The 72089-nt window shown below is 42.6% G+C and overlaps 1 protein-coding gene across 6 annotated transcripts; it reads right to left on the bottom strand.

Moving 5' to 3' along the window:
* Positions 1-4502: 4502 nt before the first annotated feature.
* Positions 4503-39166, bottom strand: LOC139698091 (muscle LIM protein 1-like). 6 transcript variants are annotated; one of them, XM_071596996.1, is made up of 12 exons: positions 39005-39166; positions 28995-29125; positions 27442-27613; positions 22072-22186; positions 20270-20366; positions 18444-18528; positions 15842-15965; positions 13457-13632; positions 12006-12138; positions 10250-10437; positions 9043-9145; positions 4503-6504 (listed from the first exon to the last, which is right to left on the bottom strand). In XM_071596996.1, exons 2-12 carry the CDS (start codon positions 29107-29109, stop codon positions 6334-6336), a joined length of 1479 nt encoding a protein of 492 aa, XP_071453097.1. In that variant the 5' UTR covers positions 29110-29125; positions 39005-39166; the 3' UTR covers positions 4503-6333. The 6 variants fall into 6 exon arrangements, 5 of the variants coding, with proteins under 5 accessions (XP_071453097.1, XP_071453099.1, XP_071453098.1 ...); XM_071596998.1 differs by lacking the exons at positions 18444-18528; positions 20270-20366 and adding exons at positions 17723-17801; positions 20794-20890; XM_071596997.1 differs by lacking the exon at positions 20270-20366 and adding an exon at positions 20794-20890.
* Between the last annotated feature and the right edge of the window lie 32923 nt (positions 39167-72089).

Below are 72089 nucleotides of genomic sequence, written 5' to 3' on the forward strand. Positions count from 1 at the left end.
TACCCGGCGGGGGGGGGAGCAGGGGGCGGGGGGGGGGGAAGGGAGGCGAAGGACCCCGACTCCCCCGCTGAGAAGACAAGAGAGGAGGCTGCGGCAGCAATGGAGTGGGCGAAAGGCGGCGCCGGGCGGTGGCGCTCTCTCAACCGTGGCGCCGCGCCTCCGCTTCCGCCGAACGCCCTCATGAATACTCATCGCCCGCGGCGCTCCAAGCGATTGCCGCCTCCACGCCGTATCACTTACCCCACTCTCTCCCCCTCCCCCCGGTGGCAGTGCGCTCCTGATCACTCGCCTGTGAATCGGTTTTATTGGCCGCCTCCGCATTTGCATCTGGGACATCGGAGCCCCTACACTCGAGGCGGGGAAATTTCACTCCATGTCCTGTTAAAGTGTCGCGCACGCACACACACGCACGCAAACACACAAGCACTCGCACACACACACTGGCACTAGCACGCACGCACGCACACACACAGTAAGAAACCTAAATGTCGGTTTGGTAGGTGATGGTAGAGTTCACCCAGTACTAAGCCCTACACGGCGTGTGAAATTCACACATCAGGGTATTGCGGGGGCCAGTTCCTTTCCCTGTTCCAGTTATAGTTTCCCAGGGAGATTTGATGCCCAAAAAATCACATAGCTTGGATAGAGTTGCAGGTGCCTAAAGAGGCTTGCCCGAGAATCGAACCCAGATCCTCCGATCAGTAGTCAAACGCTCTACCCCCTGGACTATTTAAACGTTTCCGAATAAATAAACGCTTCGCAACTAGTTATTTTCACAAATAGGTTGTGATATTTTCAATAATAGGTGGTAATTGCATCTCCTGAAGGAAGAATGTAAATGTTATTAATTAAACTATATGGTATATAAACAAAAGTGGTAAATTTCCATACCCACATATCCCTTCTTATGCCTAACTTTCCTTGAAATTCAAAACTACGCAGATATTTCTCCCTGAATGAAAAATCTGTGCGTGGGTATAGTAAATGGGCACAATTAATGCTTATTTTATTGCAACATGCAAGCCTGATGTTCTCCTTCATGGAGAAACCAATGTTGCCTTTCCCCCCGGCTCATGGCCTTCTTGGGTGATAACTGCACCTCCATCTACGCATGACCCTGGACACTCTAGCTACGATTGATGTAAAGAACAGCAACTCAGACTATGCAATTAAATACGATTTAATTTCCCAAGGACACGTCCCGGGGGTGCAGCTATCTGATTAACTGCTTCCAGTGGTACCACTGTTACGAGGGTTAATATTTATATTTTGAGCCTTGAAAACACTAAGTGCTTTAGTCTGACGTTTCCATGTGGAAGTGTGACCCTTCAAACTTGACGCTAACTTTCTTCAGAACTTTTTGTTGTTTGATCATGTCTCAATGTCTTGTATACAGTGACTCGAAAATTTCGTTTCAGCGAAAAAACGGAGTAAACTCGTAAACACTTAAGCGCGATGATTTTTATGACTTTCGACGTGCATTGTCAATACAGGAGTGCATCGATCAACTTACTTCCACTTTTGGCGATGAAGCCCCATCCTTTGCCACTGCGAACCGTTGGTAGAACGAATTCCATCATTGACGCCGTTTGCTCAGTGACAGAAATCATGAAGGTCGACCACAATCAGTTGTTGTGCCAAAAAACATTGATGCTGTGCAAGAAATACTAAAGGAAGATCGTCATGTGAATCATAGTGAGATAGAGGCATCCTTGGGAATTAGCATGACGAGCATCAATAAGATATTGAGTGAACGTTTAGCCGTGAAAAACATTTGTTTTCGTTAAATCACGCATAATTTGACAAAAGCTCAAAAGGATGCTTGTGTCAATTGGCGTAAAGAAATGCTCAAGAAATAAAATCGGTGCAGTGCATCAAAGGCTGCGTTCAACATCCACACAAGTGTCAAATCTTGGATCTATGTGTATGAGCTCGAAAAACAAACAGCAATCCACTTCCAAGACGAGCCAAATCCGACAAAAGTGATTCGTGCACGAAGCACAGTGTAGCAAATGATCGCCTGTTTCTTCGGAATACGAACTGGCCATGTGGTAACCGTATCAATAGAACAACGTAGAACCGTGAGTTCTGAATAGTACACGAGCATTTGTTTTCCAGAAGTGCTTGGTAAATAACGGAAAAAGAAGCGGAAACTACCTCGTATTTGACTGGCCAAAACGTCGAATTGATGGGTCATCCTCCGTACAGCCCTGATTTAGCACCAAATGGCATCTTTTTATTCCAGTATATCAAGTAAAAATTGCGTGGCCAACATTTTCGGCGCCTGAACAAGCCGTTGATGCATTCAAAAACCATGTTTTGGAGGCACCTCAATCTGGGTGGAAAACGTGTTGCGAAAATTGGCTCGAGCGAATGCAGAAGTGTATTGATTATCATGGAGAATACTTCGAAAAATAATTAAGCCATTTTCAACAATAAATTACCGTATTTTAGTTATTACACTCAAAATATAAATAACTACCTTCGTGTGTGTGTACATATATATATATATATATATATATATATATATATATATATATATATATATATATATGTATATATATATGCTTCTCTGGTTTTCGAAACGCCGATGTTGTCTTGGAGATCTCCGAGGAATACCTTTCACAAGATTAACAATGAAAAGACTGGATTGCATTTGATGCAAACTGGTCCCCTGAAGGCTTTACGCCTTCCTCGTGTCGAATGGGGGCGTGTCGGGGGGGGGGAGAGAGTCGTAATACGTTACCGTAAGAGTGTTTGGCGTCAGACGGTGTCGCATTGATAGAGTTGGATGAGCTTGGGAAATGGCAATTTAGATGAAAGTATTTAGGGATATGACTGTATGCTGAAGATGGCGTACCATTAAGGCGGGGAAATAGATGCCATAGAGACTACAAGGCGTCCGTAATTACGCGCGTAAGTTTTACTTTGGAAGCTTTTAAGGGGATGCATAGTTTTGCCATTGGGATGAGCGATTGTGATTCGGTTTAAGGAAAGGTTAACTGGAGTGCCAACGGGGTGACTGCTGGAATAGGTTTGGGGAGGTGGTGTCGGGGGGGGGGGGGGTCGAAACCTTGCGGTGTTGATTGCGGGGCTCTGCGTGAGGCTACGGCGTGACTGCTCAGAATACACGCCGACGTAGAGAGCGGATGAAATAAATTGCATCGGGAACGGCTTTGGTCGAATATACTCTGGAGAAGCGTGAAATTGAGAGGCGTTTGCTCAAAACGGTAACTTCGTCCTGAAAGGAGGGAGGGTGGTAGACAACAGGTTTAACCCAGAGTGCATTGAACGAGGAGGCGGGCGACTTGTATACGTTGTCTGTGCAATAAATACGCGAACTGGTTCAATCCGGCGACTATGATGCGGACTATAGCCCCGCCCACTAGTGGCGCTAGTTGCGTGAGACCCAATGAGCCGTCTGTGGATTGTCGAGCTGTGCGTATGATGCTATGTGACGTTAGTTTCTGTTGTCCTTGTTTTTACTGATTGTCGAAAAGAGAAATTGACGAAATTACGGTGCAAAGAATTAACATCAAGTTTTTAGGTGAAGTGCGGTAAATGCTATCAATATTATATCATTTCTTTAATGTCATAGGTGTTGTTTTAAAGTCAAAGGTGTTGTTTTTCCGTTTTAAAGCGCTTCAAAGATGGCCGAAAAGACGCCAAGACGGATGATACACGAGGCCGGGACGACCTTCAACCACATGTGTTGACGACAACATTGATCGTGTGCGGTCCCTTGTCCTTGCCGATCGTCGAAAAACTGTCCGAATGATAGCTGATGAACTGAATTTAGGATAATCAACTATTTTAACCAAACATGATGGATGGATTCTTCACCATGACAATGCACATGCATATTCAGCATTGATTGCCCGCCAGTTCCTGGCAAAATTTCAATCACCATCCTTGATCATCCTCCTCACTCGCCAGATCTCGCCCCCTGCCACTTTTTCCCATTCGCAAAATGCAAAAACGTGGTGAGGGGACATCACTGGGGAGATGTGGAAGGCACAATAAAGCAAGAAACGACGAGAAAACTAAAAAGCCAAACTGCCGAGGACTTCCAAGGGTGCTTTAAGCAGTGGAAAAGAAGAAGGAATAAGGGCAAACCAACGAATGAGGTGCACTTTAAAGGGGACAAAATCGATGTAGACTGAACTTTGCAAAATAAAGTTTTTATGACCTCATTTCGCATATTTATTGGACAGACCTCGTATTGTTTCTCAGATTGAATCAGCGTTGGGGAAATGCGGCTTGTCCTTGGGTGTGAAGAAAGGAGTAGGCTGTTTTGGGTGGTCGGGTTTATCCAGGAAAAATATGCCGGGGAGGGAGTGAGGGTTATGTCAGGGGTGGGTAGGCCAGTCTCCTGTCACAATATATTCCCCCTCCGTGCAATTAGTGATTGAGGAAAACGGGTATTGTCGCGGAATTACGATGGTTGTCCATTCGGTTCCGAATCCAAAACAATACGAGTAGTGAAAATTAAAACACAAAGGGATTTATTATAATGTTTATTTTAACAACAATACATTCTATGTGAACAATGTCAAATAATTATACAAAATTTGTAAATAACAAAATGCACAAAGCAAGGACTCCCTCCGGAATATTCTGATGCCAAGCTCATTAAAAATAAAGTTCTACTTTCTACACGAATTCACATGAGCGGTTGCATTTCATTTCAACAGCAGTTGACGTAACGATAACGTGTTAAACGGCCGAAAAATCTGCGAATGGTTTCATCAGCTCTGGTACGTATTCTTTCCATGGTCATGTTTTCCTCTGCTGTCGATGCCACGTGGCGGCCTCTGGTGCGCGCAGTGGGACGCCCTCGCACGTGGGCGCGCAGGCGTCGTCTCTCTGGCCGGGAGGTGTCCGCTGGAGCCAATGGGCCTCCAGCGCATGGCCTCCGCGGCCACCTCCGTCTCATTTCCCCCGTGAAGGCTTCATCCTCGAGAAAGGGTCAAGGCCCACCCGCTGCGGGGAAAATCCAACTCCATGAAGAGCCATCTAGCTGGAGATTTCCAGGCTCCTTCCATTGGGGGCTCTCTGGAGGCTCTGGTGGCCCCTTGAGGCATGCCTGCCGCCGAAGCGGGGCGCACGTCACTTTTGTTTTTGCAATTATGTGAGATCACACTCGTTTTTGTGCGTGCGTGTAAGTGCGTGTGCGTGCGTGTGTGTGCGTGGCAGCCGTGGCGGAAGGATACGGCGGCGGCGCTGTCTTCCACATCGATTGAATTAGCCAAGAGAATACTCTGTAGAAAAGATACGGAATGCATTTGTTTTCTCAATGCTGCATTGTTTTTCGCTGTAGAATTCGGAGAGCTTTGGCTATTGCTTAAATTTTTTTGTCATAAAAAGCTTTATTTACTTCGAATACAGCCAATTTACTGCGGTAGGCATGCATTAAGAATTCTCTATAAAAGCTTTTCGGGTTTCAGGAAGAAAACATACATTTTGGCTTGATGCGAAATAAAACAACATATAAAATGGAGTTTTTAACTTTTATAAAAGGGATTCCATTGGGTATTATAAAAGGCATATAATCATCTTTTTTTTAAGCTCTCAGTAACAAATACTTGTGGTTAAAAGTTATTGCAATTCGCTAACATTTTATAATCGCTTATTGCTTATATTTCTTAAAATCATTACCACTACAGCTTATATAAGCTTTTTTTCGCTCCACTCAATGTTTATATGCGTGTATATTTATAATAAAAGATTTAAAAAGCCATGACTAGTTCGCGTAAACAGAAAGGTTACCCGAACTTGCGCGGCACATAGTGAGTTAACGGTGTGGTGTGGGGGGGGCGGAGGGAGTGAAGGGAGGAAAGGGGGAGGGGAAAGAGGAAAGGGCCCACGTCGTCGGCGTTTCCCTTATTCGCACCGACAAGTTCCTTCATGCTCTCCCAACGGCGCGCATCTACGATAGTGCATTCTTCAGATACCGTTCGTTTCATATTTAATATATTATTTTTAATATTTTTCGTGATTTTTGCCAGTTTGAGAGGACGGTTTCTAGTAGGGACGGAGAAGGAAAGCGTTGGTGGACTACATGCCTCTGAGTGTAGATTTGTATATGTGTGAATGTGTGTGTGTGTGCATATATGTATATATATATATATATATATATATATATATATATATACACACAAAGGCACACACGTATGTATTACAGGTAACTGAAAATATTTATGTATACATATTTGAAATGTTTAATGTTTGATCGTGAAACGTGTGTTCACCATGGTGAGTTGGTTAGTTTTGTGCGTGTATTTGCGTGTTTTTTCGAGTTGATTCGTCGTCGTGGCGTCCGTGCCATGGCGCCTATGCCATGGTGAGCGTGCCGGCGCCCATGCCGTATCCGACGCCCTTGGGCCCGAACTTCCGTCCGTAGCAGGACTTGCAGTAGATGTCGCCGTCGGGGGCATCGTTGAGCGTGGTTGAGTCCAAGGAGCGGTTGCATTCGCTGCAGTGGAAGCAGTGGCGATGCCAGATCTGCGGCCGAGGGAGACAAAGAGAGAGAGAGAGGCGAGACATGAGTTGTGTCCACGGAACGAGAGGATGTCATCATATTTAATATAACTCTTTCGAAATTCTCTAAAATTCCTTTGAAAATATCGAACATTTCAAATAGTGATAGGTGTTTCAAAACACATCTTGGAGTTTTCCCTCCCGTAGTGAATTGGTTTCACCTCGTTCTATGAGATTGAAAACACAATGTAATAATTGATAGGGGTATTCTTATGTTGTGAGCGTGACCTCTGGCGTGCCGTGGGGCAGTGTAATCGGTGCCCTCCTTTTTCCCATTTATAGTTACTGTAAATGCTTCGGAAAAGTCAGGTTACTTGCTAGTGATGGGGTCGCCCGTCGCATTATAAATTAAAAAGAGGGCTTCTATGATTCCCCAAACAGCGATTTCAAAAGAACGTTTTCTGCCAGGAGTTGAGGTCTCCAGTTTGAACTGATTGAATGCGCGGGAATGAACTTAGAGGAAGTGAAATCCTCGCACCTTTAAATTCACAGAGTTGGCCTCACGAGTAACCAGCATCACGAGGCCAATCAAATATGCGAGTGAGAAACATCTTCTAATTATTATAGAGAGCTGCCAGAGGCCATGAAACGATTGAATTGAAAAATTTGAATGAAAAATTTCAATTAAGTGTTTTATCAAGCCAGCTAGACCCCTCACCAGAAAAATCAGTGTCAAGTGTTGGGGACCCTTCTTAAGAGAATTTAATTTCGGAATGAAAAAGGATGAGAAGAGAAATGCTGCACGTTTCAATAAGAAGAGTTGATAACGATTAGAAAGATTAGCGCAATTATTCTCATTAGATGGCCTGGCTTGAGTAACATGGGAAGCGATTGGATTAATTGCTGAGTCAAACTTTCAAATGAATGCGAATAATTTTAGTTGAGATACGCTGAAACGAAATTGAGTAACCTAAGTGTGGTATTGAAATGGTATGGGAGACCGCAATAAGAATTCAAGGTAATATGAATGTCGAACCGATCACTAATAAAGAATAATTTTCCCCGCACAATTTAATACCAAAGCAGCATGAAATTGATTGAGAAAATTTGAAATTTCGAATGCCATTGGTCACCGATCATATGATAGCCAAATGAGAGGGGACGCAACGCCCCCTGGCTCTCACTGCGACTTTCAAGGTTATTTGATATGTTAGTATCCTGCAAGGCTAGATGAATACAAATCATTTTTACAATATTAATATACTTTCCAGACAGGGACATTTTTTTGAAAATAGTAGAGATGGAAGGTGAATCTTATTTCGAAAGAGCTTAAAAAACCTCAATAGTTGCGCAGTAATAGGATTTGGCAAATATTGTCAAATTCCCCAGGATGACAAAAAAATAGTCAGATATTATGTTCCTATTGTTAAAGTCAGTCGACCAACTAGCTACCTATTTTAAATAGCCGATATAATCTCTAACTTTGGGGATCTTACAAGAAAAGGTTTCCATTGTTTTGAAATGCTGGTGAATGAAGCGTCAGTTGGAATTAATTATTTTAGAATACACGACCAATTCAAGTCGTTATATTCAATTCTTTGAAAACCGCAATTACAAATTTACCCGTTTTTAAATGTACATTTGAAAGTTACAACCATGTATTTTAACTTTGTAATTGAAATAAGGTAAAAGAACACTTTCCGACAATGGATTTAACCGTAAATTTCATAAGGTACAAGGGGAATGTTTGAAAAATTCCAGATACTTGTTGATTTCCATTTAGTTTTGGAACTTGTTTGGTAAGCCCACTTCTCTACATCTTATGTACACTTATCTACTTTTAAGCGTACATCACCTGGAGAACTAAGTAGTTTAAATTTTCCCTCATGATGTAAAACCGAGAAAAAATAAAATTGTGAATGACAATGCATGAATGAAGATTCGTATGATTATATTTCTCCCTAAACATTTTCTACTTTCCATATTATCCTAACAGCCCTCATTGAAACGGAAAATTTCAGTGACGGCGTTAGACCATAAGCCATGAAAACATATTTGCGATTGGAGCGGTAAGCTTGTGAGATAATTAGTCCTTACATTCATTCGAAATAGTTTGATCGGATGCGTTCTTCCTTATATAATTCTGTGATCGCTAATAGTACATGGGAGAAAAGAAATAGACTGTCTGAAAGTCCACGTACTTTAAACGTTTAAATTGAGGTCTGCGAAACGTTTAAATTGAGGTACAGGAAACGACTACTCCGGGACCATCCTTCAGCGCTCGCGTCGCCCGTAGCAGCCCTCCTTCTAACCTTTGGCCCTTCGTGCCCTTTTTCGCATTTCTCGAGAGTGACTTCAATGCCCGCATACACTTCCCCAAACAATACCTCAGGACACGTGACAAGATATTTTGTAATCAATTTGTCATAAAGTTAAAATTCAAAAAGGCCAGGTTAATTGTTTCACGAAGGAAGTCAACCAACGTCTTCCTGATAATGTAAAGAAGGTTTCCCTTCTGCATCCCTTGGGAGGGAGCTATCACCTCAGGGAGTAAACACTCACCTTTCCTTTGCTGATCATCTGCTCGGCGGCGAAGACGGCGAAGCCGCACCTGGGGCATCCCTTGCCCTCCGGGGCCTTGGTTGTGCCCATCGATCTGCCTTGGCTGTTTTGGAGGAGGAGAGAAAATCCGTAAGTCAGGGTACTTATTAATGAGGAATCTGTTGCGTGGACAAAAAGAATTCGCTTTCTATGGCCGTCAAATCAATCGCTCTTAATAGTCATACCTAACGGATAATCTAAGGGAGTCATCTTTGGAAGCTGGCTTGGAGAACATTCGTCGGTTTACTCTGCACCAGTTCCAATTGGATTGAACAAAGGAATGCTATGTCCAATAGGGTCACTGAAGCGACCCACTAAAAAGAACACGCGCCTACATGAGTGTGGTCAACATGCAGCCAATCTCATGGTATATGGTCGTTCATGCTTGGGAGGGCAGACATTGTGGAGAGAGGGAAATCGGGTATGGGATAGGGATTTCAAATATTGGTTTAGATTTAAGTAAGGCAAGGTTGTAGTTCATGGATTTGGCCATTATGAAATGTCACCTAAACAATTTTCGCAACATATGCGTTGAACGACTCAGGGGATAATCGACCCCCACACATCTTTCTAACACTTCCCATCCCGTAATTCCATCTAACACTCGCAACTGAGGGCGCGCCTCTCCCCTTCCTAAACCCAAACTGATCATCCCCTAAGTAATCATTTGCCCTACTCTCCATCAATTTGTTGATATTCCTGAAAACCACTTTAGCTGCGTGGGAAATCGAATTGGACTTTTCGTTCTGTAGCCGTCAAATGATGTAGCCTTAACCATTTTCGGAATAACCGGTAGATCACATATAGTACATGTAGTAACAAATAAAAACATATGTACAAACAAATGTATGTATATATATATAAATATGTAAAATATTCTTCTTCCTGCATTTATAAAAATGACATATACTTCCTATAATGTACCCTCTCCACAGCCCTCCACGTTGCCCTACTCCAAATGACCACTCGGTCACCATTATTGCCATTCTCGCTTGGCGTCACAGGTCAGGTTGACCCCAGCGGACTATACCCTGCAAACCTCGTTCTGGAATGACCGAGTTGGGAAAGGGCAAAGTGGAGAGGTGTCAAGAGTTTTCGTGAGCACACTACCGTGTCGCACTTAGCCGTCACTATCCTGAGAATGCTCCGGGGCGCGCGTAGTACTCACCAGCGGGCAGGGGCCTCTCCGTCGGCGCACACGAGCGTGGGGGCGTGGCCGTAGCCGAAGCCCTTGGGCCCGAAGTGCTTGCCATAGCACGCCCGGCAGTGGATCTCGCGGTCGGGGCCGTCGCACGCCAGCACGGAATCCAGGGGCCGGTGGCACTCGGCACAGTTGAAGCATTTCTTGTGCCACATCTGAGGGCGAGAGAGGAAGAGAGAGATTGCTAGTGGATAGTAAAGATTTGGGGCTTTAAATTCAGTGCGGAAATGAGGCTGGGGAGCCTGATCGGAGGTGCATGGCAGTGGTAGCCGTCGACTGACGAGCGTCCGCTACACATCGATGGTCAGCTGTAAGATAGCCAACGAATCGTATGGTTCGCAGGGGCCCAGTCATTATGATATTGAATTATCCTACAAAGTGCACTGCACATAATTACGATCCACTTTTAAATTTAATGTTATATAAATCATCATTAGTTAAGCAATAAAAATGGAAATAATCAGCTGCCTGTGAGGTGTTTGTCCTTATACACATTCAGGGTCCTCGTTGTTATCATAGTTGCAAACATTTCTCGAAATTTGTCCGAGATATATTGAATTATCCCTGGGGTCGACAGTTGATGAGGGTTAAAATATTTAGCAACTTTGGATGAATATTGGCTTGCATGAAACCAACAATGGAGGGGCGTTTTCAAAGCCAGGGAAAAAGGATTTTAATTTCAAACTGTAGATATCAATATAAATACTGGTTTGGTTTAGACCCGAGCAAAGTTTACCTCAAGAATTCTCGAAAGGGCTTTCAAGTGATTGAACTTCACTGACGGATGTTTTTTTTTGTTTTATGATCGAGACATAAGGTTCACTCAAGATTATTCCAGCAATAATCAAATAAAGCTATCTCGCTAATGATCTCCTGCGTAGTTGTTTTCTAAGAAAAATAGTATTTAGTTTGCTATATATAATTATTTGTGTTTACGTATGCACCCGTGAGAAACGAAAATTTCAGAATTGCTTGATAGAGCTTTCTTCCACCGCCAGTGAAGGATTTATTTATCTTTCAAGATATGACCGATGTTAATATTTAGATTCTCTTCCAATTTTTCGAATGATCTTCAAAAACTACAGGGTCAACTCTTTCCTCAGTAATATATTTCATTTCACTTGACAAAAGTATCGAAAGCGACCACTCTCCGGTTTTCTGACTGAGGAGCACCTGTGCGCGAATGGTGTAGAGTCAACAGAGACCACAGTTAAACATTTATCAAGTGAAATAACCAAGGAAATCCCTTTTAGAATTTAAAAATATTTGATATTATCTTCCCCGAGATTACGTAGATTTTAAAATTTATAAAAAAAACTCAAAAAGCCGCATAAATTATTTTGGATAATACGTTTCACTTCTGAGGATCTTTTCTAAGATTTTTCGCCGTAAATTCCCCACTACAGGGAATGCATCCGAGAACTACGTCACAGGTCAGGGGTTCATAAATCCGGTCAGGTCACACAAACTCCTGCGGACACGTATACATTTCGAGCACGATGACCTGAAGGCCATAAATAACGCTTCAGTGAAAGTTATATGAGTAACATATTCGGGTGTTAAAGCGGTGAATGATAGGAGAACCAGGGAGGAACATTCAGGGCGCCCATTTCAACCTTGGACAAGAAACTTTGGTCGACGATCAAAGTTTTGTTCAAGTGACCTGTGTTCCGGGGGCTGAAAGGGGGGAGGATGTGTGCCACGGGGGAGCCCTTTCACTCACCGTGCCCTTGGCGAGCTGCTGCTCAGCGGCGTACACCATTCCACCGCATCGGGGACACCCCTGGCCGGCAGGCGCCTTGATGGCCGTCGTGTCCGGGTTGTAGTAGGGCCGCGACGCCGAGATTTCCTCCTCCCTGCAAATAGACACGGAGGGTGCCGTCAACGCGGGCGGCGACACACGGAGCATCGGCGGCCGAATCGAAACACATAAAAATAATGAATAATTATTGGAAGATCTAAGGGTCTAAAGAGAAATCAAGATGATGAGAAGCGGCGTGGACCAGACTTTGATCAGAGTCAACGCTCGAAAACTTTGGGCAACAATAGGCTTGTTGGATCTTGACGCCGTCCATGTAAGTCTTGGGTTTAAATGATCGCACTTACGTAAATACGAGTAGTTATGCGATGCATATTAAGGGACCCTGGGATACGTAAATGGAACTGGAAGCATTCGACCAATTAAAGCAGGCCTAAGTTATGGCAAGCATCTCGCAGCATGTGCAGTGTGGTATTCAGTTATAGATTTAACAGAAAAACTTACGTATTGCACCATATTTGACGGATTTGGCCGTCATTATGCCGAGAAAAAAATTGGAAAGCTGTCTTAAAATAACTGGGCATCTTAAATATAGTTAGTCTCTCGTTTTTATAACCCCATAGTTAACTTTTTTGCCTCTTACTTCCGGTTAGCATTGAAGTCACCTGATTCATGAAGAGGGTAGGCAAGACTGAAATGACGTTTAGAGAAGAGCGGAATGCCCGAGTTTGCCAGCGGCACCCAGGGAATCATCATGACTCCAAGTTGACATCGGCGGATTCGACCACCGAGATGAAATGAGAGAGAGAGATTGATAGCGTCAGTGGTGGACTTAAGTGTTCTCCTTCCTCTCTCACACGATACGCAATCACAACAAAATCGAACCCAAGCAACCGAATATGTTTGAAATAAAAATCAATATTTGATAATTTAGTCAAACACACCCAATTACTGTACGTTGCAAACAGGAAAGTTCATATGTACGTAAATATGTGCGCATAATCAAAATTTAATACATTTAATGCAAATTTTAATGCATATTAATTTATAATCTAAGGCATATACATGAATGACTGATTCCCTAACAACCCCTGCCACATACTCTCTCGTCGGCTTGTAGGGTATTATGCAGATGTAGATGTAGAAGTTAGTCCGTTGATTTTCCCCGAGTGCCGCGTCCTATCGCGCGATGCTGTCAAGGATGACAAATTTGTCCATGTCAACCTATTGCCCTTGGATTCTCTTAAACCGTCAAGGGGAAGCAGAATCCTATTCATCTCGATATATGCAAACATCTCTGGAAGGACGAGCTGGAAAGATTGCGACTTGCTTTCAACATTTGCTATTTTGCGACGAAAGATAAGGCCTTGACCTAAGGTGCCCCCCCCGCCCCCCGAAGCTAGGGTGAAACTCACGTTAAGCCATCTGTCTGCAAAAATCCGGAACCGCAAGCGAAGCCGTATCCATGAGGTCCATACTTCTTCCCGTAGCAGGTTTTGCAATAGACGTCCTTATCTGGTCCGTCGCATGCCAAGATGGAATCCAATGTTTTGTGGCAGTCTTTGCACTTGAAGCACTTGCGATGCCACATCTGGAAGAGAATGCATTGTCATACAGTGTCAAGGCGTCTCAGTTATATCAGAGCAGAAGACATCGTGATTCGCACGCTTGGAGGACGGGGGCGTTGAATTGTCTTCCTATTACAGACCCTTGGAATGGAGCCAGGCGGTTGGATAAGCTAGAGAGCGAACGGGCTCGTTCGTCTGACGCGGTAGATATACTATTTATAGTGCATCGTGAAATCTAAAAAATTGATAGGATTTGATTCTTAATCTTGGCAATATGTGGACGCTATCGACATACACGATATGTCATTCATTAAGTGTGATTTGCAAATTTAAACATAAGAGACTTGCTTTCATACGTAATGCTGTGACACCGAGATAGAAGACTCTCCTATGTAAACTAGAGGTGATAAAGGAGCCACTTTTAAGGAGTTACCTAAAAAATTAGGGATTTATTTCATCTGTAGAACCGCCTCATAGATGTTTAGTGCTTTCTTGGAGGCTTGAGAGCAAAATATTGATTCAATTTCAGATTTTAGGGACACCAATGTAATGGAGCACATAGAAATAACAACTCTCACAGGGTGGCCTCACAATCAATGCCACAGTTGATGCTGGACCTACTTGGACTCAAAATATTCCCATTTTTTCTAACGATGCAGCAGTGTTTGAAATAATGTAGGTGTCATAGAGATCAAATTTTGGGGTCCAAGTGTCGTGGGAAAATCAAAATTGAGTTGAAAATTCCATCTTTATGGGTAAGTCCACCATTTGAATATTCTAAGGACAAGGCAGAGACTTTGATAATACACGAGGTCTGTCCAGAAAGTAACTTACGTTTCCACCTAGAGTAGCGATGGGCATGACTAGAGCCATCATCTTGGGGTCTAAATTTCTCTGGACTCAGAACGCATTTTCCCCGCTGTTTTAGGGTGAGTAGACTGTGATTCATCTACCTTGCTCACTGCGAACTGTTAAACGGTGCACTGCAATAGAAAATCCCGCGAGTTGTGAAGTGGGATCTGTGATTAAGTTTTCACTGGCGATAAACCACAAGCCATTTGAAATTCATAGGCAACTTTGTTGAAGTGTACGGAGACGGAATAAATGAGTGAAGGCGTAGTGGGGCAGTGGTGCATTCAGTTCAAAAATGGCCAAAGCACCAATATTGACCACGGTGACCGCAATGGTCGGTCTAGCCTTGAGAAAAATGAACTGACGGTTAAAATCAACGAAAAAATTCGTGAATATCGCAGATTTACGATAACGTATTTCTCGCCAGACAATTTACGCAGCGCTATTACAGTGATGCAGAATTACATGTTGGTATAAACAGGTGGTTAAAAGGTTAGGCGGCAGATTTCTTCAGAGATGGAATTGTAGAGCCTTTGTATTGTTATGGTAAATGCCTCAATATGAGTGGCGGATATGTAGAAAAATAGTTTAAGAATATGCCTTTCAAATTAATATAAAAAAACTTAATTTTGTCACCAGGTTAATATTTTATTTCAACGCGTAAGTTACTTTCTGGACAGAGATCGCATTTACGTTTCTAAAACAAATTAATTGAGGCCCATCGCATAAGCTCTGGGTCAATGAAAATTACACGTATTTAACTAGTCTCAAAAACTGTGGGATGGAAGGGGCGCAAAAGATAATTTATAGCCTTAGTCTACAGTTCCTACCCTCATTGATCCGATTTCCGGTTCAAATTTTAAAAATATATGGCATTTCGATAGCAGAATAATAAATAATTCATGAATTTACGTTTAAATAGCTATATGCAGTGCATTAATGTATATTTTCAGTGCATTTAAATTATATACCACCCCCTTTTACTGAAATTTGACCCATTGAATGAAGGTAAAAGGTTTGCTGGAAAATAGATTATATACACAGGTCAAATGTCGTTGCGTACATTTGTACTGTACCAAGATGTGATAGGTGTGATTAAATTGCTGAAATCATTCAATATTCAAGATGATATTTATTTGGTGGCATCATATCTGATACGAAAGAAGTATGCGGAACTGATGAACAGCTTTATGCATTGTCTGATGTCAGGTTTTCGTATGTTAGACGAGGCTAAGAAATGAACCGTTGCAGAATCTGTGTCCGTCGAAAACCTATCTTAAACGACAGGAATAATAACGAGTACACCTCATTCGTGTGTGGCTCGGCGGCCATTGGCGAAAAAAATGAACGAAATCACGGAATGAGGGGAGGGATACTCACGCTGCCCTTGGCGAGCACCTGCTCTGCCGCGTAGACGACACCGCCGCAGCGCGGGCACCCCTGACCCTTGGGAGCCTGGATGATGGCCGTGTCGATGACGGTCGTCCGGGGCGCGTGCGATTCGCTGCGTGGAGAGACGAGGCGACGACCCGGTTAGCGATCGGCGAGCGGTCAGTCGGCTCGGAGCGAGGAGGAACTCACCGCCCACGGGCGCCGGCAGGGGCTTACGCAGATGGCACCACGGTTTCCCCTCGCCCGGTAGGGGGCGCCTAGCGTGCGGAGAGGCGCTTGCGAAAACCCTGCCTCGCGGTTTTCAACGAGGGAGAAGAGTGTTCCCGGAAATGGGGTGTCAAACCGCTCGGTGCCCCTCAATTGTAAAGCCCTGATTGCACGGATTAAAAAAATATGCACCCAGCGATTATTGCACAAGTTTTAAGTTTTTATTAAGACCCAAAACGATGGAATTTAATTTGAGAAGAAAATGAAAGGGCGATCATTGATTTTCATCCGTCAGTTGGCGCCATCTGTGTAGCAGAATTGCTTCCCCTTCGGCAGACGCGATCCATCACCCGTGATTGGTTGTTCCTCCTGCACCCGATGGGGAACAGCGCATGCGCATGGCCTGTCGAGTAAAGCACGCCGAACACGCACGCAAACACACCCGCACACGCACAAACACCCACGCACGGACGCACGCACACGCAAGCACCACCGCTCGCCGACTGGAGTGGCGCGGCTGGCATGCACCCCTTCCCGCACCCCCACCCCCCTGCAGAGGGAGGAGGGGGCCCACGAGCTCACCATGCTACCCATCGAGCACCACTCATGGTGCTTCTCTGCGCCAGGAGGCAGTTTGGCAGATTGGAAGCATGCACAATGCATTCAAATGACTCACACTAGGACTCACTCAAAGGACTCACACTAGAGGCGACAGAGGGACATTAAAAATATAATTAGTGCTTTTAATCATTGCAGTTAACTCTTAAATCGAGTCCTTTCCAGTGTTTGAAAATATAAAACCAAGTATTTTCGTAGTTTATTTAATACGTTAATGAATTGGTGCTGGTTTTTTTCAGATGGATGTTGAATTCAAGACCCTTCGGAAACGATTACGTTTCAGACTTCGTAAGCTGTTTGAAGAGAATTTATCATCGTTGGCTGAAATTATTTGGGGTCTTTCAAACTTTACCATGTCAGATATTAAATTATAATTGTCTATCATGGGCGAAAATTCAAGGTTGATTTCGTCGATAAATGTCAGACAAAAACTGGGGTAAAACAAAAAGAAAGTAATTATTTTTGACATATTAATTTAGAATTCAGTACCTGGGAACACTCTCCCGTCTACCGGGAAGTAAAGTACTTATATAATATTCTCCGGAAAGGGAGATTCAATAGATTCACTCCCAGCACACAGGCGGGCGATGCACATGTAGCGGAAAGGCCTTCCCTGACCAATCAATCCCCGAAACACCCCAGAATGACTCATGCACACGAGTGGCATCCGACAGAACCACATAAACACTAAAATATATCAACAATAACATAAAAAAACACAAAAAAAACTTTTAAGGGTTCTAGCACAAAAAATGCTCCCAAGAGTTCCCAGGGTGATACACTCTGCGTGGGAGGAATAGGTGGAACTTCGCAAGCAACATTGCATCATTTTTTTCAAGACTGGGTGATCAGGAGGAAGTGGAAGAGAAAGGACGACATTTTTCCAAAGAAGGAATATCTAGAACAGTTGAACTCTATCGCCGTTCTAGACTTTTGCATGCTAAGAGGGCGAAGGGGGGGGAGGGGGAGTTTTGGAGTGGAGGGGAGGGAAGGGGGGGAGGGGTACGGAGTGCAATTCAATGCACCCAACGGAAGAGTACCTACGCCTTGGGATCTGACGTCAGAGTTCCCTGTCCAGCACCGAAGCCATAACCTTTGGGTCCAAATAATTTTCCATAGCAACCTTTTGGGGTGAAAAAAACAAAAAAATGTTTTAATGGTTAAAATGCGAAGAGACAGCTATTTTGATGACATTAGTATTTTATAACGATTAAGTCCGCATCACCGTGCACGCCTCTGAGCACCATCTTGTTGTAAACCCCGGGAAGGTCGATTCCACCATGGGATGCAACCATTAGTGAAGAGGGGACGTGACAAAATGGCCTTGGTGTCCATTTTGCCACGGCCTTGGCAACAATTTTGTCACGTCCCATCTTGAAGGTGCAGTGAAATGGCCGGCCGGTACTCACGTCGTATGGTAATAAACATGACTGAGCCGGAAAGACACCACTATCTAGGTGTGGGAAGGACGTGGAAAAACCACGCGACCTCACATATGAACAACAAGATGGCGCCTTTCAGTCCCGAAAAAAAGATTTTCCGTAAGAGTGTCAAATCAGCTGTCGCTTCCCTTCGGGAGTCCCTGAAAGCGCGTTAAAGGGCGTTAATATAAGCGAAGGTGCACCACACATAATTATCTATGCATACATATATATATATATATATATATATATATATATATAAATAATTCACATATATATACATATAGATATATGTATGGAAAGAGTTGCGTGCCACTGTGGATTGCCGTCGTATTGTTACGCACCCGTTGGCCACTCCATCGCTCTGCAGTGCACCGCCTCCTTGGCCGTAGCCGTATCCTTTGGGGCCGAAGTTCTTCCCGTAGCAGACTGTGGGAATAAGTCATCAGTTGGAGTCAAAACAATCAGATGCCCACGTTCATTGCCACAACATCTTTTCCCACTGTTTCAATCTCTTTCTCTCGCGTGAAAGAAACGGGAATACCGAAAGAATTGCCTTCTACGGAGGAAAAATGATATTCCGAAGGGAATGCAATTATGTTTAGCTTCATGGCTATTTAAAAACATTTCTCATTGATTTTATCTCTTTTAGAAAATTTTCAAGTCCACTCTGAGGATGATGACACACGAATTGACAGTTGAGCGTAAACCACAATTAAAAATGTCTTAAATTGGCATGGATTCGCTGCGAAAGAGGAATGCGAACGAATGATTTCAAATTTGAAATATAAAACCCCGAGGAGTGGGTGCCCACGCTGGCAACGGCCACAATCAAGCGATTTCCCGCCCAATGTCTGTCGATTTTTTTCTCTTTTTTTTTTTAAGTGTTATTGGTCTTCAGAAATTATGACACGAGATTAGCAAATCACTCGAATGCGAAGGTTAGTACGGCCGTCGTCAACGACTTCGCTGGAAACCGTGGGGACCCTCTCCCGGGAATGTCAAAGAGGTCATTCCAAATCTCCACGGCATTCCGTGCCGTGTATCCCATGCGGCTATTGAACATTTAAGCAAGGCACACTTCTCATAATTTCACAGTGCACTCAGATGCAATGAAATGTCTTGCTCGCACATTTACTGTGACGACTTTTTTAAGCATGATATTCTAAAGTGAGTTCCCTCATGTTAATTCGTTAAAGCAATTGATTATCAGTTATTAAAATAAGCTGCGTGGGAAAAAATTATGGATTGCTTTGGTACTCCACAAATAAACTAAGCACTGACAATCCAAGATTGACGTTTAATCGAACTATTAAGTTTGTTCATAGCTGAATTGAGGTACTACCGTGGGTAGTAGTGCCTAAGACGTCCATGCTGAGGAAGCAACATCATTAGAAGAATGCGAAATACATTGACGTGATATTTAGTGCGCGGGACAATAAAAAGATTACAAAGCAGTATTCCAGAAAAAGGGAAATCACTTGGAAAGGAAAACCACGCTGGGTTGAGTCATGCAAAGGAGGATGGACATGCGTCACAGGCATTTGTTTCTTCAGGAGAGGAGAGGATCTTGGTGGTCATTGCAGCGCTTCATGCTCTGTCAAATCACCGTTAAAATCAAATACATGTGCTATTCTAACTGTTATATAGGATAAAGAAACCTTTGGCTCGGAATTTCCAGTGCAGATCAGTCTGGCGTTATGTTTTGGTAAGGGTCATTAGGCTGGAGGCGTATGCTTAGGACACGAGGCAGCAAGCGACGAGGAGTCGTCTGACGTCATCCTGGGCACATTCGACAGTGGTCGATCCTGGAGCGAGTGATATCAGTGTCCAGGAGGGGTTGGGCGAGGGCGGCCCTGGGCTGGGCTGCAGGCCTCAACTTCCGTCCCCCTACCGTCACTGGACGCCCATTCTTCCTCCCGGCCAAATGGGGATCCTTCGGCCATGTTCCGATGTGTCATCGGAATCGAATGGCGCGGAATGGGCGAAGCCATTGAAGCGAAGTGGAAGCCATTTTGAAGTGAGTGCCACAGATAGAAGCCAATGAAGAAGCGTAGCGTTATGATGCCAGTTATCGATTTTCGAAATTTAGCTGCCGATTAGTATTATAAGGAGGCGAGTTTTTTTGCAAATGCTTATTTTTGTTTGCTTGCAAAAGTCCTTTACAAACCTTTGCAGTATATTTCCTTGTCTGGACCTTCGCAACAGTTGACCGAGTCGAGTCGCTTGTTGCACTCATTGCACTTGAAGCAGTTCCTGTGCCATCCCTGTGGCGCCGTCGTGGTGGGATGAGGAGAGAGAGAGAAAGAGAGAGAGAGAATTGGGGGGGGGGGAGGAGAGGGGGCCAGGGGACACTCATGGTTAGCAAACAGACGCGTAAAAAGACAAATGACAGAGCGCACCATGCTCCCTAAGGGGGGAAAGAGGGGTCGCCCTCCTTCCCGCCACGACCAACACTCACATACACACACACACACGCACAAAGGGTCCCCGATTGTGTTTGGGGGGGTAGGGGGGCGGTTCGGGAGGTAGGGGGCGCGCCCTCATCCCCGGGAAGAGTCGGGGTCAGAGCAAACTTGGGCTCTGCCGTGAGGTGCTGCGCCCTCTGACTGTAAAAGACTTTCCCTCCGCACCGCACCTCACCCGCAAACACCACAAGAGCACCCTCTTCGACACCACCCACATCCACATTACCTCTGCAATACACTTCCCCGTCTGGGGCGTCGCACGCTAGCGTCGAGTCCAGGGTCCGGGTGCAGGTGCGACATTTGAAGCATCCCTTGTGCCAAGCCTATTCGATGCATAAACATTATTCAGTTAGGAACTCATCCTCCTTCGGGCAGAAGTGAGACAGTGGCTCATGACAATCAATGTGTGGGTTGCTCAAATCCATTCAAGAAATTTGAGAAAAATAATTCCGTCACACAACTATATTTCATTATTTTTTAGCCATTTCCGTTTTTTGCTTATTCTTCTTGATTACTGCATTTTGGATACGCAGTATCAATAAATCGGAAAAAATAAAGACACGCATTGAGTGTTTTTATTTGTGAAAGTGATAAAATTAACGCTATGGAGTTAAAAAGTACGGCAGATGAGTTATCTCGCGAGGATCGCAGTTTGCGTCGATCTCATCCTATCGCCGAAACTCTCCATCACCCACTGAGGTTATTTTTTGAATCCCCACTGTCCCCCTATCCAAACAAAGGTACTTGTCTAATCAAATCTGATTAAGGATATATAAGGACATCTGAATAAAAAAACAGTCCTTGAACATATTTTCGGTTTAATCCTTTTATCAAAAGAAATGATAACATTCATTAAAACTAATTTAATTTCCAAATTTCATTACTTTTGCACAATGTTTCGAATATAGCTCAAAATGGTGCATTGTAGTATTTATTTTGCAAATCCCAAAGGAGCTAAGAACGAAAGAGGGGGCTTCTCTGACGAATGTGATTCGTGCACCGATTGCAGGGGAGTTCGCGTCACTGTCGGCACAGTCCCTCCTCCCCCGCCTTGATGCCCGGCACCTCACATGCACGGGGGAGGGCAGGGATGGTGCCGTCCCGGGGACGTCCGTCCACCACCGATCATTCCCACTCAAAGATTTGACGAAACTGACCGCTTGAGGTCAGTGCCCGAGAAGGCGCAACGCTCTCGGGGGATAAGAGCTCCGAGGTCACCACACATACGGCACAAGGTGCTCGGGAAAGCCACCACCGAACTCATTTACCATGTGACTTCTGAGACGTAATAGTACAAGATAAGAGTCTCTAGGAATGGAGGAGAGCAAGTACTTCCTTTTTGAATTAGTTTCTGCTGAAATGGGTCGAAAATGGCATCTCCATTCCAATTTCCTTATGTTCCAAGTGCCTCTCATCAGGCGATGGCTTTCCCGAAGGCCCTGGCGCTTCCCCAGGCATTCCCGCACGCACACATCCAGGGGGGGCTAGGGGGGGGGATTCTCACCCGTCCCCTGGCTAGCATCTGCTCGGCGGCGTACACGAATCCTCCGCAGCGAGGGCAGCCCTCGCCCTCCGGTGCCTTGGCGATCGCCCGCGGCTCCATCGCCGAGTTGGCCCGCCTGCAACGACGGGAGGGAACTGCGCTGCAAGAGTCGCCCGCGAGCGCACCGCGGGGGGCGAGGGGACCCCCTCGACCCCCGCGGTGCCGCGACGCGGAAAGCATCCCGCTTTTTTCCAGACCACACCCCCAACGGGGTCATCCGGCTGACTCCGCCGCCAAATTTCTCCCTTGACGAGAGAATGGCAAAGCGTCTAAAAACCAAATGGGTCACGTTTCTTGGAAATCTTAAAGAAACATACATATATACTTATATGAAAGCACATTTCATTCCAAAACTAAAAGCGTTAAAAATGCAAATGCGCGCAAACAAAAATTGCATGTTTAAATTAAACAAACGACGAAACTTTAAATGTAAAGATTATGATTACAGCATCATAGAAAATATATCAATTAGTGTAATTTCTACAAGCAAATCTAAAAAGTTTTCATTTTATATTAGATAGGTTTGAATGCATTCTTATTTTGTTATTTCGGGTAGTAATGGACAACCACGTATCTATATTAGCTCCTAGCAACTGCTCGAAATCGGAATTCGAATGCATATATAAAATATTACAAGCTGCAAAAAGATAAAAATGAAGCATTAGTCCTTCGTAGCAAAGCTCTCGGCCTCTATAAGCAACATGGGTTGAAGAAAAAAGGGTATACTCTCATTTGGCAAGCCACGTAGAGTTGCTGTGTGAAGGAGGAAGGGCAAGAGAAGTGACGAGAGATGTAAAAAAGCAATGGGAGAGAAGGCAGAGCAGCGGGCGTCGATATTTGCACATAGTCTCACGGTTCGAAGCGAAAGAAAATCGACACGATCGGTGCTATTCTCGACATTGAATCGCCGTTCGAGTCGGCATCAATCCTCCGTTCTTCAATCCTTCAATCCCAGGAGCGGAGCAACCTGCGGAGGGGCCACCCCCCCTCCTGCCCCTCCTCGCCTTCCACCGCCCACCCCAACACTCGACAATCCACACACAAGGAGACGCAAAATCGGATTCCCAAGCCAAAAATCACACACCCGTGTTTCCATGGAAGCGGTGCACACATTTGAGGGCCCTTTACTTATTCCCATCACTTTTTCACATTTCAAAGGATAAGCATTATAAGGATCATAAATAGTTTATAAATATTAGTCTTAGCTTAGGAAAGAGGACGTTATGCTTACGACATGGGGTTAGACATGAAAACCGTCAACTGCAAAGTTTATCTCTGATTTCATAAAAAATCATCATAGAGGCTGTTTTCTGCCTGGTCGGATTTAAACACACGGGCTTAGAGTCTTTGTAACGAGAAGTAGCGAAACAGGACTGCAAGGAAATTCGCGACCCGAACTTACTTTCTGCCTGTCTTTGAATCTTCGCGTAACTTAAAAAAATATAACTTGAAAAAGTGTACAATATTTCTTGGAGGTGTTATATATACACACACATGCATATATATATATATATATATATATACATACACATATATGTGTGTGTGTGTATATATATATATATATACACACACACATATATACACATATATGTATACACACATATATACACATACATATATATATATATACATATATACATATATATATAGTTTCGTATATATAAACACACACACATTCCGTCGGCACCTCGAAGCCCTTGAGCGTAATTTTCTAACGAAATGATACCGAGAGAAGATCAGCAGAAAACTATAACTTTGCAGTTTTCGGCTTTAGAATCACAGTGACATCCAGGAAGAGACTGTTCAACTCCTTGAATAGGTGAAACTACTTGAGCTGGTGGCTAGCAGAAGAAGAATGCTATGGAGAGATTTTGAGAGAGGTCGAGTTACAGTTATGCACTAAATATCTGCCATCTAGCAATGCGAAACAGTACTGAAGCGTGTCCATGGCTGGCATATTCGCACCATGCAAAAAAATCAAAATAGAGAACGTAGACATTTGAGTTGGCTCACCCGTTTCCTTCGCCTCTGGTTTTCTCTCGACTAACTTTTCGCCATCTTGGCAAAAAAAAGAAAAGCGCAAAGCGTATCTCGTAAATTGTGTTTCGTGTGTCTGTGGCATATCTGTGAATGTGCCTTGAGCGGTTTTGTTTTATTCCTCGCGTCTTTGTTTGGCGGGATCGGAGGAATTGAGGGCTGGGTGCCCGGAGCCTCTTCCGGTTCCTCGGGAGTGTAAGGCCATGTCTCGTCTCGCCGGGAGGTGAAAGTTCACCGCTTGCCCATTGGCAGGACAGCGCATTGAACTCCAGGCCACCGGATGAGGGGAGACAGAGGGGCTTTTGTGGCCCGATAGAATCGGAAGAGGCCCTCGTGACACTAAGCGCAGTTTCAAGTTTAATCAGAACAAGAGTCGAATACAGGTTTACACAATACGGTGCTTCTGTTACAGTGTGAAGAAATGACTTAATGGAATGGATGCTTAACTGCTAAGTGATGGATGGGTAACATCTCTTCAACCTGGTTTAAACACAAATGAATTTATCATGATGAAGAACGCCTTCTATATTTACTAGTGACTGATGGGACTTAGCTAAGAAAATGTGGTTGGGCACAAACGGCGTTTGAACAGTTATTTGAGGCGTATTATTTTGTTGATAACATAACAAAGTATTTAGGGATGAATTTTGAGAATACAGCCAACGTTTTTCATTGAGTAGGTATCTTTGAAATCGCTCTCCAAAACACTCAGGTGGAAAAAGGTAAAAAAATGAGCTGGGAATTCGAATCAGGTGTGCGAATAAAACAATAACTATAATAAAAACCTTCGTGTTTTATATGCACGATGAGTGGATGCCCACTTTTGTCCGGATTGACTAATGGGAATGTACGGTTGACCTCAACAAGGCGTGGTGTGTTCGCCTGCCCGTTCACCATCCGGGTCGTGTTTCCCGAAGCGACAAGGCAGGTGGGGGGGGGATCGAGTGCGTGGGAGTGTATGGGAGGCTGGTGTCCATCGAATGTCTGTTCCTTGGGAAGAGAGGGAGAGGATGGGAGGCGGTGGGGGTGTGAGGGGTTACAGGTGAATCGCATGGTCGAAGAAGAGATAAATTGAAGCAAAATTACATCTGAACTCTCTTTTATTTTCAGTTACACACAAAAGACCACTTAGGATCCGAAAAATATATATTTGAATCTCAGCTTTTAGTCCTCTTTTAAAACTTTGGTTTTTTAAAATTGTACAGTGGATTTGTATGGGATGTTAAGACAAGGTGCGAGTTTAAGACAGCAGGAAAGGTAGATAAGAGACTCTCTTTCTCAGTTTTGGGAACTATAGTTTTCGTACGAGGGCCTTGGGAGTCATCATGGCGCCCAACGGTGACGTAGCTTGTGTTCAGTCACGTGATGGTCGGGCCTCTGCGTCGAGTTCTGTTAGCCCCCGATTCGAGCAGAGGGCGTTAGTTGCTGCGGCGTGAAAGAGATGGAGAATGCATGTCATATGCGGAGGAACAGCGGGCGGGGACATTTTATATTATATATATATATCTATAAATATATCTATCAAATATTCTAACTTATCACATTATATAAAGTAAAAGTATTATGACCACATGCGGCCTTGAAACATTTTCCGTTTTAATTCTTGTAATGTTAATGCAAATAATGAACTCTAGTGAAAAAAAAATGTCTAAACATGAAACTTTGAGAAGGATGTTCTCGTTAATGACGGTAGTGATCTCTCCTACCTGCGGCCAAAGAGGGAACTAACGTAGTCCTCATATATTTCTGTGATCGAGCGTCGCTCGTTTGTGTCTGAGAATTCCGTTTCAACATGAGTTTGAACTCCTTACTGGGTACAATTAAGGCACTTGGGTGTGAAACGTACATGCAAAAAGTGGTGTAGGGGAAGGGAAAAAGTGAAATGAGAACATTGCAATGGGGTTGGAGGAAAGTGGCTATTGCCGCAGTGGGGGGGGGGGGGGGGGCGAGGGTGAATCCATTTGCGACAGTGGCGCCTCTTCGTCATAAAACGCCCGATATTGAAAAAACCCGTGAATACTATGACTTGGGAGATAGATTCACTTGTGCTTTGCGTTAGAGGAATGCACGCTTCACCGTGTGCGTGGGTATTTTGGCAACGGGTTTCAAATTTAATCTTTAATTTCGCTCTTAAGAATTTTACTATGTATACCAGTCTTTAAAAAAATTAAATTGACATTCTAAAGCTCTAAGGGGAAAAAATAACAGTATTTACAGCAGCAGGGTTCGCCTTCATGAATTCGTACAAATTGCACTATTTATGCATTCTAACTCCGCTAGGCCTATCATGACAAATATTCAATAAACACGTGCTTACATTTCACATGCATAATAAAGGAGCAAATAATTATTCAAGCTTGCAATGTTGTTGCACGTTTGCCTATAGCAATATGACATATAGCTGATAATAATTAGTTTTTAGTTTTGCTTCCGTTTTAAATAATTCTGGTATGGTAAGAGCTTTGCTCTAAACAAAAAATTTATGCAAACGTTACTTTACACCTCTCCAGTGTGGTTATTCATCATTGGGATAGCTAATTAATCACAAGTGTTTTACATCGGTTATGTTTACAATTTGACATGTAATTTTGCTGTTGACTATAACAGTCGCAAACATTTCGCAAAGTAAGAGGCTAAGCGAAAGTAAAGTCTTTCGAGGGGAATCATTTTGAGAGAGTAAAAAAAAATTTAAAATTCAATCAGCGTTATAATATGCTTTTTATACAAAAGATGATGAAATTAAACTGGTCGCTTTGCCAAACGTTTGCGTGTTCCAGCATATTCTACTTATCAATTTACCTGACAGAACATAAATTACACTCTAAACGATTTGCGACACTTTAATTGTCATTGAGGAAAGTAGGTGCCATTAGACAGTTTCGGGAGACATTGATTACGTGAGTATCAAAGAGGATGTTAATCAGTTGTGAGGAGTGGTCGTCTAAAGGGTTTAATTAGGACGGAAGGGAGCAGAGAGAGAGACAAAAAGAGACAGTGGAAACAAGAAAGCGCCCTCAAATTCGTTTCTCGCTTGTTTAAATGTGTTTGACGATTCTTTTTTTGGGTCTTCCGATTTGAAGATTCTCACCGGAAGCAAGTCGGCTGACGTGAGCCACGTTTTCAAAGGTGGTGATGTCATGGGCAGGGTGAGAGAGAGGGACGCAACGGTAGCCATGGCAACTTATTTACACCTTGTTGACTTTCGGGACGGACATTGGGGGAAGCCGCGCAGTCCGAAGTCACCACTGGGGGATCGGGTGCGGCGGCGATGGTGCAGGGGGAGCGTGTACTTACGATGATGCCTCCGTGTTGCCAAGGTGCTCGCCTTTGTCCATGCTCAGGCACCCGGCGCCACCGCCGAAACCGTATCCCTTGGGGCCGTACTTGCGGGCGTGGCACATCTTGCAGAAGAGCTCTCCTTCGTGTTCCGTGCAGTTAGTGGAGTCCAGCATCTTGTTGCAGAGCCCTGGGGGGGTGAGGGAGAGGGGGGTTTAGAGGGAGATCTGGCGCCGTTCCCAAGAGCGCGGACTTTGCTTTGGACGAAGGAAATGATATAGCGCTCAGCGTTGGAGAGGGCACCCTTTGATGCAGGTCACCTCATCCGATCGCCTCCTCTTCGATCGAATCGTCTTCCCGCTCGAAGTTCGCGTTTTCGTCGCCTCGCCTCCATGCGCGCCAATTTTGGGGGTGGGGGAACCCTCGGCAGTGCTTGTATCTCACGTAAGGCGAGGGAGGGGATGCTGCGCGTTGGTCAGACGTCGCCTTGGTCACTGGTCGAGTTTTTTGGAACCCTTCACGGGAGGACTTAGACTGAAACCTTACGTGATAAATAGAAGGAACTTACGAGGTTAGGCTGAAAACTAATGCACACATGCATGTAGACCACAAATAAAATGACCTTCAGAAGTACCTTAGGTGACATGTGGAAGTAACATTCCAGCATGCGGAGGTTTGAGGTCGTTACATTCATCCAGTGTATTTAGAGAAGAGGAAACAAGGAGACGCACGCGCTAGAACATGTCTCCATACCTCCGCTTCTCTAAATACACTGGATGAATGTAACGACCTAAAACCTGCGCATACGTATTGAGGGGGAATGTTACTTCCACATGAAACCAGGAGTGTTTCTGAAGTTGATTTTGTTTGTGGTCCTCAAGCATGTCTGAATTAGTTTTCAACCTACCCTCGTAGTTTCGGGATTTAAAGATAAAGACTCCAGTTTCCGGAAGTATCGTAATAAACGAACGGATATTGTTACGTAATTATTGAATAGCCTCAGTTGAAAGACAGTGGAAGCATTATAAGTTTAAGTTGTCGGATGAAATGAATGAAAGAAAGACAAAATTTATCCGCGTTGAACGATGATATATATAGAGAGAGAGGGAATGGTCCAGGCGTTTAGTTCCATTGAACTTAGGCGAGGCAGGGTGAGGAGTTTAAGAGGGAAATGCGATTGTCGGACGGATCGATATACAGGGTGCGGAATCGTTATTTCTTCGCATGATTCGGGACTATAGCAGTAGGAAATAACTCAGGACGAATCATTCTGCCCAAACGCCATTAACAAACCAAACAAATTACTGTCAAACGTCTGGATGCCCCAAACCCTCTGCCAACCGCCCTCGCAGCGAGGTGCACAGTTGGACAGACTCCGGGATTTGAACTTGAAAATGTTCGCGTAATATAAGAGTACACTTAGACTCTACATCGTTCTGCTCTGTACTCCCCAAGTAAACGCAATGGTTTTGATATTCGGTGTGAATTCGATGCTATAGACATTTGGGTAACACGACTTGGGAGTTGGATCGAACAGGCAATAGGGCCGGCAAAGGGGCGCTCGCACTCACCGCACTTGAAGCATCCTTTGTGCCACTTGAGGCCTCCGGCCACACGCTCCTCGGCGGCGTACACGGACTTCTGGCACTTGGGGCATTTTGGGTGTTCCACTGGCTTGAAAGGCATGTTGGGTTCGCTTCACCTGCGGATGAAAAAGGGTGCGTAAGTGAGGTTGGGCCGGCAAAACCGCCGCGGGTGTCAATTGGGGTCACCCCCTGACCTTCGAGACACCCGGACACGATCGGGTGGGGTTCAGCACACCAAACACCACCCAGGAGGATTCATAGGGTAGTATCTAGTGACTTACAAAATGCAAAAGAACCACAAATATTTAACAAGAGTTTCCTTTTAAATTTCCTACAATATCCCTACACGCAAACTTGCCACATGGCGAACGGAATTCACAAGGATGTAGATGTAAGGGAAAGGAATAGAAACACACACAACGGATGAAGACAAGAATGGTTGGGGTGGTGGACGGGTGCGAACCACGGTAAGCGGCATTCATTCTCAAGGTCTCATGTGTTTGTCTTTTGTGTGAGTTTCTATCCCTTTTGCTAATACATACAGGTATACTTATATCCTTGCGAGTACATAACACACACCAATAAAGCGTACCCATAGTATATATATATATATATACATATATATATATATATATATATATATATATATATATATATATATATATATATATATATATATATATATGTCATGAAAAGGAGAAGCGAGATGGCGCTAGCGAACAAAAACACAGAAATGCAATAAATGAAACTCACTGTATCCCAAATTTTCGGTGACCAAACCACCTTCCTCTGGGAAAAGAAGAGGAAGGTAGTTTGGCTACAAGTATATGTATACTATATAAAAAAAACCATAGACACAATAATCAACCCTAAGGTCGGTTTGGTAGGTGATGGTAGAGTTCACGCAGGTCTAAGCCACAGAAGTAATCTAACACGCAGGCGTGTTAAATTAACAAATCAGGGTAGGGGGACCAGTACATTTGCCTGTGCTGGTAATGGTTTCCCAGGAAGATGTAAACACATTTATACTTGTATCTTAGAAAACGAATTCTTTCTTCTGCAACGTCGTAAGTATATATAAACTTTGATTAAAAAAAGCCTGTATAACACAGGAACAAAGAGAGAACTCTCGTGCATACCATGTATTTCACGTTTACTCGGCACGACAGTCATCTTCAGAATGCCGTTCTCGGGGGAGGAGCAGAGGAGAGAGAAAGTGTGAGGGAGGGGTGTGGGTGGGTTGGGGGGTGCGGAAGAAGGCAATGGACTGAGGATGGAGGAACGAGGAGACGGAGAGGAGGAGAACGGAAAGGATCTTGCCCCGTACTCTGCTAACGAGTGAATTTCACACGCCGTCGGGTTTATTACAGGGTGGATGGAGTCTGTCATTACCTTGCAAACTAACCTTTAGGTCAATCGATACTGTGTTTATGTTTATCTATCCGTGTGTATATATATACATATAAATAAATATATATAAATATATATGTAGACACACACACTCTTATAAAGAGAAACAGATATAAGGAAAAGGGATAGGAGCACACATAAAGGACAAACACAGGAGAAGTGGAGAAGGCGGAATCAAGCAGATCACGAGTGAAAAAATATGTGCCTATCCCTTTTCCTTATATCTGTTCCTATATATATGAGTATATGTTCGCCGTTTGGCGGGATTTCCTGTTTGAATGTGTGTGTGTGTGTGTGTGTATATATATATATATATATATATATATATATATATATATATATATATATATATATATATATATTTACACACACAAATAACATTGAGCACATAAAGATATCACTGGTTTACCTCTCAACGCGTGACAATATTTCACTGATCTTCTCTAAACCTCCTTTCTTAATGTCTCTGTCATCAATTTCTTTTTTGTTAAATCTGCATTGCCTAATGCAATATTTCTTATAACATCCATACCTCTGCGACATATCTGGTCCTAGTCCAATTCAGTTTATTCCACCTTCTCTGGGTCTTATCCTCCTATATTAGCATTTTGGGATGTGCTACTTCAGTGGACAGAGAGATGGGCTACTGCAAGGAAGAAGATTTATTTCCCGGGCACACCTCTGGCCGCCCTCAGCTTCAACGAGTTTGCGTAATTTTTTTGGGTACAATATCTTCCTGGGAGATCACAGTAAGCGCCGTTTAGCTCAGCACTGAGCGATTTCTGTCCTCACCCATCAAATCAACTTGCGGGTTGATAACTACGGTTTTAACTGGTTATATTAACGTTAAACTTATGATTCCTCCATTTTGGAAATTTAATCTTTGTCCCTTCTGCATTGATTCTTATCCCATGCCTAGTGCGCCGATGTTAGTAAATTTGAAAATTTTACTCTACATTTAATGTTAATTAAAAAGGGTTTTTAGCTTCAAGAGACGGGACCCAGATATAGTTCGAAATGTCTAGAGGTACTTGGTTAATTTGTTCGGTGCTGCAGTTGCTCAGATGCAGGTCGCGTGCAAGTTTCCAGTGCCCTCCTGCTTCGAGGTCTCGTTCTCCGCTCCTTCCCAAAATGGTGGGGCCGCGTGCACCCCCGCTTTGTCACGCCAGCAGCCCCCCCCCCGCTACCCGCCGCGCGCCCCCTCCCCTTGCTGTCGCGGCGGACTCGGTCGTAGAGTTTACGGAGATGGCACAGGGAACAGATTCACTCGCATTTAGCTTTAATGTGCTTTCCCGCGTGTTTGAGTTGAACGGACTTGAATGTCTGGGCGCAGTTCTAAAAACGGATGATTTGTGACACGAAAGCCTCCATTTGCCTCGGAGGCTGTTGGTTCCGCGGACCGGGTTTAACGCGAGGTGGAGCTTTAGAATGTTTGCCCCGGGCGGAGAAAATTACCGATAGTAGGCTGAAAACTAATGCACAGATGCTTATAGACCACAATCAAAATGATCGTCAGAAGCACCCTTGTTTTCATGTGGAAGTGTCCTTCCTACATTCCCCCTCAACACGCATGCGCAGGTTTGAGGTCGTTAACATTTGTTAACGGTATTTTGAGAAGCGGAAGTATGGAGACGTGTCCTAGTCCTATGTCAACGCGAGTTAAACAGCGTGCTGTTATCGAATTTCCAACAGCTGAAATTATGACTCCTGCTGAAGTTCATCGTCGTTTAAAGGCTGTTTATGGTGACGATGCTGTTGATAGGTGTACTGTTAATCCATGGGTAGTAAAATTTCGTGGTTGCAAGCCTGAAAAAAACCAAAATTGTTGATGAAACACGCAGTGGACGTCCGATCACTGCAACAGACGATATAGTATATCGCAAACTCACGGAAGATTTGATTCAAAATAACCGGCGAATCACTCAAAAGCGAATCCCAAACCATATTGGAATATCCAAGGAAGATATTTGTCATGTTAAATGCAGCCTGGCGCCAATTATCCTGCAACATGACAACGATCGTCCCTACGCGCGCAACTGGACAGGCTCTGGAAACCTGAAATTGAAACCGATTCCACACCCTCCTCATTACCCCGATCTTGCGAGTTTTATTTTTTTCCTCAACTAAAGAGACACCTCAAGGGTTATCATTACAACTCGAGCGACGAGGTGAAGGTAGCTGACAAGTCCTGGATTCGGGAAAGGTCGGAAGAGTTTTTCAGCGACGGAATGAAAAACTTTATACACGTTGGGATAAATCTGTTAGCCTTAACATATATGATTTTGAAACTTAAGAATTGTACTTTAATGTACATTCTACCCGATCTTGCTATTAGCTTTTGTTCGCATTCTACAAGCGTGTACACATTACTTTACAGCCTAACCTCGTAAATAAGCCATTAGCTTAAGATATCGAAAAAAAGGATATTTGCCTTGTCCATGCTTTATATTTTCCAGGTATTTCGGGTATTTTCGGCAAATCACTGTCATCGCGGGGAAAGGAACAGAGAACCCCATTTCAAAAACAAATTGAGTTCACCTATGACATACCCAATAGTTCTTTCCTTTCCAGAGAACCTCCACTCTCGCCTATGGAAACTTCCGTTTGAGTGGTTGACCATGGTTATCCGCAAGCATAACATCAGAGTTTACTAATTTTTACACATTATCTATTCTCAGTAAGTGACAGTGGATTAATGACGTGCCTCAGGAAGTAAACTTTTGGCGCAAGCATCTTACATCTCGATTCAAACTTTATAGCGGGAGGAGCGGTCACCTAGTAGTCATCGAAAGTCTGTTCCACTCTCTGAAAAATTTCTGAAAAAGCCTCTGCCACTGGCGACCTGACTTCACATCAACCCATAAAATGTACCCGCTCATTCCAAATCTCTCGAAGAATCAACATACAAGGTTTGTATATAAGTGTCGGTAACAGATTTTCCCTGACGTGTGCAAGAAGTACTGGATTCAGATGGTCGGTTAAGCCTGGTCGCATGATCTCTGCGATCGTATATTGGCATTGATCAAATCAAAGTGCATACCATTATCATTGAAAATTTGGCAATGCGACATATCTGTGCTAAACTCGTCCCAAATGTCTTTGGACGGACGACCAAGAGAGCAGAGTTGAGTGTCTGCTTGCGAAAACCTTCTGAAACGACATCGCGACGATTCCCCAACTCCCTTACAGTGCCGACCTGGCTTGGCACCAGTAGACTATTTCCTACTCTTAAAAGTGAAATCCTCCCCGAAGGACACCACCATGGGACCCTAAGTGTTGTCAAAGAAGCTTGCACGCGTACCCTTAAGAGTACCCTCATCCAGAATCCGTTTGCCAGGGAATGTTGTAGTCGCGGAAAAGCCGCAAGGGTAAAAGTGTGTCGACACTCTCAAGAGATGTAATTTGAAGGATTTTGAAGCATCGTAGCAATATCTGAAATAAATCTATTTTTTTATATAATGTTCTCTAAGCTTTTTATACAAACCATCTACGCTAGAACAATTACTCATCAGAAACCTTAAAAAATGCGTGAAAAATACAAACATTAATTTTTATAAGTATGAACAATAATGAATATTTCTCAAACTTTTGCCCTTAGGTTCGGAGATTATTTGTGGCACAAAAACAAGAAAAGGCGGCGAAAGCTGGAGATGGAGGGAGTCTGGGGGGAGGGAGGCTTGCTGGCTGCCTGCCTCAAAAGAGATCGCCAAGGAACTGGAAGGAAACGTGGAGGTGCTGGAGCATCGAGGAGAGAGAAGGAAAGGGAGAGCCGTCCGTCTTTCCCTGAGGTTTTTTTTTCATATAATTATCTTAAAGAGAAAATCACTTCACAACAAGCAGACCTGTACATATTTTCATCTATCTCAATTTATGACAACAATAGTAACTAATATAGAATTCCAAATAAACAAGATGGCGCATTTCACAACAGGAATTCCGTACAAGAACGTATTTAAATTAACGAGGGATATGATATTAAGCTTATAAACACCTAAATAATTCTGTTTCTTTGTTTAATTTATGGAGTAGAAGCTGTTTCTCCATCGATAAAACCTTTCGTTTTCCACTTGTTTGTTATTGTTCCCCGTGATATGTCCATGGCAACAGCGTCAACAAATATAGGATTACAAATAAACAATATGGCGTGCATCAGGAACGTAATATTGAATGCACGCATGCATTTCTTGCGCCGTTCCAAGTAAACTTTGCTCGAGGCCCTTGTGGAGGGAAGGGCGTCGGATGGAGGACCGTCGATGGGTTCGCGCTGCATTTGCCATCGGGAGTGGAACACCGGGGAGGAGGATTTAAATCTTTGGGAGACGTGCTTTAGAAGTTAAGTGGAAATTATTTTGAAACTCAATAATGATTCTGCAACATTAAAAAGTAACGTTTTGCAAATTCAATGAAATTGCGATGCCGTTGAGAAATGATGGCGATAACTCGCCATCATTTCTCAACGGCATCGCAATTTCATTGAATGTTCGCTAGAGAAAAATATATCGGAATTATATCGAAACCTATGTTTGAATACCGCATTTGAATCCCGGTCATTGGTTAGCGAAATCAGCGCTATTAGGGTGCAAAAATTGCAAAAAGTACCACATTCCCGCAATTTATACTTTAAACGCGGTATATTCATCCTTAATTTGGTTTAATCATTGATTACAACTTTTTTTGCAATGGTCCATGTTTTTTGAGCCCTTAATTTCGGAAAATATATGAGATTATGTTGTTTGAATTGATTTGCTTCGGTGTTGAGACGTTATTGATTCTGTTCAGTTTATCGGAAGGTTTTTTCGTGCAATATGATTCCACCACACGGGTTCGTGAAAAAGCGAGGATAACGAGCGACCGCCATTTGCATCCGCGTGGCGTCATTTTGTCGCTCGCGTGGCGGAGGTGTCACTCGTTCCTCGTTCCACGGCGTGAGGCCGCCACTTGGCGTTGGAATGAGCCAAGGTCCCTCTGCCCATACTTCACGATGAATTCTCTTCCCCATGTGCGGTCGATGAGTTTTTGGGTTGGGTTGGGTTCGTCCGAGGGCTCTAATTCCATATTAGGCAATGGCACGAAGCGGATTGTCTCAGATGGAGGAGACCTAACGTAACCTAATGGTCTTGCTTCCGTAGTAGCTTTGGCCCAATCGGTACTGCTACCTGATGCTATCCGTGCAGAGGTGAGCGAACGACATAGAGTCACTCCAAGGACACGTAACTTGCCTGATTATGCTTTTTCACCGCAAGGACGGCATTGTTAAAGGAATGCATAATTATTTTTCGACACATTGTTCTGACTCGGCGGGATCCAGATGAAACTTGAAAGTGTATACTCTCATTATTATTCTTCTCATCTCGATTGTCTTTCGATTATCGAATACATCTCTATTGTCTTTCGATTATCGAATACATCTCGAAGAACAATGTGAAAAATCTGAACTCGGAATAACATTGTTAATACTGGTAATGCATGATGACGCCGCTTTGACATAAAATTATCTCATTCATAATTCGAAAGATTATGTGCGAAGCAATGCATTTGAATCTGGATTATTGTGCGAGGGCGCTATCCACATTTGTGGGTCTATATTTAAAAATAATATCAACTTAAATTGCTCTCCGATTCCGTGATCCACAATTCCGTCTCGGGGGCGATGACAGGATAGGAAGCTAGGGTCTCGAAGGTGACTCCGAAGGGCACGTATAAATAGCTCCCTCCGCCATGCCGTGGAGGAAATTCGGCCCACGAGTTCTCTCGAATGACTGTGACGAGCGTTGGGGGTACGGAGGCATTGCTGTCTCTAGTGGCTCCCGAATGCACCATGCAAGTGTGACAGATCTCCTTGCCTTCGAAACTTCCAGTGAACGCGAAAGATATCCGCCACCACAGCGACAATTACTGCCGGATGTTTCGGCCAGCGATTGGAAGGGCTAACTTTAGAGCAGGAATATATTTAAGAAAACTATGACCAGTCGGTGTGATAATATTCATTAACTTTTTTCTTTTCCACAAGGCGAGTAAATTTATTTCTTTCTCATTCCGAGGTAATAATCGAAAATGTGTCCTAATCTTACTTCACAACCAGACTAGAGTTTATACCAGACCAGAAAATAAAGAAATTTTAACGTATAGTATGAAGGAATTGTTAAAGATTGTCGTACCTTTTGTTGAATACAATGTCGAGATAAATACGTAATCGTGTTTACTTGTTTTGCGACATCATTTTTCGTGTTTTAAAAATGTTTGTGTATTCGGAAAGATTTTGATCGATTATATTTTTCTGCTCAAACATGAGCAACTGAAGTAATTAAAGATGAAACAATTTTGAAATAAAGTATTTGGCAATATACATATTTAGTTAAGCTATACACATAAATTATTTCATGTAACTGTATACATATCATATTTAGAATTTCGCTTTATTATTTCATTCAGGTAATATATCCTCTATAGTTACAATTTGGTTAATGCAAAAATATATTTCAATTTGGTGTCTTTTTCGGTCGAATCATCAAAATATTCGCAAAAACACCACGGGAACGACAAAAAATGTTACACCTCTTCAAAAGGCACCAGTGTTGCCATCTATCGAAGCAAAAGCTCGCCATTCCTACTCAAACAGAATTTCAATTGGAAAATCTACTCCTTTGCTCTCGTTACTCGGAGGGTCGCTCGAGGCACGCGGCTGTTGCGAGTGATGCTTCCCGAACGACGGATTCGGTGCGGAGCGCCTCTCCTCCGCGGGCGGTGAAGTGAGTCCTACCGGCGAGGGGAGCGCGGGGGGCGTTGAGTAATCGGGAGAGGGGGCGGCCCTCCCTCCCTCCCCATGCGGGGACGTCTTCTTCAGTTTCATAACGGGAGGGGGAGGACTGCCGTTCGAACCAAATTTGGACCCCGCGACTCGGGTTGCACTCTCGGGCGCCGGGATTGGCCGCCGCCTACGTAACATCCGGTTGCATGCACGGAGTCCCCCCCCCCTTCCCTGAGTTCTCTCCTAACCCGCAGGACCACCCTTGAGTACTTCCATTTCTGCTACCCTTGAGTCATCGGCCTTGGAACTTGAGATTATTTCCCATTATTGGTTGTCTCCGATGAATACCATGCTACAGCTATCCAGTGCTCCGTTGAAGACCTCCTCAACTGAGTAACAATTACGGAGCCCGGTGAAACACGAAGTGATCTCAGTTTTCATTATCTAACCTGACCTCTGTTTCTTATTTAAATCCTAAGTTAGTTGGTAGCAAAATTATGTTAACAAGGAATAGACTTGACTTGGTGACCTACCGTAGGCCCACGAGAGATACATAAAAAAGAATGGAATGTAGTTCTCTCATTTTCTTGCGGCCAAAAGGTTTTCTAGAAATGGTGTCTTAATCCGTTATATGCTGGATAAAATACTGTAGTACCAAATGTTTCAAGGTACGCAACAGATTCGCTTTCATAATTCCGAAAAAAATGTATTTTTCAATCACACGTGAAACAAATTAACAGTAATCCACCAAGAGGACATTGGGCTTCCAGCCATGGCGTGGCATTCGTCGTGACTCCTTCGCTCTACTCTTTCACGACCAACGACCCTTAATCCCCACTTTCTCTCTTTCCACTGAACTCTAAGATAGGAATTCTTAGTGTAATTTCAACTCAATAAAGTCTTCTTTTATATTTATATATATATATATATACTTTTTCTTAGTTTATAGTTTGTCATATATATATATATATATATATATATATATATATATATATATATATATATATATATATATATATATATATATATGACAAACTATAAACTAAGAAAAAGTATATACCTACATGCATATACATTTTTTTCTGAGTTTATAGTTTGTCTTCTTTTGAGATCAATATCATATTTTAGGGGAGGATAACCGATAGTTGCATAGTTTTAAATATTTTCCTGAAATTTGCGGGGCCATTAAAAGATGGTGGTTGGCTGAAATGGTTGGCTTTGTCGTCGGAATACGGATTCGCAGTGAAGATCGTACAAGTTAATCCTTTGGCGTCAATCACTCTTTTCAACGATTCCATCCATTTCCCCCCAAATTTAGTCTTCACGAGGCACGTACCACACATGCAAGTAGCAGAACCCACAGGATACATTATCGTTACACGCGTGCCCCAACGATTTCATTCCCCGGCACACGATGAGCATCGGACTTGCGTCCTTTTCTGACCTCCCCGGGCTCCATCGTGCACCAACACCTCATTGGCGTTCGCCCAGCCTCGTGGCCGGGCCCCCCCTTTTGTCAATTACACCCGCCGCTGGGAATATCCACCCCGGCCCCCCTCCCCTCCTCTTCCCGGGCCCCCTCTCCCCCCCCCTCCTGCCCGGCCAAGGGTTGAGTGCCCACCGCGTCGTGGCCCTCCTCACTCGGGCGTTCGCCACACTCACAGCACACTCACAGGTCGACACTCCGGACGGCATTCGACACTTCTCGTGACCGCCGTCGAGCTCGTGGTCCCACCGAACCCCGGATTCCTTCCCTCCGAAGGGGCACACGGACCTTAATCCTTAAAACTAGACCTGAAATGTGTGTGTGTGTGTGTGTCCTCGTGGAGAGTCTTACCTTAACGGCACGGGCTGGTCGAAGAGTACGACGGTCGGATTGTCGAGGTGAGGAGGAGGAGACGGTCGCTCGAGGGACGTGTGAGAGAGAGAGAGTTCGCTGCGGTTCCTTCCGTCGCACCACTGAGTATTCGAATGGCTCCCTGAGCACGCCGCCGTCCGCCTAAGTCACTTCTTCTCCCTTTTGCGCACGGCACCGCGGACGAGGACGGAAATAGACCGTCCCGCTGATGCAAACCTATTTCGGGAGCGCGGAGAGGGGGCGCGGCGTCCCGAAGGGGCGGTGATTGGGGCCAGAGGATTGTGAGTGACTGAGCGCGGGGCCGCCCACGGCCTCAGGTGCGGAGTCCCCCCCTATCTCTCTCTCTCTCTCTCGGGAGTGACGTGTCCCTCTAACCCCGCGGCGATTAATAATCAGCCCCGAATTCCTTTCTTGCGTCTCATCGGCAGTGGGTCCGCGGCGCAAGGAGTTTGCCTTTGATGGGAAACGCGGGCGTCGCGGAGGCGGAGAGGGCCCCTCACCCCCGCAGTTCCATCTGCCCCGCTGCGGCAAGGCCCCGTTCTGTGCCCGAGCCGCTAATGCACCGTTCATTGTGCCGAAGTTGTCGAGACAAATTGTATGTTCGCCTCTCGTACCGATACCCTCAGCTGTAAACCTCCCGAATCTGCTCCGGTCTCCGTGAGCGAACCATCTTCTCTTTCCGCCTCTTGGTAGCTTTCTTCCTTAGCACGACATTCAGTTTTCACTGTCATTCAGTGAAAACTATTGCATACATGCTTGTAAACGACAAAAAAATGGCTGATTGGTAATGAATAATATTGAAATTGATAATTGAAAATGGTATTCCTGGTGGCATGTGAAAGTAACATTCCCCCTCAACACGCATGCGCAGGTTTGAGGTCGTTATATTCATCCAGTGTATTATGAGAAGCGGAAGTATGGTGACGTATTCTAGTGCTATGACAACGTGAGATAACAGCGTGCTGATATCGAATTTTGCCTTCACCTCATCGTCTGTGGTGTAATGATTACCCTTGAGGTGTCTCCGGAGTTGAGGAAAAAATAAAAATCGCCAGGCGCAGGATCGGGGGAATAAGAAGGGTTTTATTTGTTCTCGTCTGTGAGACGGCGTGGTACCCATCGTGCACAGATTTTACGGTTTCCCAATTGTTCAATAATGAAGCCGATACGTTCCTTGGATATTCCAATATGGTTTGCGATACGCTTTTGAATAATTCGGCGGTCATTTTGAATCATATCTTCGACGAGTTTTCGATGTTTATCGTCTGTGGAAGTGATCGGACGTCCGCTGCGTGTTTTATTAACAATTATGACTTTTCCAGGCTCGCAACTACAAAATTTTACTACCCATTGATTTACAGGAGACCTATGAACTGCATCGTCACCATAGACAGCCTTTATACGACGATGAATCTCAGTAGGAGTCCTTTTTCAGCAGTTAAAAATTCTATATATTTGATCGTATCATGCATTGTCAGAGCTTTCTATTGTTTCCCAACATGCCCTGATGGTAAATATTAATTTTTTTCAGAATATGGGAGTATATTGGCAATCCTAGGTGATTTTTACATGGCCGCTATTTTGATAGTTTTCAAGAATTTTATGTTTTCTCATTTAATCGCGTAAGAGCACTTCTTACTTTTTAAAGAACGTGATTATCACGCTGTTGCAAGCACGGTTGGAGTTCTGTGAACAAAAGCGAGACGCGATAATCTGATATGATAGATGAAAATGTGGACTACGTACATGTATGTGTACCAAAGTGTAAGACGTTTCACATTAAAAAAGTAGGTTGCCTGAAATATAAAATGAAAAATCCCATTAATCGGAGAGAATAACAGTAGACATTATGACTCGATTCTTCAAGTCTAAATGTAGGGTGTACTTTTCTACAGATCTGAGATTTGTGCGGAATTTCAGTATCAAAAAGAATGATGAATGACGGAGGCGACGGAGACGTATCACTCCTGAAGAATGACGAATATAAAATGAATGGACCGAGTGACAAGTGGAGAGATAAGACGCATGCAGGTAGAGAAAATGTTAAGCGGTAGGGACCATCCCGAAGCACGGCGTTCTGATAACAGTATCGAAGGAAACATGAAGAGGGGTAGAACTGAAGGTAAAAGCAAAGGATGGAGCTACGGGGAGCAGGTAATTATCTCAGAAGTCAACAAAGATCCCTGTAGAAATAAAGAGACTGGAATACAGCAGAACAGTTTTAAGAGCTGTTATAAGATAGTCTTTTCATAAGTAATCTATGATAATTATTTGATTGAATCACGTGCAATCGTCCACGGTTTTATGTGGAGTGTTGGACAGAAACAGAGTGTTGGTATAACAATAAGGGTAGGTCTATGCAGAGAACTCTCTTTCGAGTGTTTATGCAGAGAACCGTGGTGTTGAGGAAAATTTCTCGGACATCGGTAAGATATATGATAATTGGCATAGTTGTATTCTTTCAAACCCTGGCCTCAGGGAAAGGCGATGGAGGCTACATTGATGGCTTTCGAAATATAGTATGAGCGCGGAAGTAATAAAGTAGATCCACCACCAACCTAATTTATCGACCCGAAGGTTAGTTTGATGAGTGAGAATAGAGCTCACCCAGAACTAATCCCAACGGCGTGTGAAAATCACACATTTACAATGATAAAAGGTCCATTTTCTTTCCATGGGCCACCAGCGGTTTCCCAGGAAGTTCTGGAACCCGAAAAATTACACAGCTTAAAAGAAGCTGAGAGTGCCTGGAGAGGCGTCCACAGGAATCAAACCTGTACCCTCCGGTCTGTATTCCAAGGCCATACCCACTGAAACACTAGTCCCAAAGTCAAGATATCACTCGTTAAGTATTTCAATATTCTGTATACTTTGGCGTCTACTGCACCGACACCAAAATCAAAAAGAGAAGTTTGAAATGTTCATACTTGAAAAAATCCTTATGATGTAAATATAAATTGAACTTACCTACGGTCGTGAAGCAATGAAAACGAGATAGCCGAGACCGTAAACTTCATTGGCACTAGGTTTGAAAAAGGGAAGAAGTAAAACAAATGTACAGGTAAGGGAACAAGGAGAGATAGGGAAACACACACTAGGTCACCTGGGTGTGTTTGGACAACAGTGACCCACTCAATCATACTCAAAAAAAGGCAAAATAAAAAAAAATAAAATAAACTTACTACCACTCGATCCCTAGAGAGTGTTAAGGAATGACAGCCACTCTCGTGAATCGCATTCACACACATTCTAAGGGTTTATAAGGATATCTCCCATGCCAGGGACCCGTTGTAGTCACGCTTGAATAAAAACAATACATTTTAATAAGAAAAGGCCCAATCTACCGTTCGCAATCACTCAATCACCGCTAGACCATATTAAATCGCACACCCTCACTCGTTCAGGGTTTACAGGGATTCCTCCTACGCCAGTGACCCAGATGACCACGCCAATCACCCAGATGAATGCAAAATTATGGAACGGATATGCGCACCTTTTCGCTCATTCACTCAATCGCTCAGGTGTGCTCGAAAGCAGGGACCTTTGCAATTCATAAGTACTCACTCGTTCAGAGTTGGCAAGGATTCCTCCTATGCTAGGGACCCGTCAATCGCACACATACAAACAAAAAAACAAGATAATAAGTATTTATTTATTTATCGACTTAATTGGGCGAGGTTGAGACCTATAGACCCTTCTTCCACCTAACCCTTGCATCACAGACATTATATTGAAGACAATCACGTACAACCAAGCCCTAGATGCAGGAAAATCCACCTAGGTAGGAATCGAACCCGCGACCTCTGGGTTGGTACCCCGCCACCACCGGCTGGTGGGGTAACATCCGGGGGCCGCCTCGGCCGAGGTAGTTAAGTGCTTAGAAAAGAACCCCGGATTTCTCTAGGTACTTAACAATGGGTGGTCGAGGTTGTAAGTTTATTTTTTATTAATTTTGCCCTTTTCTGTGTGATAGAAGGTCCCTGTTTTTAAACGTACCCAAGTGACCTAGTATGTGTTCCCTATCTTTCTCCTCACTTGTAACTTTGCTTTACCATCCCCCCATTACAAACCTAGGGCAAATCAAGTTTATGGTCTTGGGTATCACATTTCACAATATCCTTATATAGCAAAAGAATCAGTCACCTATAATTAAATTTCAGTATTACTGTGATGATGAAAATCCCAGGGGATGTATCGTCATCTTGCCCTGCGGAGCCTTTCCCACAGGGTCGTCTCGGGCCAGTCGCGGTCAATGGGAGAGATTGGGTATGCCGTGGGAGGGTCAGTATTACTGGCAGTCAAATGTCACTTGCTATCATTCAACGGGTGGAAGATCGACTAGTGGTACTAATACAGGATGAAGGGTCCTTCTTTGCATGACTACCCTGAAGAATAGCGAAGGACTCTCAGCTTCGAGAATTCTAGAGCGTAGAAAGAATCGAATGTATCTTTCCTCAATCTGTCTTATTAGACTAAAAGATGAATCTGAGTGACACGCGTTGAATGACCGCTGTCTTCTTTGCTCTGTATTAAAGGAAGTGCAAAATATTAAAGCTCATATTGAATTTCTCTGCTACTCGACCTGATTCTTTTTTTCCTTGCTTAATAAAACTTTGTTTTAATAATCATTCGTTGATTCAAGAGACCTTACATCGGAGGAACATATATATATATATATCAGAAAAAAGGTAGTCCTCGCAACTCTGTTCCTCAGTGAGGCGGCTGCGAAGGCAGCCCTTCGTTTTTAATTCGCTCACTATTTTCTTTGGACGCACACTCTACGGATGATAATGGACATCATCCCACCCTCTCCCCTCGCCTCCTGGCATAGACCTTGTTTTGTTGGCTACCCCCACGTGTGCAGTCGGTCAGATAAGCAGGTTCTAGGTTAATCATCAATCACTCCAATCTACTCATGCTTTTTCTGCACAATGCTTTTTGCCCTTTTTAATGTGCAATACGCCTTCTCTAAATCCACGAAACATACCAATTTATCCTCTTTATTATTATTTCAACTAGTGATGTCATTATTTCTATGAAATCGCGAGTAATAATTGCACTTTCAAATTAAAACCATCTAATTACACATTTTCTTTCATCTTCATCGTTCTGTCGATAATTTCAAGGAATACCTTTGTCCTGTATGACATCAAAGAACCTATAATTTTTAGACCTCACATCCTGCTGCTTTTTCAAATGAGCATTTATACTGATTTTAAAAAGTGTTTCGGCCAAATTCCATCCTCTAAAATGCTTCGAATGAGTCCATTAACTATTTCCATCCGCCATTTCCGCAATTTTAAAGAACGTCCGTGGTTATGGCATCTATTCTTATATCGTCTGCGAATTTATTTCCTGCAATGACTTTTCTACGAGTGTTGCCATTTATACTTTGAGCATTGACAAGACTAAGTGTTTTAAGCGCCATCTGACGTTTCAATCTGAAAGTTTGACCCTTTTAACGCTAACTTTCTTATGAACATTTTGCCATTAGATGTGTTGTTTACAATGGCTTGAAAATTTCATTTCAGCGAAAAAAAGGAGTAAACTCGTAAACACTTTAGTGCGATGATTTTTTAAGACTTTTGACGTGGATTGTCAAAACAGGAGTGCATCGATCAACTTACTTCCACTTTTGGCGATGAAGCCCCATCCTTTTCCGCTGCGAAACGCTGGTAGAACAAATTGCATTATCGTCGCCGTTCGCTCAGCGACGAAAGTCGTCCAAAATCAGTTGTTGCTGTGAAAAAAATTTGTTTTCGTTATATTACGCATAATTTGACAAAAGCTCAAAAGGATGCTTGTGTCAATTGGTGTAAAGAAATGCTCAAGAAATACAATCGGTGCGGTGCATCAAAAGAGTGTTCAACATCCACACAAGTGTCAAATCTTGGATCTATGTGTATGAGCTCGAAAAACAAACAGCAATCCACTGCATGCATCTTCCAAGACGAGCCAAATCCGACAAAAGTGATTCGTGCACGAAGCACAGTGTAGCAAATGATCGCCTGTTTCTTCGGAATACGAACTGGCCATGTGGTAACCGTATCAATAGAACAACGTAGAACCGTGAGTTCTGAATACTACACGAGCATTTGTTTTCCAGAAGTGCTTGGTAAATAACGGAAAAAGAAGCGGAAACTACCTCGTATTTGACTGGCCAAAACGTCGAATTGATGGGTCATCCTCCGTACAGCCCTGATTTAGCACCAAATGGCATCTTTTTATTCCAGTATATCAAGTAAAAATTGCGTGGCCAACATTTTCGGCGCCTGATCAAGCCGTTGATGAATTCAAAAACCATGTTTTGGAGGCACTTCAATCTGGGTGGAAAACGTGTTGCGAAAATTGGCTCGAGCGAATGCAGAAGTGTATTAATTATCATGGAGAATACTTCGAAAAACAATGAAGCCATTTTTAACAATAAATTACCGTTTTTCCATTATTAAGCTGAAAATATGAATAGCGGTCCTCGTATCTCGCAGTCAACCGTTCCTACTTCTAAGCCATCAGCATGAAAATCGCATTACTTTTCGACATATATCCAACTTATCTGGTCTATTGTTCTAGCCCGGAAGCTCCTTCATATATTATCTCCATCTTGGCACACCCTCTTTTCGTTCGATTTATATTTAACCCGTGGTCACGCTGATATTGAAAAAAAATTCACTTTCTTACATCCTGAGAGTTCTTACACCCAGCTGTATAGCGCGAGCGTTGCGCTCTGTCTCTTTGAAGTTGCTCTTCTCTTAAACTACTCTTTTCAACACGTTTCCTTTGGACTATTTGTTTCCCACCTCTAATTAGTCTCTAACACTTTGTAATTTCTCACTTTCTCTTCATTTATTGCGTTTGCACTTTTTATTTTTCATTCATATTCCTAATCATATCTTCTCCTCTATGAGTTATTTACTCATTTTCTATTCACTCTTCTTGATATATCATTTGCCGCATTTTATTTAATATTTTCGAGATATTTTCTCGCTTAAATAAACAAGACATGAATGATCCTAGAGAGTGATTAGGAAAATGAAAATGATGAGCAATCCTGCACCAGATCTTCAGTCTCTCTCTCTGAATGACAATGGCAACGGAAATTCTAGGGATAAAGGTGAGGCTGTGTATGGAGCCCGTTTTAAGGCAAGAGTGGGGCGGGTGCTGGGGAAGGCGAAGAATGGAAACGCAAGTGAATCAAGACGTTCCGTGATTGGTTGATGGGAATATGGACCTCCTTAAGAGATAAGGCTTCTCTGCAAATGTCCAAAAATATTCTTGAAGGAGATGAAACATCGGAGGAGTGGTTTTAATCCTGTATCTCCACTGTTTATGATAAATAAAACAAAAAAAACTAAGCAATTATAGCGGATTAACGTAACTACTAGTCAATTTTGGAAATTAATAGAACAGGTTGGTATTGCATATCCTTATATATCCTTGCATATATCCTTGCATACCCTTTTTAAAGTTGTTGTCGGTGGAATATATATTGGAATAACTAAATTGATCCCGTAGGGTTTTATGTAGGCGTTCCCCGTGGGCAGGGGACCATCAATCTCTACGGTTTGCAGATGACCAGGTACTGATCCCTTAAAGCTGCTAAGCTTATGATAAGAAAGTTATATATTGGAAGGATTTGAAGGTAGACCACACCGAAGAAACATGGATAAACCGTATATCTGGTAGTGAGAGGAGGCGAAAAATATATTGTCCAAAGCAGTGAAACAGGTTAAATACACCTCGTATGTAGGTTCCAGTGTTCGTAAAATGCGCAATAAGTGTAAGTATAGTGTAGGATACAGTGTGCCTTAGGCTATAGCAGCAATTTAAATGTTTAATGAGGTTTCATGGAGCAGAGTTACATTCAAATAACAAAGAAGAGAATGCTACGAGCAATACAAGAAATACTGACTTATTTGGCAAAGAACTGAACTTTGAGTGAACGTTTAAAAGGTAAAATTGTGGTAATGGAGGCGAGGAGCCAGGTTAGTAAGCTCTGGTAATGAAGAAAAAGAATGAATGCATTAGAAAAATATTGGAAACGAAAGAACCAGTGGAACAGAGAATCGAGACAAGAGCTCTCCAGTGGTATGGCCATGTTCGAAGGGCGGAGGAGGGAATATGGCCAAGAAATCGGTTGGAATGTTCACCACCAGGAAGAAGGAATCGAGGGGGAGTAGAGGATGGGAGGCAGAAATAGCCTTAACGATGAAGGACAGAGACTGGGAAGAAGAAGGATGCCACGTGACCGAGAGGATGTGAATACTGACAGGGTGGAAACCACTGAAAAGTGGAAAAGCCCTTAAAAGTAAGTCTGTCAGACTTCCCTCTACTACACCCGTCCTCTTATCCTCGCTCATAATATCTTCAACGTTCTTCCAGCATTGCTTCCTTTCCGCCTCAGTTTACTAACTACACTCCAATATGTTACACACACTTCTTATACTCTCCCTCCCTCATTCTCTTCAAATTATCAATGCAAGCCCAGAGCACTCATGTTGATTCTAATCCGCATCAGCTCCCGGGAAACTATTTGTACGAGGGTAATCCCAGAAGTACCCGAACCAACAAAGAAAACACAAAACTTTTGGAAAAATATGTATTCACTTTTCAACATAATCTCCTTTCAGCTCTGTACACTTTTCCCAGTGATGTTTAATAAGTTCGATACTCTTATTATAATAAGAACTGTTATGCCGCTCAAAATAGCCATTAACTGTCGATATCACTTCTTGACGGTTGGAAAATCATTGACCACCGTGGCATTTTTTCAAGTTTGTGAACAGAAAATAATCCGAGGGGGCAAAATCTGGCGAATAGGGTGCATGAGGTAGCAATTCAAACTTTAATTCGGAACTTTGGTCATTGCAATAACGGAATTGTGAGCTAGTCTTGATGAAACAACACTTTTTCTTAGCCAAATGCGGTCTGATATCTTCGCCTATACGTTGCAATAAGTTAATACTCGCATAATACTCGCCATTGATAGTTTTTCCTTTTTCAAGTTAGTCTATTAAAATTATCCCACGCATATCACAAAAAAACCGACGCCATGACCTTGCCTGCGGTAAAACGGTCTTCGCCTTCTTTGGAGGTGGTTCTGCTTTTTGAATCCATTGTTTTGATTGTTCTTTTGTCTCGGGTGTGATGTAATGGACCCATGTTTGAATATTCGTCATCCACCAGTTCCACGGTCAATAAATTTATGCCAAGCTTCCTTCTTATTACTTTGGCATTCTGTCCTTGACTTTCCGCTACACAAGGTATATTTCGCGGGTTTGGAGAGTCAAATTGTCAATTTTACTGTTATATTGGTATGCATGCCCCTGAATTATGATAAAATTTACAGCTGTATTCATTGTTTATACTTTTGCCGTGGCAACCGCCTCTAAGGTTAGACGTATTTTTATGAGTTCGGCGATTTTAGTTTGTTTAAACAAATGGGTCAAAGAATTTGTATCGAACCTTAGTTTCAAAGTCATATCCGTAAACCCATGTTTCGTTACCTGTTATCACACGTTTCTGTAATTCTGCATCGTCGGTGACTTCATTTAGTGACTCCTGAGCAACTTCCACTCGCTTCCGCTGTTTTTGCTCAAAATTCAACACTTTTGCAACCATTTACTTCACTTTTTCCACGTTTTCATCGGTTGTTGATGTGCTGGGGCGTATGTCATCTTCAACGTCTTCAAGACGATCTTGAAAACCCTTATATTACCACTCTTAAACACTTGTTTTACTCATAGCAGACTCACCGTAGGCCTTTTTTAACATTCACGCACTTTGTTAGTTTATTTTATTTTCTACGCAAGATTTGATACAAATTATTTGATCCATTTTTTAAACAAACACTGAGATCATTAAAACACGTCTAACCTTAGCAGCGGCTGCCGCAGACAAAGTAAACAATGAACTCGGATGAAAATTTTATCTTACTTAAGGGGCATGTATAACAACATAAAAAAAATTGACAATTGGGCTCTCCAAATCCGCAAAATTTAAACATTCCCGTAATTTCCTTAACATGCCTCGTATATCACTCTGTGATGAACACTCAAAGTCTTGCGAACGCCTAACTCGTCCATATTTCCTCTACTTCTCTCGCTTTACTTTTTCCAACTCCCTTGACCTCAGTACCACCCTAATTTCCAAAGTTCGATGCCCTCACTGGCTTTTCTCTTTTGTCTCTCTTTTTTGCTGCCATTCGATTGCTCGATTCCCATATTTGGAGGGACTCATTCCATATTATGTACCCTCATCACACCATGAGATGTTTCTCGATTACCCTCCTCAATAAGAATTTCTAACGTGACCGCATGACTGAAAAGGCCGCTCCACTGGAGCAGCCTCACCAAGGAAAAGACGCCGCAAGAAATACCTTCCTTCCTTCTGACTCACCCGTCGTGGGTGGCTCGACTGGGAGGAATCGCAATCGCTCCCGCCTTGAGCACGTGGCTCAAGCACGCAAGCCCCGTCCAGTAGTCCATGCAGAGGGGCTTTGATCCATTGTTAGTATAAGCAGTAGGGTTGGGGTAGGTTTCTGACTGATCATGGCTCTGGCCACTACCCACTCCTTTCTCCTCCCAGCTATTATCCACAAAAAATAATCTTAAACCCTCTATGCATATGCCACCCTCCCTTGCATCCCACTGCCTCTCTCAGACTCTCCTACATCCATTCTCCTGCCTCCTTCTATTTATCCCAACTCTCGCCCCCAATCACGGCCACCCACTCATCCTTTGGTTTCCTTTCTGTTCATTTCAATGTTCTCTTCCACAAACGCGCACCTCGAAATCCTCCAATACACCCAAATGCTATAAATATTGAAGTTTTCACCGATCTTATTGATACTCCATGTGATAAGTATACACAATTAAAGTTATCTTAGCCTTCTTCTTATTTGCAACATATTCTTAATGAGGCCTAACCAGCGATAGATAACATTCCTCTTTGACATTGTAATAACATTCACCCAGTACTCATCCAATATATCCTAATTTTTTGTTAGCTTGTCCACATATTCCACGCACATGTTTCGCCCTGGTAAGATCGTGAGGAAGGGTAACGCCTAGGTATTTAATCGAGTCTACCCATTCCATTTCGGTGTTCCCAATGCAGTAGGCGTTCCAAGAGAGAATTGCTCTTTTTCCAAAAATTCATCACTCCACACTTTTCAAAGTTTAATTATAATTCCCTCGTATCGCACCAGCGTTCTATAGTACTAAGGTTGTCTGTTAAAACTGCTGTGCCCTCAGGATCATAGGTATCACGGTAAACCACTGCATCGTCGGCAAATAAACGTATCTTACTAGTGACTACGGAGTCAATGTCGTTAACGTAAAATAGGAATAAAAGATAACACTTCCCTGAGGAACAACTGAAGTAACTTCTACTGTATTTGAACTAACTCCATCTATGATTACTCCATGTTACTGACTATACTAATTTTTATTAGTCTGGTGTATTATTCACCTTCTGCCACACACCCTAGCTTGCAGTGTACTAAAATAACTTGTCTTTAATCCAAATTCTGATATTTGTATCTGTGCTATATGCATATAGCTCTGTGAATCTTTTACTTTGAGGTACTTTGTCAAAGGATTTCCTAAAATCTAGAAAAACCGCGTCCACTGGAACATTGCTCTAGCCCGAAATAAGAATTACATGAACAAAAAGCGTAAATTGTGTCTCGAAGGATCTAGCCTTTCGGAAACCGTGCTGATTTTTCATTAACAACTCCTGACTATCGAGGTGTCTCACGATCAAACTAGCAACTATGTGTTCCATAATCTTGAATAAAATGGATGCGAGGGAATCAGGTCTGTAATCAATCCTGAGGCTTTCTGGAGGTCTGTAATTACTCGGCTCCTCCTTGCCTCCATTTTTAAATATTGGTGCTACGTTAGCCGCTTTCAAATTTCTGGGAACTTTGTCATCTACTAGCGACTTCTAAAATACGTTTTCTTGGTATGGTGGTAAGTCCTTAAATATACGAGTGGGTTCTGAAGGTGCCCAGAGGATTTATTAGGGTATATATATTACAACAAATGTTCAAATCCATGAAATGAGATATCAATGTTGGGCATCGGTCGACCGGCACGTTTGGTGAGCTATCGGAGACATTCGGAGAGATTTTGGTGAAGACGCTTTGAAATAATGAATTTAATGAGTTAGCCTTTTCCAAACTGCTGGTTACTCTTTCTCCTTTATTAATTTTAAGTAAATGAACTGCTGAATTATTTTCCTGAACCTCTCTGATTTACAACCAAAATGCTTTCGGATTCTCTTTAACATTTTCCGCTAAACCTTCCCTTTTGAATTCGCTTTACGCAAGTGACATCTTAAAACTATCTGTTCTAGACTTAATCTTCCTAATTTTATTTACATGGTCTCTCCTACCCTAGTACGATAGGGATGATAATGCATTTTCAACATCACTGTCAAACAAATGTCATTCCAATTTATTCAAGAGATTTAGTCTGTAATGTAACCTTCGCTCCATGAGTGATTCCCAGTCTAGCTCCCATAATATTTTGGATACGCTAATTAGTTTATCATAACGTTTTTTTAAAATATATACTTATATATGACTTATACATAATAAATAAATATATATGATAAATAACTAAATATATATAATTAACATATAAATACACATGGCTAATATACGACTTGTGCGATCGAAACACTTGAATACAAGCCGCAAACCAGCTAATATTTCGCACACACGAATAAGAAATGACTGCTATGCACTTTACTCTATGAAAGAATAATATATTAATACAATAAAATATAAAGCACTTATCGCTTCGGCTACAGAACCGCCAGTTGTCGGCTACAGCCTCTACATCACTGGATCGTTGGTAAAGGGCAGGTGGGTGGGGAAGGTTTTAAGCCGGAGCTCACTGAGACACGTCCGTTCACATCAACAGCCAAGAATGCGGAGGATGTCCGGCTAGCGAGGGAGGGGGAGGAATACGATGGACATGTCGGGGGATGAATGGGGAAGGAGGTATTCGGAATTGAACTAAAGGTTATTGTAGTGTGAAGTGTCAGTTGTCTCTTGTTTATCAAGGTTAATAAATGTAGGAGTGTTAAATTTGTGACCATTTAAACTTACGTTAAACGATAGATTACCAAATTATAAAAAAATCACATTTTTCCTTTTATACAACCTAATGTAAATATTTATTGACTTTAAATATTGTAATGTGAAGATGTCAAAGTTAGTTATATGTACGTCATATGTACGCAATGCCAGTCCCTGTTATTTACAATAATTATAAAAATTCAAATTTGCCCAAAAGAACAAAGTTGCAATCTAGATAAATTAATCACATTCATTTGATCAATTATTTATCATAGGAACGTTGTGATTTTGAGTAGAGGATTTTTATTCCACAACAAAATCATACAAAGAATTTCGCTGGTTGCAAGTTCACTGTCTATCTCTCCACTGGCGTCATCATATCGCTTTATTATTCCTTCTCAGGTTTTAATTTTCTCTTGTAAAAGTACTCCTTAAACTTCTTGTCCTCGATAATACTATGTCATCTTCTCCTTTGTCATATCTACGTTTTTATTTTAAAATATTTTTGTCAAATTAGAGGAGAAAATGTCCTTTATTTGTCTTTTAGCTCGCAGAACGCTCTTTAACCCTTCCTTTTTTGCGTAAGATATTTTTACATATTTTTATAGCGTGAACCAGACGTCCTCTACTACTGCTAACGACGTCTTCGTAGTAATAACTCTGGGTCATAGCTTAGGAGAGCAATTGTTTCCTGAACCCCAAAATTAGTTAGGAGTTCCGTAACAAGTGTGTGTAAAGATCTAGAGGGCTCACATAGATGGCGCTTTGGTCTGGTATTGTTGCCAACTTTGTTACACGCGTTTTCCGTAACAAAGCCACTATTATCACATCTCTTATAGCAGTGGCTTTGAGAGGAAAAGGAGCAAAAAATGGACACGCTGGGACAGTTAGAAATAAGAAGGGAGTGTATTACCGAACATTTGGTACACGAAAACATCTTTGTAAGATACTCACCTCTGTTGGAACTTATATTGTCCATAAATCAAGTGCATTCGTAAAATCTGTGTCTACCCCCCCCCTCTGTTCATGAATCCTTTCCTTCCTACACATTGCCCCTCCCCCTCCCCCGTCAACCACCTCATTGTACCAACTCCCCCTCCTCCTGACAGATACTCCCCTCTTCACTCCACAAATTCCCTTGCATATCCCACCTCCCCTCTTAGCAAAAGTTCATGTATTTCGTGGTCAACTCTCAGATTTTACTCATGATGATGTCGGCTACGCGTCGAAAGCGGAATTAGCATAACAAAGTCTTTTGTGTGAAAAAATACTAAGTTTCTTTAATCAGTGATCATAAATTTTGACGAAGTAGAGACTCAAACCTTCGTTATCTTTAAGAACCTACATATCTCATGATGCAAACACTCGTAAAAACTTTGATATGGAGCAAAGTCTCCATATCAAAGCTAAAAATTAATCCAGGAGGGGAAAAAAATAGAGCAGGTAGAACTGTTCAGGTATCTCGGAAGTGTTGTGGACCAACACCGTCAAAGTATTGTAGTAGGGACGAAGGAGAAGAATTGCGCTAGGCAAAGAGGCTTTCACAAGGAGTTGATGACAGGGACGTTGAGTAAGGACATTAAGAAAAGACTCGTTAAGACTTTGATATGTACCGTAATTATGTATGGCGAGGAAAAGTGGTCACTGAAGCAGGAGGATAAACATAGATTGGAGGCTTTTGAAATGTGGGTGTGGAGAAGAACAGAGAAGGTGAAATGGACCGAGAAGAAAACAAATGAGGAAGTACTTGGTATGGTGGGCGAAGAGAGGGGTTTGTTGGGAGAAATCCTATGGAGGCAAGAAAAATGGATGACGGGCGTATTGATCGGTAGTGGGATGATAAAGACTGTAATGGAGGGGAGAATTTTAGATTCAGGATAAGGATGTTTAGCGGGATGTAGGGAGGAAGGAGGTACACGGAGAAGAAGATGGAAATGATTTAGAGTAGGATGCTGGATTTTGTTTTGTTAGGAGTCATAAAATATTTATTTGGTAGTTGTACCCATCCAAAACCTACCTCAGCCGCTAGATTACCTTCTAATAATAATAATATCTCTTGAATTAGGGCTTGAAAATGAATTTACTAGTACACGGGCATCATTTCAAAGAATCAACTCTATAATGATGATAACTTTTAGCTCAGTGCGAAAATCTATTTTTTCTAAGTTTCAATCCATTGTCAGTTGAAATTACAAATTTCACCTTTATGATACTTATGGACTACTAACCTTTGAATTAAACCACAGAAAGCCATTCAAGAAAACTTATCCTTATGTTTTTTGATGCTTTTATGTTTTAGTAGCTCCGGAAAATGTGACTGTTAACGACAGACAGCTTGACGGACTCTCTAGAAGCTTCACACTTCAATAAAAGTCTTCAGGGATATGTTTGAATAAAAATGGCATAGTGAACATCCATGCTCTCAAAAAATATTCTTTCATGGGCCCGTTGCTGAAGATATATTTTACTTAAACCATCGTATCGTAATATCATATCGTAAAATATCGTATCGTATCGCTTCATCGAAGAAATTTCAGCGTAGGAAGTTAGTTGACGTGGTTACTGCTCATCCGGATGTGCGTTCTATGGATGCTCTTGGTCGCATATATACAGTGCATCCGAAGAGGGATGATTGCTTCTCTTTGCGGTTGTTACTGGTGAGTGTTCGAGGGCCAACATCGTTCGAATTACTACGCACTGTTTATGGTATAGTGTGCCCAACATTTCGTGCTGCATGTCAAGAGCTCAATTTGCTCGAACACGATAATCATTGGGGCACGACAATGACTGAAGCAACTATTTCTGCATCTCCACGTTAGATACGCGCATTATTTGCTAGCATCCTTTCGACATGCTTCCCATCCAACCCACGTGGCCTGTGGAAGCAATACAAGGATAACATGTCAGAAGACATTTCACATAGAATTCGTGCAAGTACAAGAAATCTCGATATTGAGGTAAATTAGGAGATGTATAGTATTACCAGGCTTTGCAAGTGTTACCTCATGTGCGGCAGCTTATTAGTGAAGTTAGGAATACCAACGCCAGATCGTGGAATGGACGACGTGTTTAACCGAGAATTAGAACGATCGACATGAATTAGACCAATCAGTTCAAAGGAATGTACCCCACACAGACGGAAGTATATGACACATTAATTAAGGCAATTGATGATGGAAATGGTGGATCATTTTTCCTAGATGGACCTGGTGGAACTGGGAAGCTATTTCTTATATTTGAACAATTTTCGTGCAAGTTCGGACTTTGCGTTAGCAGTTGCTTCTTCTGGCATAGAGGTCACATTGTTGGAAGGAAGCCGTGTGGATCATTCAGCGTTCAAGTTGCCATTAAACCTACAAAAATCTGAACAAGTGACATGTAACATTTCGAAACAATCCACAATGGCCAAGATTTTAGTATCGTCGAACATCATCATACGGGACGAATGCACGATGGGGTACAAATGCACATTGGAAGCACTTGACCGGACATTGAAAGTTCTGCGCAATGACTCGAGATGCTTTGGTGGCTCAATGAGTTTACTGTCTGGTAATTTCCGCCAACCACTCCACTCAATCCAATATCGACTGCTGCCGATGAAATAAAAGCTTGCCTTAAATCATCGAATCTGTGGCGCTATGTGAAGAAACTTCAACTGACAACAAACATGAGAGTTTTATTTGCCGAATGATCCATCTGCTGAAGATTTCCCCAAGCAACTGTTGAATATCGGTAATGGCCGTGCTCCTGTCGATGAATTGAGCTGATTGACTTAATTTCCCCGGAATTTTTGTAATTTCGTTTCTCGACAGATGAACTCATCAGCAAAGTGTTCCCGAAAATCATTGATAACAACAAAATTCACAAATTGTTGAGTGAGCGAGCAATTTTGGCGACTAAGAACAAAGATGTGGATGACTTAAACTTCATAATTCAGAATCAAATCGTTGGTACTCTGATTCATTCAAATCTATTGACTTTGTAACAAACGAAGCCGAAGCCACAACTATCCATCTGAATTTTTAAACTCCTTGGATGTGCCTCGCCTACCACCGCACAATATACAGCTGAAGGTTGGCTCGGTGGTCATGATACTTCGAAACCTAAACCAACCAAAACTATGCAATGGAACGCTTTTGGTGATACAAAAAACTGATGATCAATGTCATTCACGCGACTATACCCAAAGGAAAATTCAAAGATATGAAAATTCTCATTTCGAGGATTCCCATGATCCCAACCAATATGCTCTTTTAGTTTAAAAGAATTCAATCTCCGATTCGTGTTGCATTCGCGATGACGATTAACAAATCACAAGGCCAATTGTTGAGTGTTTGTAGTCTGAATCTAGGAAAACCATGTTTTTCTCATTGTCAATTATATGTGGCATGTTCACGTGTTGGTAAACTATACGCTTTATCTGTTTCCTGCTCCTGATAATAAAACAAAAAATGTTGTATATCAGAAGGTGCTTGACTCAAGAGAATGAACCCGAGTGTATACATGCATAGATTTAATAAAGGAAACGTCTTTCAGACAATCCATTGTAATACTGATTTTTGTAGTTTTATTGAATTTTTTTCCTCATATTATTATAAAAATTCAAATAAAATTGAAATCGACACAGCCGTTCTTGATTAGTGTTACTAAACTTTTCATTGATTGTTAGGTGGTACGAAGTTCGCCGGGTCAGCTAGTATATGTATATATATATATATATATATATATATATATATATATATATATATATATATATAAGTATATATATATATATTTATACATACACATATATACAACCAGTAATCAACCCGAAGGCCGGTTTGGTCGGTGATGGTAAAGTTCACCCTATACAAGCCCATCAACGTGTGAAAATCGCACATCAGGGTAGGGGACCAGTTCCTTTCCCTGTGCCGGTTATAGATATGGATATATGTATATATAAACTGGGTGCGGTGCTTCAATCCGGACAAGCACGCGTTTCCTCGAATGAGATTTCCTCGCCGGGTTAACGAGACCTTCCCCAGAATTCTCCGAAGCATTATGCTTAGCCGCAATATCGTAAACAGTTGATCTTGGGTACCAGAAGAATCGAACTATTTTGAAATATTAAGCCCAGCGCGAACACTTTCGATAATAGCGGCTCTTCGATTGATTGATACTCCGCACTTGTACGTAACGTGAGCATCGGCCCGGCAAGTCGACAGATCCGGCGCCCAAGTCCGGTTCAAGGAAATATTTTTTGCTTGTGATCTGTTCGATTCCGCCTTCCACACCTTTCCTGTGTTCATCCTTTACATGTGTTCCTATCCCTTTTCCTTAAACGTGTGTATTTCCATGTGATTGAATATTTGTTCGACATACGGCGGGTTTTCGTGTTTGAATGTGCATTTGGCCAATGTAGCTCATCTCTTTCTTCTGGCTACGCGTGTAACGAAACGCACTGTTCTTATCCTTTATGATGTTGCATGATTGCTTATCCACTGTCGTTTCCTCTTGTGTGTTGTCTATTTCTCCTATGGTGGGTGTAACGGGCCTCTGACGCCATCTCTTGGCCAAAGGATCGGGCACTTGGTGACATATAAGACTCGCAGATCTCAAGTGTAAATTCTTCGATAGCTCAAGTGGTTAGAGCATGGGCACGGCAAGTTGAAAGATCCGGTGTTCAAGTCCTTGTCAAGGAAATATTTTTGCGTTTGAGATCTGCCTGATTCCGCCTTCCCCACTTCTCCTGCGCTCCTATCCCTTTTCCTTATATCTATTTCCATGCCAATGAAAATGTTCGCCATATGGCGGGATTTCGTGTTTGACGATGGAAGGAAGCACAAAAAAGGGCACACACTTGTTGTTTGGAAATATTTCAGCGCCACAACAAACTTTTTTCGACGAAGGGATCGTCTTCTCGTTCATCTGGCTGCCCGACGGCAGTTCCACAACGCCAGGCGCGACACCTATTGGCGTTGCTTGATCGAGTTATTTTCTCCGAAACGAAGTCTATATTTGAAACGATTGTTGTACGTTTGGCACGTGCGCATATAAACGGTCCATTCATCTCTGCGGCCATCTGACCACTCCATCGCCCTCCAACGCAGAGAGAGGAGCGTGAGCGGTTCAGCGCCGTTCGCTTGCGAGCGTAAAATTAGCCACGGTGTCCCAGAGGGACTCGGACGGCGCTTGGCGGTGTCCCGCCGCCTTCGAACGGCGCTCTCGAGGGGCCCATTGTTTGGGTGTCCGGCGAGTGGGCGGATACATGGGCGGGGAAACAGCTGCAGAAGGAGGAGTACGTGCCGAAGGAGGAAGGGCCTCCTCGAACGAGGACGGCTTCTTTAAGATTGAGGACGACGGATGGCAGCCCTCTCAATGCTCAAGGCTTCTGCGAAGGAGATGAGGCGGAAGGCGGTGCATCTTCGCTCCGATTCCCCGCTTGGAGTGTGGGGAGAGGGGGGGAGTGTGGCTAGAATTTACAGAAAGATTGATTCCGAAATTTTGTATGTATTGATTTCTTGGGAAGACGTTTAATTTTCCTTGTTCATCGAACAAGAAGTCCCTCGAGTCCTCGACAATTAAATTATTTCAAATGTATTTATCGAATCATTAATGGAGTTTTGAAATAGTGATAATATTCAACTGACGACTTAGTTCGACTAAAATTAAAAAAATATCTTTTAGAGTAGAGTGTTTTTTTGATAAATACAAGGTTTGATTACAAGCAGCGATAAAAACCCCACCATACCTAGCATTTTCTCTTATATTTTCCTTTCGGTCCATTTCACCATCTCTTTTCTCCATTTCTTCATCCTTATCCACACCCACATTTCTAAAGCCTCCAATCTACGCCTATCCTCCTGCTTCAGTGACCATGTTTCTGCACCATACATAGCTACGCTCCTCGTCAAAGTTTTGGCGAGCCGACTCCTTACATCCTTACTCCAACGTTCCTGTCATCCACTCCCTCCTTGTGAAAGCCTCTTTGCCTAGCGCAATTCATCTCCTTACGTTCCTACTAATTCGAACATTTTGGTCCGAAACACTTCCAAGATACTAAGACAAACTATTCTACCTGCTCTAGTTTTTGCCCTTCTGTTTAAATGAGTAGCTTAGCCTTTTTCTTTCTGGAAAATTGCAAAACCTTTATTTTATTTATATTGATTCTCATCCCATATCTTTCGCACTGAATTTCCAGTTCACACAGTAATGCTTGCAACCCCTTGGCTGGCTGACTAACTAGAGACACGTTCCATTTTAACTTTTCATGGTAAACTTTCCCTATCCCGGCACTGCTTTACTCGCCCTATTTGCTCATCGATTCAGTTTTTAATTTAAACCTTAACTTTCTTCTACCGATCTTTGGGCTAACATTCTTCTATACTCTTTTTTCTTATATTTCATGGTCACCCCGTCCATGATTTTTGATTTCTTTGTGTCCTTTCTATTTAATTCCCCCATAATTTTATTCGCAGCTTTTGCCACCTCTTTTTTCATAAACTCCTTTTTCTCTCTGTTTTTTTTTAGGCACCCCTTTTCCATGAGATCCCCTATTTACCCTAGAGGTCCCTTCCCTCACTCATAATTTTTTACTATAGCCTGCTAATTCTTCTTTCTTGTCGTTCTGGTTTATACTTTAAAAATTCCATTTTAGAAAACGTCTTCCATATTTTATCTTTCTAAATCTGACGCTATACTTCGCGATTGCTGCATTTTGATCTCAAATTGCATTCACTCCCGGGAAACTGCGCGACTTGATCGCGTTGTTCCGTGAATCGTGCCTAGTTTTGATGTAGTCTAACTGATATCTGTCTGAATTTCCAGGCATTTTTCATGTATCTGTACGCCTGTTGAGGTGCCTAAACGAAGCGTTCTCAATGAATAACCCCCTTCTCCTGCAGAAATCTATTACTTGCATGTATGTCACTAGAATGTTGCATGGCACTAGAATGTTTATTTACCGCAGTAAATAAACATTCATAAACATTGGCCCCCTTCCTCAACGCCATTTTTTCCTTCGCCTACCATCGCTTTCGAATATTCCACGAATATACTAAAAATATGTCCCTTAACTAAACGTAAACTCTAAATGATGATATATCCTATCGAGTTCAACCTCCGTATGTGTGATTAATCGGTGATTTTTAGACTTTAACAATGATTAAATTCGTTGGTGTAGCTTTAAAAACTATTTATATTCTTTCAGTCGCTTTCTCTATGTTGACAACGGACAAATTTATTGCCAGAAAATTTCTGGCTCTAGTCCCTTCCGCTGTATATCACTCTAACTATTACTCCAGTAATCCCCGCTATCCTTCAATCTCACCTCGCATAGATCTAAAATATCTGTAATTCCTCTTCCCATCTTCACTTAATATTACATCATTTTCCTGTCCTCAACATTGGCATTACATTCCAAGTTCCTATTCTAACTAATTCATCCCTCTTCTACGTCTTCTCTTCTACAGCTATGGACTTTTATTAGCCAGGATATGCATGTGATGACGACCGTGAAAGTATTGCCTCTCCCAGGCACCAACAATGGCCTGAAGGTATTAATCCCAGCATTTAAGGACTACTTTTCTCTGTACTGTCCATCATAGCCGTCTTGGAATTAATAATTGGGGTGGTTTCCCGTTGCCTTCCTCCATAGTGTTTTTAACGTGACACCATCACTCTAACGGCCACCCCACTGGGGTCAGATGCCTTTGCAGCCGTCGCATTTAGGAACAGACGCTGCAAAAATTTAAATATTATTGATTTACTCATCAAATCGAACACTTTGAGACGAATTGGTGCAACTGTGTATGCAACGAAAATTAAAACTATTTGTTTTTTTTTCTGGCATAGGATTTAGAACTTCCTTGATATTATTTGCCGCCTCCTCATTTTAATTCTGTTGGAGAGACAAAGAAAAGCAACACTGCGATTGAAATGCAGTAAAAATAATATTATTTATTAAATATAAATCTAAAAAATAAATGAATTTAAATATGTTCATGAAAAAAACCTCGGTTATGATTTTTGCTAGAAAATAGCCTTCCAATTTGGAGCAAGGTAAAAGTACATTCCTAATATTACGTTATGTTTTACGTCGTTTTGAAAATAAAGATCAACATTTCAAAACGGAACGGTTTCTGAGCTTATGGTGACGCTTTTTATTATGACATCTCTGCCCATACAAGTGATTTGTAGCCGACAGCGGCGGCGGTGTTCCGTGGTCAGGTGTCGTTGGCTCATGTCGAATGCTTCGGCGTGCGTGTGAACATTTCTTGAGTGCTGCCTCTCCGAGAGTCACTGAGAAGATCCGCTCGCTCAATATTTACATTGGTGCTCAGCCAAATGCACGGACTTCCTTTTGTAGGGCTTGTGATTTGCAATCTGGATTGTGTTTCATATGTGAATAAGACAGTTATTTTTGGAAGCTGTTGATGAATCGAGGTCTCAATTTGTTTCTCATTCCGGATCCCAGGCATATTAATGTCGCGCTCTGACTGCTACACACAAAAGGGACACATTTCGACTGCATTGGTATAAAATTTATGATTAGCCTCCCATGGTCACAAAGCAATGTATACTTAACGGCTTCAGTATTATCGATGCAAAAGACCAGAAATCACCACATTATATTCCGCCAGCTGATCATAAAAGATTTTATTCTTGCATTTTCGCTATTAAAATATGTACGAGGTCTGGCCAATAAATGCGCAAACTGATGAAACCTGGCGGTCATGAGCTATCTGTGCTTGGCGGATCGTCGAGCTGTGCGTATGGTGCCAGTTATATTAGTTTCCGTTGTCCTTATTTTAACTGTTTGTCGAAAATGGAAATTGACCAAATCACCGAGCAACGAATCAACATCAAGTTTTTTGTTGAAGTGCGGTAAAAGTTATCAAGAAATTACAGAAATGTTAACATCTGTTTACGGTGATAATGCTCTGAAGAGAATATCCGTTTTCAAGTGGATTAAGCGTTTTAAAGATGGCCGACAAGAGGCCACGGATGATGCAAGGCCGGGATGACCTTCATCCACCTGTGCTGACGACACCATTGATCGTGAGCCATCCCTTGTCCTTACCGATCGTCAAAAACTGTCCGAAAGATAGCTAATGGACAGAATTTAGGAAATTCCACAGTGCTAACTACTATTTTAACCGGACATGATGGATGGATAGCACCATAGCACCATGACAATGCACCTGCACATTCAGCATTGATTGCTCGCCAGTTTCTGGCCAAACATTCTATCACTATCCTTGATCATCCTCCTTATTCGCCATATCTCGCCCCCTAAGACTTTTTCCTATTCCCAAAATGCAACAATGTGATGAGGGGATATAACTGGGAAGATGTGGGCACAAAAAAGCAAGAAACGACTGGAAAACTAAAAAGCCTAACTACCGAGGACTTCCAAATATACATCTAACATCACATTGTTACTCGATAGAGCAAATCATTGTAGGAAATCCGTCAGTGTGGGGGTGGTCCATCGAATATCTCTTAGTTTCGTGGTAGATTAGAGCGTCGTACAAACCAACCTGTAATTTTGGGGCGCGGAGTGAACAAGGAAGCCAAGGGATTTTATCATACCTGCTCCTGAAAATGCAAACTCCTTTACTATTGTGGCGGCGTAACGGAATATAATAAAAGTCACTTTGAAAAACAAAACAATCCGTCAAGAAGTTCAGTGACTTGGTCTCGTATAAATATTGTTAAAAGGAAGTCAAGGGGAAGGAGAAGATACACTTCCGACGGCAACTGACATTCTCACAACAATTGTGAGAGGAGTATTAAGACGTAGGAAGTGCAAAGGAAGACTTCGGCGATGTCGGGCATGGAATAGATAGTGGCTGATGTCAGAGGGAATGGGCGCGGAGGCGATGAGGGATCACGGTGGGGTCCGCCGACCATTGCGATGCGGGGCAAATGAATGTTCCTCATCAATCACTGCTCTTCCCTTACCGCCGCCTCCGCTTCACGGCGATGCCATTCTATTCCATAATGTTCCAAACGACTTGACACTTCCAACTCCCCTTCATTAAAATCCTTTTAATATTAGAATAAGTCCCGATTTGAAGTATCATTACTCCAAAATTGTAAAAATCACACGGTAGGGTAGGAGGACAAAAAACAAAAGGGAGAATATATGGATTTGAAGGGCTGAGGGTGATTCGTCCGCTTCCGCCACGCCTCCATTTGATCCCCCTGAGTTTATTCTTTTTTCTTTCGACTACATAGTTTTGGGGTAACTTTGTCTTGACCACCAAAGTTGATTATCATTATATAATTGACATACGCATCCATATAACATAATTAATGTACATACTTACATGTTATATTTATTTTTATACATAATAACAAATTCATAGGTCGAAGGTTAGGAGCCAGACGAAAGGTAGTCCACGCAGCGTCTGTTCCTCAGTGAGGCCGCCGCAATGGCGTGTGACCCCAGTGGGGTGGCCAATAAGTGATGGTGTCACGTTAAAAACACAATTGAGGAAGGCAACGGGAAACCATCTCAATTATCATTCCCAAGATTAAAATGATGGACAATACAGAGTTTTTGAGTCCTGGCAACTACGGGGCTCGGCTCAATCGGCCGTGTGTCGTGCCCGGCAGCGGGGGAGGCAAGGCTTCCGCGGTCGTCATCCCATGAAACCCTTGCAAGGGAAAACCAACAGCAGCAGGACAGAAGACGCAGGAGAAGAAGACCAAATTAGTTAGAATAGGAACGTGGAATGTTAGGACAATGATGAGGACAAGGAAATTGGAGAATGTTAAACGAGAGATGGAAAGGGGAAATATAGATATTTTAGGTCTATGCGAGGTGAGATGGAAGAATAGCGGAGATTACTGGAGTGATCAGTATAGAATAATATACCGCTTGGGTCCAGGCATACTAGATAATGAGATAGAAAGGGCATCAAGGGAGATGAGACTAAATAAGGCCGTGGGGGTGGGTAACATTCCCGCGGAACTATTGAAATGTTTAGGAAAATGTGGGAGGAAGAGGCTAAATGGGCTGATTCGTAGTATTTATGAGGAAGTAATCTGGCCGGAAGACTTTGTGAGATCAGTGTTAGTTCCTATTCCGAAAAAGGTAAAGGCTACATCATGTGAGGACTACAGGACGATAAGTTTGATATCCCACGCAGCTAAAGTTGTTCTCAGGATCATAAACAAAAGGATAGAGAGTACGGCAATTGATTACTTAGGGGATGACCAGTTAGGGTTTAGGAAGGGGAGAGGTACGCGAGATGCCATTGCAGTAATGAGATTATTAATCGAGAGGAATATAGAACACAACCAGGAGGTATTTGCCTGTTTCGTAGATTTCGAAAAAGCGTTTGATAGAGTCAATTGGGATAAACTAATGAGTAATCTGCAGAAAATAGGAATAGATTGGAGGGAAAGGAGGCTAATCCGCAACCTGTACATGTCTAAGACTGCTCAGGTGCGGGTGGGAAACTTGGAGTCCGGATGGGCAGTGTTAGGAAGAGGCCCATTATCACCGTTTTTGTTCAACCTTTATGCAGAGGAAATGATCAAAGAGGCATGGGAAGAACTGGAGGTAGGAATGAAAGGGGAATTCGTAAAATCAGTTAGGTTTGCTGATGACCAAGCTTTAGTTTGTCAGTCAGCCAAGGGGCTGCAAGCATTGCTTAGTGAATTGGAAATTCAGTGCGACAGGTATGGGATGAAAATCAATATTAATAAAACAAAGGTTACGCGATTTTCTAGAAAGAAAAACGCTAAGTTAAACATTAGAATAGGAGGGAAAAAACTAGAGCAGGTAGAACAGTTTACGTATCTCGGTAGTGTTTTGGACCGACACGGTCAAAGTAGTAGGGACGTAAGGAGAAGAATTTCGCTAGGCAAAGAGGCTTTCACAAGGAGGAGGGATTTGATGAGACGGACGTTGAGTGAGGATATTAAGAAAAGACTCGTTAAAACTTTGATATGGAGCGTAGCTATATGCGGCGCGGAAACGTGGTCATTGAAGCAGGAGGATAGACACAGACTGGAGGTTTTTGAAATGTGGGTGTGGAGAAGAATGGAGAAGGTGAAATGGACAGAGAAGAAAACAAATAAGGAAGTACTTGGTATGGTGGGCGAAGAGAGGGGTTTGTTGGGAGAAATCCTTTGGAGGCAGGAAAAGTGGATGAAGGGGTATTGACCGGCAGTGGGATGTTGAAGACTGTGATTAAGGGGAGAATGTTGGGCCAACGAGGAAAGAGAGGGAATAGGATAGGGATGTTGGACGGGATGAAGGGAGGAAGAAAGTACTCAGAGATGAAGAGAGACCTGGTGTAGAGTGGGATGTTGTGTTTTGCTGGGGGTCACAAATTGTTGAATTAGTAATTTTGTCTATCCAAAAACCTGCCTTAACCGGTAGATTACCCAACAATAATAACAAATTCATCAATGATAATACATTACAGGTCAATGTCACTTTATCTTGATTAATTAGTAGTTTGCGAAGGTTTTTTTTCTTCTTACTCTTAGGCTGCCTTCGTCACTGACCTGGATGTTTTCTCTCAGGAATTCTTCAATTATGTCTGGGTTTGTCGTCCCTGAAAGATATTTTCCAATATCTTTCAGGGATGTTATATGGCCTCTATTTATTTCCTCCAGCTGTCTCTGGTTTTCTGTGTTTCGTATTGGGCAATGAAGAATGCGGTATTCGACCGTATCTTCGCCCGTTCTGCGACTGCATTGCCCGTCATTGGTTTAGCCCATGTATTTAAGATAGGCCTGTAAGTTCCCATGTCCTTTTAAGACTTCCCTTAACTCTTGGCTCATTTCAAATTTTATTCCATCAGGGAATGCCTTAGTATTTAATCTAATCCCACAGCTCGGATTTAATTGAAGATACCCAGAGAACCGTGTCCGGGAATCGAACCCTGGGTTTTCCGGCCAATTTCACCCCTAGAATACCACGCTCCCTAAAATTCTCGCCCACAATGCAGTGAATGATTGAGACCTATCGCAACGCGACAATTTCAAGGAGCGTAATCCCTCTTTCACAATATCTCTCGCCGTGAATAAGCGGTGGACATATTTTAAAATTAGGTACGGTTTTTTATTTCAATTTTGATTAGAAGACAGAAAACCAAGGTTTCTCGATTGACATTCAATTTCTTTCGCATAACCTCGCGGCAAAGGATCTGAAGAATCAAACGATATATTATTCCATATTAATATAAAAATACAAAAATATATAAACAGCTGTGTAATTAAATTCCAATAAACTGCGGGAGATGACGCGATGATAAATTTTCAGGAAGTCATCCACTAATGCGCCATACAAGGCAACAATTGCCAAGATTTCAAATTTCTAAGATTTTTCTTCAAAGTCCCTAAGATTTCGATGTGTAAGAGTAGCAAAACTGGCTAAATCAATCGGCATTGACGGATCCAGGTTCGAATCCCGGTCAAGGTGAGCGATTTTTTCTTTTAAAATTTGTTGCAATGTGGCTGTGTGATTATGCGATTCTTTCGATTGTTCGACCCATTTAAGTCGCTCAAATAGCATGATTCCGGCAGCTCATCAAAATGGGCATCTGTGTCTGCGAAGATCCCATAGTTCCAGCGAATCGTAATATATTAGTGAAATATTATACTCCACTTCTACTGTAACTTATGGCCTTCGGACCTCCAACCTTTCCCTCCACATGGATAACCACCAGTACTCTACTAAATATCCAATCTTCCTTAAATTTCCCATATCTACCCACACTGCTTCCCACGACAAATCATTTGATGACTGCTTCTCTTTTTCGGTGATTGAAACCCTTCCCGAATCCGCAAGCAGTATAGAGGTGAGACCACGCGCATATCTGAGATGGCGCATGTCGGGGTGCTTCAGTCATTTAAATCTACCGGGATGAACTCAAGCCACTGGATCCACCCAATAGCCGCCTACACATCCCCTTTCTCCCACTTGTCCATTTCCTATTCGTCCCTTACATTTCCCCCATCACCCCGCCCACACATATTCTCTTCGCTCTTTCCCTGAAAACGGTAACCTGAAGGTGAAGGCCCTGTCGTCGAAACGTCCAAACTAGATATATGAGTATGTCCTTTTTTATTTCTGTGCTCAGATAAGTTTTGACTCAAAGTTAATGTATATACCTGTATTAATAAATAAATATACGTGTGGGGAAGTGGTAGTTCAGAGGAAGAGCGTTGGACATTCATTCGGACATTCCTTCCATTTCCTTCGATTCCCGGGCACGCACCCTCAGCTTCAACAGAGTTGGGCGATATTTTGGGGACCAGAATCTTCTGGAAATCATACCATGGTGTGTGAATATCACATTTCTTTATATACATGTATGTATGTATAACATATATACATATAAATATGCATAACTTCAAAGCTGAAAAAATTACGCCGACCACGGGGATCGAACCATCATCCTCCGGCTCCATAGACTGACAAGCTACCTCTGGTCTACCTCCATCCCATATATCTATGTATAATAATGGGACGGCACAATAGAACACAAATAGAATATAACATTTAAAAGGACACTCACAAGGTAAATTGTTCGAGCTTTCGGCCTTCTTCAAGTCTATATACTATATATATATATATATATATATATATATAAACCATAAACACAGTAATCAACCCAAAGGTCGGTTTGGTAGGGGATGGTGGAGTTCACCCAGTACTAAGCCCGACGGCGTGTGAAATTCACACACAGGGTAGGGGGGCCAGTTCCTTTCCCTGTGCCGGTTATGGTTTCCCAGGAACATATGGTACCCGAAAAATCTCAAAGCTTGGCTGGAGCTGCAGGTGCCCAGGGGTGGAGTGTCTTGCCCGGGAATCGAACCCGTGACCCTCCGGTCAGCAGTCCAACGCTCTACCCACAGGACTACCGCGACCCATATATATATATATATATATATATATATATATATATATATATATATATATATATATATATATAAGTGAATAGGGCTCGTTCTGTGTCCCATTGAAATAATTTCGTTAAATAAGTAAATTAGGCTATGGGTATTGACCTCATGATGTAAATAATTTTATTCACTCACACCTTTCTCATAATTCAACTCTGGAGACAAGCAAAGAGTATATCCTTGCATTCATATCTACTTTGCTCTCATTGTGAGAGACAGAATGACACCCTGCCGCTCTTCTGAGAGCCAAGACGGTTTCTCCGACTGAGAGAGAGCACTTAATTTTGATTTGCCAGAGGGAGACGGGCGTTTGACGAAAGGTGCAACATGGCCCACTCCATTATCACTTCTGGAAAAAGACGAGGGTAGAGAGAGAGAGAGGTAGGAAGTGAAGGGCCGTTTGTCTGTCAACCTTTGATGGCCCACATCATTTGTCCTCATCGCTGTCACGTGGCATAAACAGCGATTAATGCATCATTGCGAGAGGGGAAGTGAGGCCTACGATGCACTCCATATGATCTGGCTACGCCTTATATCGTACGTCTGCTTATGCATTGACTAAAATTCCCCCAGGACCAATAGAAATTTTTTTTTCATTAATGATGGAATGCCGATTAAGATATTTTGGATCGGCACGTTTGGCTAATCACCACTGCATACCAATGCATTGTCTAAAAATGACAAACGTAACCGATGCACTGCACACCTAAATAAACCAGTCCTCAGCCTCGCATACACGATTGGCCCCCTTTCCTTTCCTTCGTTTCCTTTCCCCTTTGTCATTGTCCCCTTTCACGCAGCTTTGAGCATTCCTCAACCGTTCAGTGCACCCGGTCTTTCACTCTTCGAATTTCTCCGAACAATTGTTCCCAATGTTCCTGCGACAGGTCTCAAATTCTCTCCGAACTTCTCTCCTCCCCTTCCACGAGCTTCTTTCCTCCCCGTAATCCTTCTCCCCACCCTTGGCCTAAAAAACCTTCGGTTTAAGCACACTCTCTTGCCTCCACGACCATGCTTCCGCGCCGTACAAAAACATTCTTCATATCACTATCACGCGTTTGTTTGCCTGAGGAAAATATGCTTCTTATGTCACTTCTACTTTGATCTATGCCCAAGTATCTTCTAAATAAGAAAATTAATTAAGTTTATTCCCGAAAATGATGATGTCTAAGCTAGCTTTTTTTCCATTTGTCAAAAAGAATTACATAAAGTCCAGAGAAAATCCGCCGGATTCGTCAAAAATTGTTATAATAAGAACACCAGTGTGACAGTTCTCTTAGGGGATATAGGCTGGGAACCTCTTGAAGTGCGGAGAGAACAAGCGAGACTTGGACTTTTATAATGGTTCAGAACAAACGAGTTAAACGATGACGCTAAAGGAATTATAATGGCCCCACACTACTTATGTAGTACATCAGACCACAAAGATAAAATAAGGGAGATAGATTTCAGTACAGATAGATGCAAATACTCAGACCACAGAGTTCCCTGAAGGGTCAGGAAACATAATAGTAAGAAACCGAAGTCACATTGGAAACATAAAAACATTTAATTTGCAAGTCGGAAAAAACATAAACATTGTAGGAACATCAGGTGGGTGCATGTGGGTGTTAGTCCGTAGTTTGTGTGCTGGCATGTGTGTGGGGTTTAAGGATTTTTGCATGAATGTGTATCATGTTTTGTTTGTGAATTTTATGAATTTGTGACTCTTGCATTCGATTATATTTTCTTAGTTAATGGTTGGTTGGTGCCGTAACACTCCCCGCTGCACACCCTTGCAGCGGCTTGCGGGGTACTGAGTAGATGTAGATGTAGCCCTTTCATTTATCGATAAACTTCTCATCTTACTTAATTTGTAAGCCATTACTGTCCCATACCTCTCTCACTATTGCTATACGCACTCAGGAATGATTGGAATCTTCTCAATATTCGACCAATTACAGCTAGAGCATCAGTTGATTTTTATTCATTCCCCGCCTACTTTCACTCCCGTCTCCACTCCCTGCCATATATGAATATTCTGGCACTTCATCCGCTCGTACGTTAAAAAGCACGGCTGAAAGTGTGAGCAACGCGCTCATCACTCATCCTCTCTTCTGGGAGTATGCGACCGTAGTAATGCGACTCTCGATCAGACCACACAAACCTCCGCCACCTAAGACACCCGTAAACTCCAGGGTGGAGAGGAAAAATATTACTTTTGGAATTTTTTTCAGGGCTAGTCTTAATGTTGTACCACTTACGATGCGAAGCGTCCGGTCAACAAATATTTCCTTTCGGATTATTCCGTCCGGTTGTGCCTGGCCCTTGAAAATCTGGCCCGTGACATAGAAAGTTTGCTCGATTCACGGAATTAGTCTAATTTCGTTCCATCGCCTGAAAATGGCCCAAGAAACAGCCAGGGGTATTAACGGGAAACCTTAGACTAACTAGGCTCATGATTCGTATCTTTTTTGTATTCTATCAGTTAAAATAGGTTAAGGACGGACACAGACTGTACGAAGTCTGTCCAATACATACCGGAACTGAGACCATAAAAACTTTATTTTGAAAATTTTAGTCTACATCAATTTTGTCCCCTTCAAAGTACTCTCAATTAGTTGCTATGCACTTATTTCATATTCTTTTCCTCTGTTTAAAGCACCCTTGTAAGTCCTCGGCAGTTAGGCTTTTTAGTTCTCCTGTCGTTTCTTGCTTTATTGGGTCCATATCTTCCCAGTGATGTCCCCTCATCACATTGTTGCATTTTGGGAATAGGAAAAAGTCTTAGGGGGCGAGATCTGGCGAATAAGGATTGAAGATCAAGAATGGTGATTGAATTTTTTGCCAGAGACTGGCGAACTATCAATGCTGAATGCGAAGGTGAATTGTCTTGGTGAAGCATCCTACCCTCATGTTCGGTTGAAATAGTGTGCACTGTTGATTTTCTTAAATTCAGTTCATCGGCTATCATTCGGACAGTTTTTCGACGATCGGTTTGGACAAGGGACCGCACACGATCAAGGTTTGTCGTCCACGCAGGTGGTTGAAGGTCTTCCCGGATGGGCCCGAGGCATCATCCGTGATGCCTTTTCAGCCATCTTTAAAACGCGTAATCCACTTGGAAACGGATGTTTTCTTTAATGCATTATCACCGTAAACAGATGTCAACATTTCGGTCACTTTTTGATAACTTTTACCGCACTTCACCAAAAACTTGATGCTGATTCGTTGTATTTACGTTGCGTTTATCTTTCATCCTTTCCTGTCCATCCCTATTGGCGAAAATGACCTCAGCTGTCGGTCGCCTCTCCTAAAAACCACTACTACGAATATTAATTTACGGAAAATAACGCAATTATAGCAGCAACCATATTAAAGTTCTCATCTTAAAATTGTCACCATTATCAATCAATTAATCATGCATTACCTAACCATGTGACCGGCATTTATCACATATCTATGAAAAACTTTTCAGCCCAACAATAATGTAAATCAGGAGGTAATAATGTACGTACGCTAAGCCTGAGAGTGGAATTAACTAGCCATGTGCTCAATGGATATGCAATGCTTGAGTATTATTAGTGAACATTCCATTGTTAATGTTCATTTTCAAATATGAGATTTTATTTTGGACTTCCAATTTTTCAACTGTTGCTAGTTGAATGAAAACTATTTCTCGTTACGAGTTTTGATAATAGTCAAGGTTCACAATAATAATTTTGGAACTAAATTTGGCATGATTTAAGGTCTTCAAATGCATTGAGACCATTGCCCGCAGCACTATTCTTGTCAAAGAAGTTCACTACTGCTCTGGGACACCGAAGTGTGTCAAAGACACTTAACGTCTTAATAATGCCTTACCTAGGTGGTCATCACCACCAGCCATGTGGAAACAATTACCCCGCACATACGAGCACTTATGAAAGTTGCACCAAACCCAAAGAAAATAATTAAGTGATTAAAGTTCACAAATAAGTATATAGTAAATCTGATTATTTTTAACGCAATACAGCAAATGCAAGATATTGTGAATATCAAGAACGTCGTGTCTGAGGTTGTTAAATCATTATGCTCTGAATTTTCCAT

The sequence above is a fragment of the Hetaerina americana genome, unplaced genomic scaffold, assembly GCF_022747635.1.
Source record: "Hetaerina americana unplaced genomic scaffold, ioHetAmer1.1.p SCAF_8, whole genome shotgun sequence".
Lineage (NCBI taxonomy): Eukaryota > Metazoa > Arthropoda > Insecta > Odonata > Calopterygidae > Hetaerina > Hetaerina americana.

What these genes read in the sequence shown, in the direction of transcription:
- LOC139698091 (XM_071596996.1), bottom strand. Translation starts at nt 29,109, where the DNA reads ATGCCTTTCAAGCCAGTGGAACACCCAAAATGCCCCAAGTGCCAGAAG. An exon ending in CAAGGAAATATACTGCAAAG is followed by an intron (nt 18,529 to 20,269) that starts GTTTGTAAAGGA and finishes TTATTCCCACAG; the next exon opens with TCTGCTACGGGAAGAACTTC. An exon ending in AGATGATCAGCAAAGGAAAG is followed by an intron (nt 6,505 to 9,042) that starts GTGAGTGTTTAC and finishes CCTCGGCCGCAG; the next exon opens with ATCTGGCATCGCCACTGCTT.